General features: G+C 38.4%; 1 protein-coding gene across 1 annotated transcript; it reads left to right on the forward strand.

Annotated features, from left to right (window-relative positions):
• Nucleotides 1–32,573: 32,573 nt before the first annotated feature.
• prpf6 (PRP6 pre-mRNA processing factor 6 homolog (S. cerevisiae)) lies at nucleotides 32,574–60,480 on the forward strand. Its single transcript, XM_048178035.1, is given in 22 exon segments — nucleotides 32,574–32,814; nucleotides 33,116–33,278; nucleotides 33,432–33,550; nucleotides 33,635–33,713; nucleotides 35,093–35,269; nucleotides 35,521–35,565; nucleotides 35,567–35,662; nucleotides 38,827–38,921; nucleotides 39,021–39,177; nucleotides 46,336–46,498; nucleotides 48,805–48,923; nucleotides 49,405–49,623; nucleotides 49,890–50,012; nucleotides 50,202–50,323; nucleotides 51,295–51,433; nucleotides 53,180–53,299; nucleotides 56,292–56,468; nucleotides 56,665–56,798; nucleotides 59,140–59,231; nucleotides 59,318–59,432; nucleotides 59,575–59,701; nucleotides 59,982–60,480. Coding segments are annotated over 22 exon segments (2,925 nt in total). The 5' UTR covers nucleotides 32,574–32,623; the 3' UTR covers nucleotides 60,135–60,480.
• Nucleotides 60,481–67,463: the final 6,983 nt, after the last annotated feature.

Here is a 67,463-nt window from a genome sequence, read left to right on the forward strand (position 1 = left end):
TGCACAGCTGAATCATCAGACTAGGTAAGCAAGCAAGAACAATAGCGAAAAATGGCAGATGGAGCAATAATAACTGACATAATCCATGATATCATGATATTTTTAGTGATATTTGTAAATTGTCTTTCTAAATGTTTCATTAGCATGTTGCTAATGTACTGTTAAATGTGGTTAAAGTTACCACCGTTTCTTACTGTATTCACGGAGACAAGAGAGCCGTCGCTATTTTCATTTTTAAACACTTGCAGACTGTATAATTCATAAACACAGCTTCATTCTTTATAAATCTCTCCAACAGTGTGTAATGTTAGCTTTAGCCCATTAGCCACAGAGCACTATCAAACTCATTCAGAATCAAATGTAAACATCTAAATAAATACTATACTCACAGGAATCGATGCATGCATGCAGCATGAATGACGAACACTTTGTAAAGATCCATTTTGAGGGTTATATTAGCTGTGTGAACTTTGTTTATGCTGGTTAAGGCAGTCGAGAGCTCGGGGGCGAGGGAGCGAGAGATTTAAAGGGGCCGCACACTGAATCTGTGCATATATAATTTTGGCTCAAAATAGGCAGTTAAAAAAATTAATTAAAAAAAAATATATGGGGTATTTTGAGCTGAAACTTCACAAACACGTTCAGGGGACACCTTAGACTTATATTACATCTTGTTAAAACTGGTTCTAGGGCACCTTTAATACATCCACTGTATTTTTAATGTCATATTTTCATTTATGGATCAGGTTTAAGTAAAACAAAGAAAAACAAGTTAAGTGCTGACTCCACTTAAAGCTTTACAACTTGTCCACAGCATGACTTTCTTCTGGGTCACAACACACACTTTTGCACTATGACTCCCCATTTCTTGCAGTTTCACTAGGATAAGTGCCGTATCTGTTCTTTAGAAAAGGAAGAAAAAGCCTGTTAAGTGCTGCCGTCACGCCTCAGGGCAACACTCGCTTGTCGTGACGCTGTGGAGGAGGGAGTATCTGAGGAGAGCGTGTAGTCAAGAACATCAGCGCATCAGAGAGGTCTTCAGTGGCCCGTTCTACAAAGAAATCTTCCTGCGTGTCCCTCCTGTTTTGACGATCAACAGAACGGTGCCCAAGAGATGCCACTGTACCAAATGCCAGAGAAGATGTCTGCTTAAATTAGCTGTATTCAGGTACTTTCATAATTAACACTGATTGCCTTCACAGTATGAGGAGATGAGAAGGTGTTTGGTGAGGTGGGTTTAAAGAGGTGTGGGAGAGAGTCTCTGTAGGGCAAACATGCAACGCTACAAAGCACAGCTACAGCTTCTGTTCACTTCACAATACTGATGTTATTGATGTTGCACAGATTAACATGAAAGTTTAAAGAGTGGCTTTGTTGAATTTTAGCAAAAGCAACGCCTTGTGTTTAATTGTGCAGTTCAGTTGTTAGTGTGTTTGCCAAGAAAACATTGCTATTAAAATTGCTTGTACTTTAAGATTAGCCTATTGTTTTGAAGAAACCACTAACTCTAAATATCAATCTCTACACGTTAATTGCTCTTCAAATGTCTGGTTTAGGTGTGACTCATATCTAAACCATGTGACTTGTCTGTCTGTCTAGCTATATTCGATTATACATTAACAAATTATCTAAGCATTAATGTTTGTGACTTTAAAGTTATTAATGGGATGATTCACTCAAAAATTTAAATTCTGTCATCATTTTTTTTATTATTGCAAACAATTTAGAGATGACATTAATGAATACAACTTTGCATACATTACACAGAATGTATCAACAATATGTCCAAAGTCATCTGAACATATGGAAGAGAAACTAAATAATTAACAATGACCGTTAAAAGAGAAATATACATTTAAAGTTGCAAGAAAAAGAATGTGAACCACTTGCAGAATTTTAATTTTAAAACCAGTTAATAATTTTAACATAATAAGGGAGATAATACAAAATGCATGTTATTTTTTATTTAGTACTGTACTGAGTAAGATATTTTACATAAAAGATGTTTACATATAATCCACAAGACAAAAAAAAAAAAAAAAAAAGTTATTTATTAAAATAACCCCATTCATAAGTATGTGAACCATTGATTCTTAATACTGTGTGTGGTTACCTGGATGATCTACGACTGTTTTTTTGTGTTTGTTCTTTTTGTTTTGTGATGGTTGTTCATGAGTCTCTTGTTTGTTCTGAGCAGTTAAACTGAGCTCTGTTCTTCTGAAAAATCATCCAGCTCCTGCAGATTCTTCAGTTTTCAAGGATTTTTGCATATTTGAACCCTTTCCAGCAGTGACTGAATGATTTTGAGATCCATCTTTTCACACTGAGGACAACTGAGGGACTCAAACACAACTTTTAAAAAAGGTTTAAACATTCACTAATGCTCCAGAAAAAAACACGATGCATTAATAGATGGGGGGTGAAAACATTTGGAATTTAAAGATCAAGGTAAATTGTATTTAATTTGTCTTCCGGGAAACATGCAAGTATCTTCTGTTGCTTCCAAAGGGCAGTACTAAATGAAAAAAATGATATTCAAGCGAAATAAGAAAAATTTGAACATCTTCATCCTGTTCAAAAGTTTTCACCCCCCGACTCTTAATGCATCGTGTTTCCTTCTGAAGTGAATGTTTGAACCTTTTAATAGTTGTGTTTGAGTCCCTCAGTTGTCCTCAGTGTGAAAAGATGGATCTCAAAATCATTCAGTCCCTGCTGGAAAGGGTTCAAATATGCAAAAGATGGTGGAAAACTGAAGAATTTTTGGGACCTGGAGATTTTTTCTGAAGAACAGAGCTCAGTTTAATTGCTCAGAACAAACAAGAGACTCATGAACAACCATCAAACAACAAAAAAAAACAGTCGTAGATCATCCAGGTAACCACACACAGTATTAAGAATCAATGGTTCACAAACTTTTGAACTGGGTCATTTTAATAAATTTTTTTGTCTTGTGGATTATATGTAAACATCTTTTATGTGAAATATCTTACTTAAGACAGTACTAAATAAAAAATAACATGCATTTTGTATGATCTCTCTTATTTTGTTAAAATTTTGCACATTTTCACAGATTCTGCAAGTGGTTCACATACTTTTTCTTGCAACTGTATCTTTTTAGGAACATAAAGAAAGGCAGGAACAGCAAGGAAAGAAAAGAGGATATTAAAAAATCTCATCATATCTCTTCAAAAAAGAAATATATTTTTTATTAAATATTCTTAGTAATTTGATTAAATGTTCTACTTCACATAAGAAATCTATAAAAGTAGGTATTTTCTTAAGAAACTTTTGTTTGTGAAAATAGAATTTTGCCACAATGATAAGAAAGTTAACAGTAGATTCTAAAGATTTGTTTTGGTTTTCAAAAAAGCAAACAACATCCTTAATGTGTAAATTAAAGTTCAGATTAACTTTAGAAAAACAATAGGAACTCAAATCTTTCCAGAAAAGGGATGAAACATTACATGAGAAAAATAAATGATAAATATATTCACTTTCTTTTTTTTTACAGAAGGTGCATATATCAGCTACATCACAAAATTTCAAAATTCTGTCATCATTTACTCACCTTCTGGTGAGTAAATGACATCCGGATACAGGTCACATGTTAATGCCAAATGTAAACGAGCCCATAAAGGGTGCTGTATGTAACTTTTTTATTAAAGCGTAAAAATACCATAATATGTTTGCAGATATTTAGGAAACATGCTAAATTCATGTATTTGTTTCTCCAAAAAACAATGCTACAGCCAGTTATTCTACTTTGAAATATGTGTTCGGTGTCGGAACGTCTGTTTTTGTTTTGTTCTGTGTGATCCTGCCTACTGCCAATTTACCCAATAGTATTTCGACACCCTGGGTTGCCAGTTGGCAGAAAACACAGCATATTGCAGCCATGGTAGCCAGCAAATGATCTGGGTCAGAGATCGCAGATTCTACCCGACCTAAAAAGCCTTGGCATCCATCTAAAAATCTCTATGAATGGGAGATTATTAAAACGTGGATAAATCAACTCATCAACTTACAGTGTGTAAGTCTCCTCGCCTTCCATTGTCAACTGCGCTCACTCCTGTTGCGTGTCCTCAATCTGGCAACCCGCTCGAGCATCGAGCCTGAGGAGGAGGGGCAGAAGAAACAACCCTCTCCAATACTATGAATTTGGGCTGCAGTACCCATTTCAACCTCTATCTGTCAATGTTACATACTGCAGCTTTAAGGCCAAGGTCAATACTTCAATTTTTACGCGTACACGAGGGTCCACGCACAGTGCGCGTGACACAAATTTCGTCATCAGAATAGTACGAGCCCCACCCGGTTTTTGCAACTGTGTGTACTTTGTACACGCAGGTCATATTGAACTTGTTTTGCACTAATCAGTTGTTCCACAAGGTGGCAGCACTGGCCTGGTCTGTTTTTTCACAGTAGAAAAGAAACTAAAGAGACAGAAAAACAACAACAACAGATAGCCACAACTTTAGTTTAAAGCTGCAGTCCGTAAGTTTTGCCTCTTTGTCACCATCTCTGTTCGAAAACTGCAATTGCAGTTATTTGCGGAATTATCATCTTTAAGTGGGGTGTGCATCTGCAAGGCTCCTCAGTGCAGATCAATCTAGTGTTTTGAGGAGAATGTTTGGCTATAAGTAAGTAAGTAACATGTCTGCCACTTTTGTTCTGACCAATTGAAAAAAAAAAAAGCATTACAATAAATCACGCTACCAGTGGTGATTAAATCTAATGATCGCTTAGCTTATATCATATCAAACCATGCAAATTATTAATACTGTTATACTTTGTTCTCAAATTGTTAATGTTAACAACATCAGCATTGCGTGACTACATGTATTTAGTGTGTATTAGCGTTACTTGTAGATTTCAATTTCTTCAATTTACAGTCTAATCCCTAATTGTTCATTTGTCATACCATACAATCCGCCAAAAATGATGAAAAAAAGTTTAATTATTCCAGCTGCTGTGACCTGCAGCATCCTCACATGATATACCTACTAGCTGTGACTCGGTTTTTATGTAAACAGACGTGACGTAATGATGCAAAGATGAACAGCGCCATGCTCGAATTTCCTGCGGAAACCTACCAGTGCCACCCGAATTAGAAAACATTATCACAAGCTTTTGTGAATCAGGCTAAGGTAAGGAGATAGTTTTGAACGCTAGCTGGTCAAATTTATTTTGGATAATTTTTAAACAAAAAAAGTTACGGACAGCAGCTTTAAAAGAATACAGAGACAATGTTATCATTCATAACTTCTGGAGAAAAATAGCGCAGACACTGGCCAAAGAAGAAACTTTCTCAACCGCCTGTGTTCGTGCGCGCTATCAAATCGACTGTACTTATACGCTAGCGTACACTTAAAGGTGCCATAGAATTGAAAATTGAATTTACCTCAGCATAGTTGAATAACAAGAGTTCAGTACATGGAAATGACATACAGTGAGTCTCAAACTCCATTGTTTCCTCCTTCTTATATAAATCTCATTTGTTTAAAAGACCTCCGAAGAACAGGCGAATCTCAACATAACTTTTACGTAACAGTCGGGATCATTAATATGTACACCCCCAATATTTGCATATGCCAGCTCATGTTCAAGGCATTAGACAAGGGCAGCCAGTATTAACGTCTGGATCTGTGCACAGCTGAATCATCAGACTAGGTAAGCAAGCAAGAACAATAGTGAAAAATGGCAGATGGAGCAATAATAACTGACATGATCCATGATTACATGATATTTTTAGTGATATTTGTAAATTGTCTTTCTAAATGTTTCGTTAGCATGTTGCTAATGTACTGTTAAATGTGGTTAAAGTTACCATCGTTTCTTACTGTATTCACGGAGACAAGAGCCGTCGCTATTTTCATTTTTAAACACATGCAGTCTGTATAATGCATAAACACAACTTCATTCTTTATAAATCTCTCCAACAGTGTGTAATGTTAGCTTTAGCCACGGAGCACTATCAAACTCATTCAGAATCAAATGTAAACATCCAAATAAATACTGTACTTACGCGATTAGACATGTTGCATGACGAACACTTTGTAAAGATCCATTTTGAGGGTTATATTAGCTGTGTGAACTTTGTACATGCACTGTTTAAGGCAAGCGCGAGCTCCGTGGGCGGGGAGCATGAGAATTTAAAGGGGCCGCAGCCTAAATCGGCTCATATTTAATGATGCCCCAAAATAGGCAGTTAAAAAAATGAATTTAAAAAAATCTATGGGGTATTTTGAGCTGAAACTTCACAGACACATTCAGGGGACACCATAGACTTATATAACATCTTTTAAAAAGACGTTCTAGGGCACCTTTAAAAAATACTTAGGGGTTTAGAGTGGAGGTGTGTTATTTTGTAAATGATCAGATGTACAATAACATGGGAGGGGGGCAACTTTCATTTCATGTAGACTTTAAATTGCAACTCAATATATTCTTTCTTCATGTCATTCCAATCCAATTTCTAGTTCAACTTCCTGTGGTGTGTAGCCAATTCAATTCAAATTCATCCTCACTGAAAGGGAACCAATTCTTCAGTTCTGAATTTTGCACAGCCCTGACCCTAGCTACCACTCAGAACACCCTAGCAATGTTTTAGCAACCACCAGAAGACCTTGTCTATCATTGTCATGATAAGCTTTGCACAAGATCTTTCAGAAAATGTAAATATTTATATTATGATGTCCATCCATCAAATGCCTTATCCCAAAACTTGCAAATCTGAAAAGATGGTTTTGGCCTTGTTGAGCATCAAGACTGATGTCCTCAAAATCCAAATAGCAATCACAGTGTTCACTGACCCCTGGCAGAGAGGTTGCGTTTCCAGTGTGCCATTAATACTTTCATTGCTGTGTTTCAGACATGTGGCAAGCTGAGAGGGAGAAGTTTTCCATCCCTGCCGATAAGATTGACAGTCCGCGTTTAGACACATACAGAACAACCCGCAGATGGTGGTTTTGTGTCCAAACAGTGATGGACAGTGTGGGTGTAATTAAACGACTGTGGACCAATGCCCCCCTTGTACGGCCACCGGTTTTTCCGAACCAAGCTGTCAGCTGGCACAGTTTCCGACAATGCCCAGCCTCAGACAGGAAAACAGGATCGGTCATGGTTCTGGTGGTCAGACAGATGCACCGCAGAGTTCCTTGTCTATTTAATGGAAGAACAGAGTGTGTTCAGACTAGCTGCCAATCGCAGTCCAATAACAGGCTGTGGACTGCATCCCATATCAGACAACTAATTAAAGATGTATTCGGTCATGCTCTCTTATATGGTCTTATTAGTTTCAGGGCCAGGCATTGCCTGGGAAACAGGGTGCCACAAAAGAGTAAAGTTTGGGGGTTGAACATACTGGGGCACTTGATTTTCATACTATAATAGTGTCATGGTGTTGGCATTTTGAATGGCTGGCATGCAAACGCAATACCACTCCAGGGACGCTCCAAATCCTGAGCTTGTGGCCAAAGCCCAAAAGTGCAGAACCTGAAAACATCTTTGCAAACAGGGCTTTAAACACATACTGTATACTGCTGTCTGGCTGCTACTTTAGGATTTAGTTGGTTTTCTATTGCAAAATAAAGAAATAAACCATGAAGAGTTTGTGCATTATAGTGGTTTTAACCATGTTATGGAATATTCTTAGGCACAACCCAATGAGGACCAGCCTTTACCATGGTAAAACCAATGTAATGTATGGAAGTTAAGTAAATAATTAAGTGCATTAATATTATTCAACAAAATAAAACAACATAGCAATTTTTTAATTTAGAATGTGGCTCATCCAATTTTAGGGCTATAGTAAGATCTTACCAGATGTATGATGAATCAATTGTTAGTAAATCATTTAGTTAAATCGATAACAGACAAGATTGTAATTTGAATGTAAGGAAGTAGTTTTAAAATAAATGGAAATTCAAAGTAAAGTTAAATTGTCTAGATAGACTTTGAATGTTGGCTTGACAAACTTCTTAGAAAAAATATTTTTAAAATGTTTTTTTTATAGATAGAACGATAGATAGATCAGGCATCTCGCCATCAATGAGGAAGTCATGTTTGCGTGAGTGTGTGCGTTCAAACCTTCAAAAAGTCTTTGCCATTCCACTCACACCATAAACCCGGCCTGTCTCATGCAAATCAGACACTGTTGTAGCAGACTTCAGCAGCATTCAGACTAGAATCTCTGTTTATCTGACACGACCATTTTAGAGAACACAGCATGGGTTAGTGTGTTGCTGCTTGGGAAAGTCTCTTATTTCCACTCATCTCTCCCTCTCTGGTAATATCTGTACAGTTCTCTTTATCTTCCCCTGTCTCTGGGGCACAGATCAAATGATAAAGGATTCATTCATTTTTCCCATAAGGCCACCTTGCCTCTGTTCCCCCCAGTCAAGCTGAAAATATGCCCTACATACTCTCTTGACGACTACAGCTCCAGAAGATCAGACAGTCTGTTGATGGATATTCCCTCGCTACCAGCCGGAGAGAGTGTTGGCTCACTTGGAATTATCCTTCGCGAAAGGGTCGGATCCACAAGCTTACATCCTTAAAGTCACCATGAAAATTGACAATTCTTTTTTCTTTTTTTATAGAATACTGCAGTGTTTATTAAAAAGTATTTATCTGTATCTTTTTTTTTTTTTTTTTTAAATCACATGCCTCCTACTCTTTAATCAAAATAAAATTCCCTCCCTCTTGGAGTGACATCTCTTCTCTTCTCTGATGACGTGTTTACTGCTGCGAGGGCGGGACAACCTGTCACTCACATAAGATCCACCAATAGCAAAGCACAACCATCCAATCAATTCCCCATTGGCAAAATCAAGTCCCATCCTACTGCTGTTTCACTTGGACATACATTACAATAGGGAAGAAAACTTTCACTTCATGCTGACTTTACTGTAACCTGTTAATTGTCACCCCTTTTTTTTAACCTTAAATGGTTGTATTTCATGAATGCTTTGGAATACAGACCTAAAGTTATTTATCAAAACCTAAAGTTACTATTTTTAAAGAAGATACTGAAATGAAAGCCTATTCAAAAAAACAAAGTGTAAAGTTTAAGGTTGTGGTAAAAAAAAATGTACTGAACTAAACATTTTTTATCATTTACAAAACAATTTGGACTCTAAAATTGCTAGAAAATAAAAGTCATATGTCTAATCAAGTTGTGTTCGTAAATTATAAGTTGATTAAGCTGATGATTAATGGAGTAATCTGATTTTTTTTTTTTGTGGTAATAAAAATGTATTATAACAAAAACCTGCAGAGGGCGCCAACGACCTAGTAATTGTTGTTGTTGCACAGCAGATCAAATCCTTAAAGTCAGCATGAAATCAAAATTGACACTATTTACTTTGTTAGTGCATATTACTAGACTTGTGGTGAACAATTAATCCGTGCAAGTTAATACACAGAAAAAAATTGTCGTGGTAATCTTTAATCAAAATCTGAAAAGTTACTTCTGGTCTGGAATGGCGTTCCTTCTCTGATGACGTCAGTTTGACGGCTTGGGTTAAAAACAATTAAACCACTCCCCTCCAAACATTAGTCTGCTATGAGTCAGAGATGGAGAGGAGGAGCGCTAAAGTAAAACTCTGCCCTCTATTCAATATTCTGCTTCACTTGGAAATACGTCACAACACTGGAGAAAAGTCGTTTGCAACTTCCGGTTCACAAGGACTTTAATATTGGCCAAATGTTTACTTAATTTTTAATATTTGGCCACTTCCTTACGATGTAAATGCTACCGCCACTGTAATTTCTTGAACAAGAACATGTGGACATCAAAACATGCAAACTCAGAGCGAGGGTTTAAACTTTTATTTTGAAATTGTGATGAACAGTTCGCATATTTATAAACATATGTACTCTCCTGTGTTTGCTTAGGTTTATAAGTGATTTACATTACAAATCTGATTAAATGGCGCACATTGCGCTCTCAGATGAACGTTATAAGCAACCCAAACTCGGAGCATAAATGGAGTTTGTTAACCAAGCTGCTGAGATGCCCTCCACACATATCATACGCATTCCCGAATGCATGGCATTGGAAACCCAAATAAACAGCACAAGGACACTGACGGTTAACAGGCTATGGAATGCAAATAGAGAGAATGCATCTCCTCATGTGCTTTCAAACTAATTTTAAGATAAACAGTGTTTGTCTCTATCATGTTGAGCCAGTGCAAAAAATATACTGAGCTATACTTTTTAGAAAAACATTTGACATGTTTATATAAAAAAATAGAAAATCAAGCTTGCATCAGCTGATTCCCAGTATGAAGAAGGACATCACAGCGGGCTATATTTCACTCTCCGTTCATCTCTGAATGTCTCCACATAGCTAAGCTAACATCATTTTTATGCTCTTTGCTTAAAAGCTATCAGGTTATTAAAAACATGCTTGTTGCTTAGGACTATCTGTGTAACTGTGTTGCTTAGGCTTATCTAGTTGTTTTTTTAGTAAAATGTGTATGCTAAGCTTATACAATCATATTGGCAATGTGAATTACTTATCTGTTGTCAGTGGCAACATGCTTGTCACTGCAACATGCTGTGCTTTAACCTATCAAGTCAAGTCACCCAAGTTTGTCGCACTTTAATGTTTCAGATCATCAAACAAATTTAAATATTAATCAAAGATTACACAAGTAAACACAACATGCAGTTTTTAAATGAAGGTTTTCATTATGAAGGGAAAACAAAATCCAAACCCACATGGCCCTGTGTGAAAAAGTGCTTGCCCCCCTGTTAAAACATAACTTGGCAGTGGTTCATCACACCTGAGTTCAGTTTCTCTAGCCACACCCAGGCCTGATTACTGCCACACCTGTTCACAATCAAGAAATCACTTAAATAGGACCTGCCTGACAAAGTGAAGTAGATCAAAAGATCCTCAAAAGCTACACATCATGTTGAGATCCAAAGAAATTCAGGAACAAATGAGAAAGAAAGTAATTGAGATCTATCAGTCTGGAAAAGGTTATAAAGCCATTTCTAAAACTTTGGGACTCCAGCCAACCACAGTGAGAGCCATTATCCACAAATGGTGAAAACATGGAAGAATGGTGAACCTTCCCAGGAGTGGCTGGCCGACCAAAATTACCCCAAGAGAGCAGCGACGACTCATCCAAGAGGTCACAAAAGACCCCACAACAACATCCAAAGAACTGCAGGCCTCACTTGCCTCAGTTAAGGTTAGTGTTCATGGCTCCACCATAAGAAAGAGACTGGGCAAAAATGGTCTGCATGGCAGACGAAAACCACTGCTGAGAAAAAAGAACATAAAGGCTCGTCTCAGTTTTGCCAGAAAACATCTTGATGATCCCCAAGACTTCTGGGAAAATACTCTGTGGACTGACGAGGCAAAAGTTGAACTTTTTGGAAGGTATGTGTCCCATTAAATCTGGCGTAAAAGTAACACAGCATTTCAGAAAAAGAATATCATACCAACAGTAAAATATGGTGGTGGTAGTGTGATGGTCTGGGGCTGTTTTGCTGCTTCAGGACCTGGAAGACTTGCTGTGATAAATGGAACCATGAATTCTGCTGTCTACCAAAAAATCCTGAAGGACAATGTCCGGCCATCTGTTTGTGACCTCAAGCTGAAGTGAACTTGGGTTCTGCAGCAGGACAATGATCCAAAACACACCAGCAAGTCCACCTCTGAATGGATGAAGAAAAACAAAATGAAGACTTTGGAGTGGCCTAGTCAAAGTCCTGACCTCAATCCTATTGAGATGCTGTGGCATGACCTTAAAAAGGCGGTTCATGCTCGAAAACCCTCCAATGTGGCTGAATTACAACAATTCTGAAACATGAGTGGGCCAAAATTCCTCCACAGCGCTGTAACAGACTCATTGCAAGTTATCTCAAATGCTTGAATGCAGTTGTTGCTGCTAATGGTGGCCCAACCAGTTATTAGGTTTAGGGGGCAAGCACTTTTTCACACAGGGCCATGTGGGTTTGGATTTTATTTTCTCTTCATAATAAAAACCTTCATTTAAAAACTGCATGTTGTGTTTACTTGTGTTATCTTTGATTAATATTTAAATTTGTTTGATGATCTGAAACATTAAAGTGTGACAAACATGCAAAAAAATGAAAAAAAAAAATGGAGGGGGGCAAGCACTTATTCACACCACTGTATATATATATATATATATATATATATATATATATACACACACAGTGGGTACGGAAAGTATTCAGACCCCCTTAAATTTTTCACTCTTTGTTATATTGCAGCCATTTGCTAAAATCATTTAAGTTCATTTTTTTCCTCATTAATGTACACACAGAACCCCATATTGACAGAAAAACACAGAATTGTTGACATTTTTGCAGATTTATTAAAAAAGAAAAACTGAAATATCACATGGTCCTAAGTATTCAGACCCTTTGCTGTGACACTCATATATTTAACTCAGGTGCTGTCCATTTCTTCTGATCATCCTTGAAATGGTTCTACACCTTCATTTGAGTCCAGCTGTGTTTGATTATACTGATTGGACTTGATTAGGAAAGCCACACACCTGTCTATATAAGACCTTACAGCTCACAGTGCATGTCAGAGCAAATGAGAATCATGAGGTCAAAGGAACTGCCTGAAGAGCTCAGAGACAGAATTGTGGCAAGGCACAGATCTGGCCAAGGTTACAAAAAAATTTCTGCTGCACTTAAGGTTCCTAAGAGCACAGTGGCCTCCATAATCCTTAAATGGAAGATGTTTGGGACAACCAGAACACTTCCTAGAGCTGGCCGTCCGGCCAAACTGAGCTATCAGGGAGAAGAGCCTAGGTGAGAGAGGTAAAGAAGAACCCAAAGATCACTGTGGCTGAGCTCCAGAGATGCAGTCGGGAGATGGGAGAAAGTTGTAGAAAGTCAGCCATCACTGCAGCCCTCCACCAGTTGGGGCTTTATGGCAGAGTGGCCCGACGGAAGCCTCTCCTCAGTGCAAGACACATGAAAGCCCGCATGGAGTTTGCCAAGATGGTGAGAAATAAGATTCTCTGGTCTGATAAGACCAAGATAGAACTTTTTGGCCTTAATTCTAAGCGGTATGTGTGGAGAAAACCAGGCACTGCTCATCACCTGTCCAATACAGTCCCAACAGTGAAGCAGTGGTGGCAGCATCATGCTGTGGGGGTGTTTTTCAGCTGCAGGGACAGGACGACTGGTTGCAATCGAGGGAAAGATGAATGCGGCCAAGTACAGGGATATCCTGGACGAAAACCTTCTCCAGAGTGCTCAGGACCTCAGACTGGGCCGAAGGTTTACCTTCCAACAAGACAATGACCCTAAGCACACAGCTAAAATAACGAAGGAGTGGCTTCACAACAACTCCGTGACTGTACTTGAATGGCCCAGCCAGAGCCCTGACTTAAACCCAATTGAGCATCTCTGGAGAGACCTAAAAATGGCTGTCCACCAACGTTTACCATCCAACCTGACAGAAATGCAGAGGATCTGCAAGGAGGAATGGCAAAGGATCCCCAAATCCAGGTATGAAAAACTTGTTGCATCTTTCCCAAAAAGACTCATGGCTGTATTAGATCAAAAGGGTGCTTCTACTAAATACTGAGCAAAGGATCTGAATACTTAGGACCATGTGATATTTCAGTTTTTCTTTTTTAATAAATCTGCAAAAATGTCAACAATTCTGTGTTTTTCTGTCAATATGGGGTGCTGTGTGTACATTAATGAGGAAAAAAATGAACTTAAATGATTTTAGCTAATAGCTGCAATATAACAAAGAGTGAAAAATTTAAGGGGGTCTGAATACTTTCCGTACCCTCTGTATGTATATATACACACACGTTGTTGTTGTTGTTGTTGATGTGTCTCGTTTGTCACCCATCACAGCACGGACAGATGTTGGCCTCCTTCCAGCTCCACCAAGTGGCCTGGGAAGCCCCTGATGCTGATCCTCTATGAGGTCAAACCCCAAGAGGACCAGCACCAAACACCAACCAGACAACCGGTTCACACTGGCTCTCAGCACAACAGCTCCCGTACGCAAGTCAGCAATCCCGCGAGAAGTTGCACTGAACCCCATCCGTCACCCTCCGAGGGAAACTTTCACTATTGATCTTCACTGCTGTGAGAGATATAAAGCAGGGTTTCGCTATGGTAAGAGTGCTTCACTTGGGCGAAGAGTGAGTGCAAGTATCACACCACCTGACGCCGTGGGTCATTCCCACACATATGGTGTGAAGGGACACACACATCACCCAACACCATCCAACACAGCCATCCCGTGAGAAGCTGAACACAGAGGCCCATTCGTCACCTGTCGATGATGTGCTTCATCCAGCTGTGTGATGAGTGAAGTTGCGATGTGTTGTCTTCTAGTAGGCAGTTCTTCTTGGGCACAGGATCCAACTATCAGGCAGATCGGATCAGCTTCTTTATTCCCATTGGTAGTGGCCGCATCGCTTCACTGCTTATTTGCATATATATGTATTGTTGTTGTTGTTGTGTCTCATTTGTCACCCATCACAGCACGGACAGATGTTGGCCTCCTTCCAGCTTCACAAAGTGGCCTGGGAAGCCCCTGATGCTGATCCTCTATGAGGTCAAACCCCAAGAGGACCAGCACCAGCATGTGTGTGGAGGGACACACACATCACCCAACACCATCCAACACAGCCATCCCACGAGAAGCTGAACATCGGTCACTCATTGCCAAGGTGCTTCATCCAGCTCTGTGATGAGTGAAGTTGTGATGTGTTGTCTTCTAGTAGGCGGTTGTTCTTGGGCACGTGTCCTGTATCAGACAGCAGATCACTTCTTGTACTCCCACTGGTCGCCACATCACTTCACTGCCTATTTGCAAAGCTGAGGTGAGGGTCAAAGTTGTTGGCTTCTAGTCGGTTCTACTCGCCCGCGGGATCCAACTGTATCAGGCGGCACATCACTTTCTGTACTCCGATTGGTAGTGGCCGCGGCCCGCAGAGCAGCGTTTCTTAATAATCCTCGTGGAATTTGTAGTGGAGAGATGAGAAACTCACGGTAAGAGCGAGAATTACACAGATTATAAAGGAGTTCTGCGCGTGACGTCACACAGTAGCATATGAAGGAGTTCTGCGTGTGATGTCACACATTAGAATTTAGAATCCTGTTTGTGCATTAACTTACGCATTTACTTGTGCATTAAATAAGGTATAAAATGATCTGTTTGAATACATATATGCTTGTGAGCAATAAGCATAGGCCTACTGCTCCCGGGGAACAAGATAGAACAACACTGAATTATTCAAATAAGGTAAGATGGGATAAGACCCCATTGATGTTCAGACTTTTCATCTGAACATAAAATTTATGAACAGTTTGGAGGTTGAATTAATCTGAATTCATACTATTATGACCTGCATATGCTTTTAAATGCACTAACGAATGCACTTATTTTACACTGTAAACCCTAATGCTCAAAATAACTAAATTGTTTTGAGTAGGACAAACTTAAATTTAACAAATTAGTTCAGTTAAATTTACTGTTATGAGTATTTAGAACTTTCTTTTTCTTTTGAGTTCACAGAACTGGTATATTTTAAGGTGAGACACCCCAGGTGAATTAAATAATAGATATAAAAAAATGAAGTAATAGATATCACCATACTTCCCCAGCTGGTTGATTACATTAAAGAGTAAATGCTAAAATTGTTATATAATGTGTTTTTTTTGTGTGTGTGTGTGTGTGTGTGTGTGTGTGCAAGATTAATGGATAAGGGAGATTTAGTAGTGATTAATGTTTTGCTATGCTAATTTAGAAGAGTTTCTGTTAATGTGGGTTTTTGAAGAGTTACCATCATGGTGACTAGTAGCGCATGTGGCTTGGTTTGAGAGCAGGTAAGTTACATGTTTTAAATTGCTGTACTCATTCAGTAAGTGTTATACCATATTGTTAACATGTTAGCGAAATTTGCAAGTTGGCATTTTTTGAATTTTCTTATTAGGGTTTACAGTGAAGTAAATAACTCATTTTATTTGGAAGACCTCAAAATAAAAAAGTTATTTAACTAAATATTTTATGTTAATTGCTATCAAAGTTTATGAGTTAGCTAACTCAGTACTTCAAGTTAGGATCAATTAACATGCATGAGTACTACAAACTCAAAACTTGATAGTTCTACTTACTTAAAATTGGAAACATCATAACTAAAAAAATTTGATGTAACTGATTACCTCAAATTTTTTGAGTTAGCCCAACTTATTTCGGGTTTACAGTGTATTCTCAATATTTAGTGATAGCCTCAGATGCAGATTTTTACCCACAGCCACAGGTATTGTTCTTTTTCTATAGGTCTTTGTAAAAACATCGCCTTTCAGGTCTCTTTTTTCTGTGAAATCTAATGATAAAAGTAAGAATACTTTTTACATTAATAATATTTCAAGATGAACAGTTACTGAACTGAAGCAACTTTAGTTTACTTGATTATCATTACATCGTTTTCTTTTCTTTTTAGGAAAATCATGATAAAATCAAATATGATCTTTGAGGAAAGTTTATTCTCTCTATCATCATTGTATTGCATTGCATTAAAATCTGCAGAGCTTTGGTCATAAAGCTAAGCATTTAAAGATCATCATTATTAGCAGATATAGAGTGACAACTGATAATGCTGAAAATGCATCTTATATGTTATACTGTTATAAATATTTACATTACAATCTATCAGAATTTCATCTCAACTAATCTATGCAACAAAGCTTAATTTTGTGCAAACTTTTTAAAAATTTAAAATGTCACATTTTGTCTGAATGTTCAATAAATTATTCTAATTAAAAAATATATTCTCTGATTCTTATTTCATGTCAGGCTTTACAGGGTTAAAAGTGATGCTTGCCTCAGCAATCAGCACTAATTACAAATATTTCATAGAATGAAAACCAGAAAAACAATCTCTCCCACTAGTTCTCATATTATACTCTGATGCACTTTCCATTATTTCATCTCTTCACAATCATTCTCTTTGTCTTTCTCTCTTCTTTCTTCTGTGGTCCATTTCTCTCTAATCTGTCAGTGTCATTTCCAAGGCCTGGTTACATGCACTGTTTTTACGCATCTGTCAAACACTATCTGATAAAAGCACAGAACCTTCACAGCAAGATAGGACCAGGAAATAAGATGAAGGGCTCCATGCATCGTTGAAAATATCTATCACTTCGGAAATTATCTTCAGAGGCTCCTCAAGGCATTACTATCTGAAAATGCATTTGTCAATAGACTCATTTGATAGCCTCTGTGGTTCTCACCCACCAAAATTAGACGAGAACTTGATAGAAAACACGAAAGGGATCAGAATAAAACTTAGTTTCAAACTTAAAATCGATATTATTCTGAAGTCTGTTTACTAGAAATGAAAGAAGCCATTAATCTTTGAATTGATGCATTGTGTAATCTAGCATTCATTCATGCACTGAATGCTCAACGGACGCCGAGCCTTGTGTGTCATGCCTCATTCAGACACTGAATTATAATCTCACCCACACACAAACCTGCAGGGGATGGACTTTTTTTCTTTTCTTTTTTTACCTGTCTTACTCTTCCTCTCACTGTCACTTCACATATTGAATGGCTCATTCACTGGCTGAATACAGAACTGTGTTTCCATACTATTCTGACATCAGTCTTTTGAGTTTTTCTCTGTGTGCACAAGCTGTTTCAGGATCAGCGCTTGCTATTGCCCTCTTAAATGTCTCCAGACTATTTCATTTTCCCAGGAGTTCATGCCAGTGATAAAGACAGCTTGTCGTTCGGCTGGCATGGTTGTTGGTTGCCCAAGGCCTTGCCATTATTAGAACAATGTCACCAGTATTTACAGTTGCCTTCGGTGCGCTCGGCTTTGCCAGACTGACCTCAGTGCTGTCTTCATAAAATAAAATGTTATTTAAAAGCCTTTAGAGACGTTATGACCTTTTCCCTATTATATTGTAAGTGATTTGTCTAACTACTTGTCAGAAGTGGTTAACATGAAACAGTTGTCTTGTTTTTCAGGAAAAAATATCTAAAACATGTAAAACAAATTTATGAAGAAGCGATGTAAGACTATATATATATATATACAGTCAAACCAAAAATTATTCAGACATTTTTGATATGTTTGATATATTTTTACAAGTGGGTGCAGGACACTATAGTTCATTTATGTAAGTGAGGATAGTAAAATAAAGTAAACTGTGACATATTATACCCAAAAATTCTTCATACTGTGGACTATCAGTAAAATTGATAAAAAATTGGAACCAAAAATTATTCAGACACTTTGACCTGACCATGTTTTGTTTAAGTGTTATTTGTCATAATTAAGATTATTTTTTTCTGACACAGTTTAACTCTGAGATCTTGTTATATTGTATTACCATTTTTATTACCATTACCATAACTGCAAAGTTTCAAAGATCAAAGGGCATGATAAATGGAGTTACTGTTTCCCAAAATAAAGAAGTGATTCTGAACTTCCTGTAAGTTATTCCAGTCTTACTTCCTGCACAATCCTACATTGGTTTGTAACCAGTGTTGGGTAAGTTACTCTAAAAAAGTAATTAATTACTAGCTACTAATTACATCTTCAGTGTAATTAGATTACTAAACTAATTACTTTATCTAAAAAAAAAGCGTACTTATTACTAATTATTTTTTAAATCCCAGCCTCAGCCAATACAAGAAAAGACATGAAACCGCTCTTGGTCCCACTTTATATTAAGTGGCCTTAACTTACTATGTACTTTCATCACGGCACCTGTTAGTGGGTGGGACATATTATGCAGCAAGTGAACGTTTTGTCCTCAAATTGATCTGTTAGAAGCAGGAAAAATGGGCAAGGCTGGCCCGTATGGTCCGATCCAACAGACGAGCTACTGTTGCTCAAATTGCACAAGAAGTTAATTCTGGTTCTGATAGAAAGGTATCAGAATACACAGTGCATTGCAGTTTGTTGCATATGGGGCTGCATAGCCCTGTCCACCGCCGAAAGCACCAACAGTGACACGTGAGCATCAGAACTGGACCACGGAGCAATGGAAGAAGGTGGTCTGGTTTTGCATCACCTGGATGGATGGTACTCAGAAAAAGCATAACCAATGTTGCGTCGGTTACGCTTGTTTCGTAAGTTGAATAGGGAAGGCATAGGACGTAGCGTAAGCATTTTGAACTGCAAGAAGCATTAAACTTTCTTTGTAAGTTGAATACGGAAGGCGGTCTGGCAGATTCTAGCTATTTTACCTTATAACGTGTTAAACATGGATACTTTTCTTACTCAAACACATCGCTTCCCTTCAGAAGGCTTTTATTAACCCCCCGGAGCCATGCGGAGTACATTTATGATGGATGGATGCACTTTCTTGAGCTTCAAACAGGTGGTTTCCGTGCACTGCCATTATAAAGCTTGGAGCATCAGGGTGATTATTAATATAACTTTGATTGTATTCATCAGACTCAGAAAGAAGAAAGTCATATATACCCATGGCTTGAGGGTGAATAAATCATAATTTTCACTTTAAAGTGAACCAAATGTAAAAGTAACAAAATGACATTTTTTCTTTCCAATATAGAGCATAACAGTATGGTTCAAGAATTTCCTCCATAGAGAAAATGATTTTTAAGATGCCCTAGAATTGAAAATTGAATTTACCACGGCATATAGTTAAAGGTGCCCTAGAATTAAAAATTGAATTTATCTTGGCATAGTTGAATAACAAGAGTTCAGTACATGGAAATGACATACAGTGAGTCTCAAACTCCATTGTTTCCTCCTTCTTATATAAATCTCATTTGTTTAAAAGACCTCTGAAGAACAGGCGAATCTCAACATAACACCGACTGTTACGTAACAGTCGGGCTCATTAATATGTACGCCCCCAATATTTGCATATGCCAGCCTCATGTTCAAGGCATTACACAAGGGCAGCCAGTATTAACGTCTGGATCTGTGCACAGCTGAATCATCAGACTAGGTAAGCAAGCAAGAACAATAGTGAAAAATGGCAGATGGAGCAATAATAACTGACATGATCCATGATTACATGATATTTTTAGTGATATTTGTAAATTGTCTTTTAAATGTTTCATTAGCATGTTGCTAATGTACTGTTAAATGTGGTTAAAGTTACCATCGTTTATTACTGTATTCGCGGAGACAAGAGCAGTCGTTATTTTCATTTTTTAAACACTTGCAGTCTGTATAATTCATAAACACAACTTCATTCTTTATAAATCTCTCCAACAGTGTGTAATGTTAGCTTTAGCCACGGAGCACTATCAAACTCATTCAGAATCAAATGTAAACATCCAAATAAATACTGCACTTACGCGATTAGACATGCTGCATGACGAACATTTTGTAAAGATCCATTTTGAGGGTTATATTAGCTGTGTGAACTTTGTTTATGCTGTTTAAGGCAAGCGCGAGCTCCGTGGGCGGGGAACGCAAGCATTTAAAGGGGCCGCAGCCTGAATCGGTGCATAGTTAATAATGCCCCAAAATAGGCAGTTAAAAAAATTAATTAAAAAAAATCTATGGGGTATTTCGAGCTGAAACTTCACAGACACATTCAGGGGACACCTTAGACTTATATTACATCTTGTAAAAAAACGTTCGATGGCACCTTTAAATAATTAGAGTTCTGTACATGGAAATGTCATACAGTGAGTCTCAAACACCATTTTTCCTCCTTCTTATGTAAATTTGATTTGTGCAAAACACCACTGAAAAACAGGTGAATCTCAACAATGATCTCAACTGTCAATATAATTCATAAACGCATCTTCATTCTTTATAAATCTCTCCAACAGTGTGTAATGTTAGCTTTAGCCCGTTAGCCCTGGAGCATAGCCTCAAACTCATTCAGAATCATTCACTTTGTAAAGATCCATTTTGAGGGTTATATTGTGTGAACTTTGTTTATGCAATGTATTATAGAGTTGCGAGTTGGGGGCAGGAGAGCAAGCGTTTAAAGGGGACACGCTCAGAAACGGCACATTTTTAAATATGCCCCAAAAAAGGCAGTTAAAAAATGTAATAATAAAAAATCTATGGGGTATTTTGAGCTGAAACTTCACAGACACATTCAGGGGACACCTTAGACTTATATTACATCTTGTGAAAAAGAGTTCTAGGGTACCTTTAATTAAGATTAGTAATGTATATAACATACAGTACAATGCAACTTTAACTTAATAATAAAAAAAATTTATGCGTTAAACAGCCAACTTACCATTGTAGAACTACATTACCATAATGCTCATAAAGAGATCCACCAATCAGAGAAGTTGCTGTTACCCTGGAGCAGGAAACATGGCAAAAGAGCTCTGTAGTCACTGCCCTTATAAAACACTGCAAATAACAATCATAGTCTAAATAAAATTGTATATGTTTGAATATTCAGCAATAAACTTCAAATGTATGTTAATTTATACTTACAATGAAAAACAATATTGTCTATAAATCATTCATTATACAAATAAAATATTTACATAGTTGGTATAGTTATATTTTTATATTTCTTGAAACTGGTTGGTTCAAGAAAATGAACAGAAAAAAAATTCAGGGATCAAGGTTTCTGAAAAGAAAAAAAAAAGGGCAGTCACTGTTGCAATCTATTGCAATATATCCGGTCTTAGGGGAAAACATGGGAACTTCTCTACCCAAAGATTTACTCTACACAAAGACATGGGCCGCTCACAGCATTGCTACAAGGATGACTTCAAGCGTGACATGAGAACTCCATAAATGAAGAAGAGCTGGGAAGACGGCTGTTCCAGAAGGAGAAATGTCCTGCAGCTACAGATGAAGAGTGAAGAGGGAAACTCATTAGCCAGACGGAGGACAAAAAGTCCTGCCGTAAGGAGTGATGCCACACTGCCGACTACACAGGTACAGGAACTGGAACAGTCTGTCACGCTCACATCCGTCTGATTATTCATGGTTGACATCATTTCCTAGAGTGCCCAAGGGAATTCAGTTTCTGTGTATCATTCAACCACAATGAGAATAACTGAACTCAAAATGAATATGTCGGGATACAGTAAAGATGTCATGATGCAAATGACAATAATATAGTATATAATAATGATAATAACAATAAAAACTTTATTATATTTTATTTATAATTCTGTCCCAGTCACATTCATTAAAAGACAAAATGTATTCCGGAAACAATTTCCATGTACTTACTGATGAGGTTATTGATCTAGTCTTTTCATTTTTAATCAGCTTCTTTTTCTTCTTTGCTCTTATCTGCCATAACAAAGGATTCTCTATTGATCGCCCTTTCTTCACCTCTCTGATGCTTTTCTCAGGTCATCTGGGTCAACTAATTGCTAGTTTGTCCTTATTTGAACCTCTGGATATCAGCCATCATTTTGTAAATCAATGAAATTTCAATTGGTGGTTTGTTACCTGAAGGATCTCTGCGGCTGTTTAAATGGAGTAGCTGTAATGGCATTTGCCGCCGTCCTCTGCAAGGACATTTTCTGATAGTACAAATGCAAATCATTTTGAAAAGTACTTTTATGAAGTAATGTTCTGCATATATTTTTTATTAATCTAAACTATAATGGATGATGGTTACATTTCAATGTCAGTTTGAAGTACAATGTCCTGGCATGCTCTCCATCTCTCTCTGCCTTAGGTTAGAACATGAGCTGTTTTCTTTGTGATGATGAGCTGGTGGGGGTGAGCATAGATATATAAATATATATATAAATAGATTCCTCATTAGTGTCTCTGACCACTTTTGAGAGCAAGTTGACTGTGCATCTACAACCAAGTTATTCAGATGTACAGAATGAATATCTATATCTACAACAGACATTAGCAGATGATTTTCACAGCATTTAGTTTATCATTAAAGGGGTCATGAACTGAGAAATCAACTTTTCCTTGAGCTTTTGATATAAGAGGTCATCATAGTATAAGAATATCCTGTAAGTTTCAGAAATGAAAGCTTTTTTTGACACCAGGCCCATTGAATGACTGATCCTGGAATTTGCCCATCTATGTCATAGATAGGTGAAACGCCGCCTGCACAGAAGAAATCAACACCTAATTCGTCATTGCAATGTTAGCCCCACCCACTGGCTTGTTAGTGTATTCAGTACATTTCACAGTGGATTCTCTGGTAAATCAATCGCATTTCGGCGCAGGCTTTGCAAACAGACTTTTACGATATGGACTCGACAGTAATGCAACAACATGTAAGTAACTGTGTTAATTCTAATGCCTGATCTGATATTAATGATTCATGTACAGTCAGATGTTCTTTGTCTGTGTCAGTAAATCAAACCAGTGACTAAGCAGTCAACTTCATGTTGTTTCTCTTAGTAGGATGAAAATAATCTGTTATTTAGACGGTGATTAAATCAAAGAACGCTCCCTTTACAATCGCTGGAGCTGTCAATCAAACAGCGTGAGTTAAAGCTGCAGTAGGTAACTTTTGTAAAAATGTATTTTTTACATATTTGTTAAACCTGTCATTATGTCCTGACAGTAGAATATGAGACAGATAATCTGTGAAAAAATCAAGCTCCTCTGGCTCCTCCCAGTGGTCCTATTGCCATTTGCAGAAATACACCGCTCCCGGTAAGAACCAACCAATCAGAGTCAGGAGGAGTGTCTTAGCAGTGTCAATCAAGCTCGTGTGCGCGCTGATCACACTCCTATCATGCACAGCCATAGTGCACAGCGTGTACAGGCATTCAAATTCAAGATTACCAGTGTGCAGCAGCTTTGCTTATGACGGACAAACAATCCAGTTTCGTACGTATAATACCCCATAAAGTGCGTATCATATGCACGCGAAAAACTCATTTTGGCGTATATATTCTATGAGATTACAAACTCGTACTATTGATACGCATTTTCGTGTGATCGGGCTCTATTAAGTCATGATATGCAGTTTTAAGATTTTTCAGGCGAGAATGTGCTGGTTTAAAGCTCAAATTTGTGGTTAATTGATAAAGATATTTGATCTGACGTTGTCGGAGTTTTGAGATCCAGGCGATCACCGGACTCTCAGCGCTCATGTACCCAGCCGAGAGCAGCCTTACCTCGGCTAATCCTTCTGACGTTTGCCGCTGGCTCCGTTTTGGCTGAGGGCAACGTGACGTTTCATAAATTTATATATGGCTATTTAACTTTTGTATCATACTAAAGCGCTGATTTTGTACGCTTGACTGAATTGTTTGCTTTATTTCTTATTGTATATTTTTATACCTTTTATAATGGCTATTATTGAACATTAAAACTGACATTTAACAAAAAGAGAAGGTTGTGTTTTATGTTAAAGCCTATTTCATTTCATTACAGTGAAGATAATCAGAGTATGCACAAATAGTATTACATTTAATATGTTTGAAATGTAAACGAAAAGAGGCAGGGTTGTTTAATATTTCGTTTTGTTATAAATATAAGCAGACATTGCAGATAATTAATCACTCATTGCCTGAGGCTATTAATATGTTTTTGTTTGTTTCTTTAAATAAAACGAAAAGAGGCAGAGTGGTTTAACAAATTTTGTTTTATTCTTGGCTAAAATATACATACAGTGATAACCGGAGAAGCCAGTATTTGCGTATGATTAGTTAGCCGTTATAATACTGTTATTTAGTTACCTTAAGTATTGCATATACGGTTAGTCATTACATGATTAAATCAAAGAACGCTCCCTTTACAATTGCTGGAGCTGTCAATCAAACAGCGTGAGTTAATCAGTTCTGGACTCGCACCAAAACTCCCTTTATATTCAATGAATCTCTTAGTTATATCAAGTTAGCATTGTTAGTTATAATGAAAGCATTCGTTAGTGTGCAGAAATTGAGTTTCAATGATGAGATCACTGCTTTCATACGTTCAACAACATGTCTGTGATTGGTTACAATGTTCATCACTGCAACCTTTCATGCCACGATCTAAATATAATGCCATAGATTTAAATGTAATGCTACAGTGGGTACGGAAAGTATTCAGACCCCCTTAAATTTTTCACTCTTTGTTATATTGCAGCCATTTGCTAAAATCATTTAAGGTCATTTTTTTTCCTCATTAATGTACACACAGCACCCCATATTGACAGAAAAACATAGAATTGTTGACATTTTTGCAGATTTATTAAAAAAGAAAAACTGAAATATCACATGGTCCTAAGTATTCAGACCCTTTGCTCAGTATTTAGTAGAAGCACCCTTTTGATCTAATACAGCCATGAGTCTTTTTGGGAAAGATGCAACAAGTTTTTCACACCTGGATTTGGGGCTCCTCTGCCATTCCTCCTTGCAGATCCTCTCCAGTTCTGTCAGGTTGGATGGTAAACGTTGGTGGACAGCCATTTTTAGGTCTCTCCAGAGATGCTCAATTGGGTTTAAGTCAGGGCTCTGGCTGGGCCATTCAAGAACAGTCACAGAGTTGTTGTGAAGCCACTCCTTCGTTATTTTAGCTGTGTGCTTAGGGTCATTGTCTTGTTGGAAGGTAAACCTTCGGCCCAGTCTGAGGTCCTGAGCACTCTGGAGAAGGTTTTCGTCCAGGATATCCCTGTACTTGGCCGCATTCATCTTTCCCTCGATTGCAACCAGTCGTCCTGTCCCTGCAGCTGAAAAACACCCCCACAGCATGATGCTGCCACCACCATGCTTCACTGTTGGGACTGTATTGGACAGGTGATGAGCAGTGCCTGGTTTTCTCCACACATACCGCTTAGAATTAAGGCCAAAAAGTTCTATCTTGGTCTCATTAGACCAGATAATCTTATTTCTCACCATCTTGGCAAACTCCATGTGGGCTTTCATGTGTCTTGCACTGAGGAGAGGCTTCCGTCGGGCCACTCTGCCATAAAGCCCCAACTGGTGGAGGGCTGCAGTGATGGTTGACTTTCTACAACTTTCTCCCATCTCCCGACTGCATCTCTGGAGCTCAGCCACAGTGATCTTTGGGTTCTTCTTTACCTCTCTCACCAAGGCTCTTCTCCCCCGATAGCTCAGTTTGGCCGGACGGCCAGCTCTAGGAAGGGTTCTGGTCGTCCCAAACGTCTTCCATTTAAGGATTATGGAGGCCACTGTGCTCTTAGGAACCTTAAGTGAAGCAGAAATTTTTTTGTAACCGTGGCCAGATCTGTGCCTTGCCACAATTCCTTTGACCTCATGATTCTCATTTGCTCTGACATGCACTGTGAGCTGTAAGGTCTTATATAGACAGGTGTGTGGCTTTCCTAATCAAGTCCAATCAGTATAATCAAACACAGCTGGACTTAAATGAAGGTGTAGAACCATTTCAAGGATGATTAGAAGAAATGGACAACACCTGAGTTAAATATATGAGTGTCACAGCAAAGGATCTGAATACTTAGGACCATGTGATATTTCAGTTTTTCTTTTTAATAAATCTCCAAAATGTCAACAATTCTGTGTTTTTCTGTCAATATGGGGTTCTGTGTGTACATTAATGAGGAAAAAAAATGACCTTAAATGATTTTAGCAAATGGCTGCAATATAACAAAGAGTGAAAAATTTAAGGGGGTCTGTATACTTTCCGTACCCACTGTATAATCAACATTTTTCACGACTAGTTCATCGTGAGAGCTGTAATAGTAAAAACGTGCTAAAAGTTTTCAAGAGAATAATACTTATTTCATAGGCAAATATCTCAGCCAATCACAGCAGTGGGTGTTTACACTGAAGTCTCACAGCAGACACGCATATTTAAAACAGAGCGTTCAACTCAGAGGGCTAAAATCATGGTAGGAAAAATGCGTTTTGTTTCTAAATTATGACAATTTTTGATGTAAAAAGCATACTAACATTATAAGCGCAACCCAGGAAATATTATAAAACAATAAAACAACACAGTTCATGACCCCTTTAATATAATTCTGCATATGGATATTGCATATTGAGTTATACATAAAAACACAAACCACATTCTCACCTCTGAAAGGTTATCTAATTTCATCTGGAATTTATAGCTTGGTGTTTTTTTACAGCCATAAGCTCCTTTGAACAAACCAAAACATTTTCATGAACTTTCACTTTAGGGTTTGCCATAGCATGAAAATTTGGATTTCACACACTAAACCTCTCTCAGGTATAATCCGCTTCTGACCCTCGTTCACCCATTTTTTTCCCCCCATTGCTGTCCTCTCCCTCTTCCTCCCAGGCGTTTTTTCCCTTCTCTTCCTGCTTCATTGTTCAAGGTTATGTGTGGAGGAAAACCAAAGCCAAATGCTCCATGGGAACAGATCAAAGAGAATAATTCCTTTCCTGTTCCTCTCCCCTCTACCTCCTCCTGTGGCTCAATCCTTGGTCTCCACACACGTGATGTGTTCTCAATCCTGGCCTGTGCGTTCACAATACTACAAAAGCGATGATAACAGGATTATGTTTCAGTCCTGATTATCACAGGGTGGCATACAAAGGACACAAGTCTGAAAGAATCCCAGGCAGAAATCCTTATGTCTCAATAATGAAAGACACAGACCCAACTGTAAAGCTTCTGGTCTGGATGGAAAACCATGGCATTTGACTCCAGTGCAACAACATAACACTATATCATGTGTAGGGTGGTCAATCTAGAAAATGAAATAAACTCAACATGAAATGCCATTGGCTTCCCAGATGTGCATTCAAAAGTAAACAGGGTCAGTTTTGATGAAGTTCTGGACAGAGCTTAAGCAAAACCAATTTGTATGATTTCTCAAACATGAGGAACATCCAAGAACATGCACTGAGAATGTAAATTTAGGGTCATGTGAAGAATTTCGGAAAGTTTGAACTACTTACAAATGGTATAAAAATCTCCTGACGTTTCTGTAGTTTTAAACAAATTGAGTCTGGCAGCCGAGCTTTATGTTGGCCAATCCTGACATTGACATCGTAGCCAACATCATCAGTAAGGCTGCTGAAAGCAAGAGATTGTATTGTAGTTGAATACGTTGTGTGTGTGTTAACATTCTGATTCAGCTGGCAATTTTCTTTGAATCTTTAAGCTTTCAGCCCAGCTGAATTTTCTGATGTTGTAGGTGCATTTATTAAATTGACCTGCCGAAAGGCCTTGAGTCTGATGTGACAGTGTCTGCTTTCATTAGCATCTCTACAGTGAAATCCATAGCAGGAGCATTGAAGTAATGTGAAGACGGTTGATGGGTCCCGGTTGATGAAATATTAACTTAAAATTAGTTATTTACTTTCACAGGAAATGTACAGATTGGTTTTATTTAACATTTATAAGCACAGATTGAATTTATGAACTGTATACAGCACAATGTAGCCTATATGACACTCACAAAGAATGGATTCTTGAAGCTCCATTAAAAACCCATTAAAATTTCTTTTTACTTTACATCAAAATTTTAGTTTCTTACTTCAGTATTTGGAGTTAAAGTCACACGAAACGGAAGTTTCGATAGCCTTTTCTTCCCTATTGTGACATATATCAAAGTGAAATGGCTTCTTGAACAAGAAAAAAATGTACAGTTGATTTTGTCCATATAGGGAATTAATTGGATGGTTGTGGTTTGCTATTGATGGATTTCATGTGAGCGACAGGTTGTCCTGCCCTTGCGCCACTAAAAACGACATCAAAGAAGTGATGTCGCTGCAAGAGGGAATTGAAGTTATTTTGATTAAATATTATGAGGGCACATGAATTTAAACAGTAATGATGAAAAAAAAGGCAGCGGCTATTAGCAATAGATGTTATTTACACCAAGTGCAAATATCAAATAGGCTATATTCTATTTACACTAAGTGACAATAGCAGCATTTTCTTAGCAATATGCTATTTACAGTGACAATAGCAGCATTTTCTTAGCAATATGCTATTTACACTAGGTGAAAATAGCGATTCTATTTAAAGTATCAGTTCTTTGCAATAAGACTAAATAGTAATTAGATGTTATCTATAGACCTTATTTTCCAGAGAAACAAGCGCGCCGCCATCTTTAGAATATTGTCTTTGAACTTCCGGTTTTGCGGTAGCCCTGTATATTTCTATGGAAATAAGAATAAGAATAATTAACTGGTGAAGTGGATTTACCTGTTGTAGAGTCAATGAAAGTTATAATGAGCATTGTTATGTTTAAAGCAGATGTCTTAACAAATGTCAGTAGACCGGGAAGATTTTAAAATGAGCAGTTCATTCATAAATACAAGATCGCTGTGGAAATACAAGCCGGAAGTCAAAAGACAACGAGCGCAGCGCTGAAAAGGGGCGGGGCTACATAAGGTCTATACTTTGTATTGGCAGATACTATTTGCACCTCAGTATTTTTGTACATTAACAGGATGCAATAATATCGTAGAGTGCAAATAATTATATTTATTAAAATTATTAAATGGATGCTGCCTTAATTGGGAGAATAAAAACCCTCCCTACACCTTCCCCTAACCCTACCCAATAAACACTTTTAATATTATTAAACACTCGTTCGCAGTTTATTTCCACTTTTAGAACATTATTCTCATTCGAAAAATAAATGCGTTCTTGGCAAAAGGCAGATTCGAACCTGCATCGATCACGTTAAAAGCCAAGACTGCAAGACTTACTTGCTACTGCTGCGCCACTGAAGACATTAAATTCTGCATGTCATTTTTAAAACTTGAGTGGCCCAACCAGACTTTAGTGGGTGGAGCTTGTGTTAAATAGCGTTTGCCTAACAAGGGACGCTATTTGCACTTAGTGTAAATAGACACTCTGAAAAAGGGTGAAGAAATTGTCAATTTTAATTTTATGGTGACTTAAAAGAACTATTTAAAGGTTCACCCAAAAATGAAAATTATGTCATTAATTACTTCACCCTCATGTCTTTCCAAATCCGTAAGACTTTTGTTCATCTTCAAAATGCAAATGAAGATATTTTAATAAAATCAGAGTGATTTCTGTCCCCCCATTGACAGCTACGCAACTACCACTTTGACACTTCAAAAAAGTTGATAAAGATATTGTAAAATTAACCCATATGTATTGAGAAGTTTAGTCAAGATAGCTTTATATGATGAACAGATTTAATTTAGGCTTTTATTCACATATAAACATTGACCAGCAAACATAAACAGAAGCTCAACCAAACCTGCTTGACGTGCGAGAATAAACTTCCGAAAACCTTCAAACCTCCGAAGATGAACGAAAGTCTTATGGGTTTGGAGGGACATGAGGGTGAGTAATTAATGACAGAATTTACATTTTTTGGGTGAACTAACCCTTTAAAGTGTGTAATTTTTTAATGCACCACTATTTTTTTTTTATTGAACATCAAGAACAAAACAAACAAAATATACACCTACAATGGTATTGATAATAAATATAGTTAAATGAGTATCAAGCAAGGCAAATATCAGTTGAATAAATATAATTTATGCACCACTAGTGTCACAAAACAGAACTGCAGATTTCCAAACACTCCCCTTGTCTTGCATTGGTCAGAACAACAGAAAGCCCCGCCCCAAACTCACACCATTGCTTGAGCCAATGTTGGAGCCACAGCGTTTACTTTCAGGGGAATAGAGTACCTCAAGGATGACGTGTTTTTGTAGGCCAACCCGGAAGTTAGCGGTGCACGGGTTCCCTCGATCGAAAGCCAATGCATTTTTCCCATAGACTTTTGGAAAATTGCAAAAAATCAGCTGTGTTTAACAAAGGCTTATGACACTTACACGTTTTTTCTATCGATATAATCTTTACAAGTTAACACAACATTTATACATTTTGAAGCCTAAATAAAGTCGTCAGATATAAAAAGCTAACAGTAGGCTATAAACGGACTACAGCACACCATGGTCGCGGATCAACGTCATCACCACCAAGGCTTCCTCAAACTTTATTTAAAAAACAACTTTATTTAAAAACATTCTTGCTGATTATGATCTGCGCTGTGTATGAATACTTATCCACTTTTTCATGAGAAATGCTGTTCCAAATGTCCTGTTTGTCATGATGACATCTAAAGTCCCCTCCAAAGGAAAGTAGTGCCTTTTAGCAACTTGTTAGCAACCGCCGTTTTTAAGACACAATAAGGGTTTAAAAAAAATCACAAGCGGGTTACAAACTAGTGTGTTTTATGTCATAGATCAAAACATGAAAATATTTAGAGGCTTTGTTAACCACAGACCTTATTTCAGGTGATTTAGCAAAAACCCATTCAAAAATCCCATTGACTTTGGGGCGATGGAACCGGAAGTCCTAAAATGCTAACTCACTTCTGGGTTTTGCCTACAAAAACACATCATCCCTGAGGTACTCTATAGGCAGGAATGGAGCCACAGTGTTTACTTTCAGTGGAATTGGCCTACAAATTATTTACTTTTAATTGTCTCCGCATATTAAGCTGAAATAGAAGTAAGTATCATAATACTAAAATACAAATTCTTCACATTTAAAGGATTAGTCCACTTTTAAATAAACTTTCCTGATAATTTACTCACTCCCATGTCATCCAAGATGTTCATGTCTTTCTTTCTTCAGTTGAAAAGAAATTAAGGTTTTTGATGAAAACATTCCAGGATTATTCTCCTTATAGTGGATTTCAATGGCCTCCAGACAGTTGAAGGTCAAAATTACAGTTTCAGTGCAGCTTCAAAGAGCTTTAAACGACACCAGACGAGGAATAAGGGTCTTATCTAGAGAAACCATCAGTCATTATCGACTGTATATGCTGTATATACAACTGTATATGCTTTATAAACACAAAATATCGCCTTGAACGTACTTCCGGTTTCTGCATTCTTCAAAAAGCTTACGCTGAATGTCCTACGCCTTCCTTATTCAACTTACAAAAAAAAACTAAACTAGCACCGCGTTCGTTCCGTAAGTAGAATAGGAATAATCCTCGAATAGTAGAAAAATCCTGGAATGTTTTCATCAAAAACCTTAATTTCTTTTCAACTGAAAAAAGAAAGACTTGAACATCTTGGATGACAAGGGGGTGAGTAAATTATCAGGAAAATTTTAATTAAAAGTGGACTAATCCTTTAAATGCTGTCCTGAAATACTTGTCGCCATAGAAATCAAGCCTCTGCTGCCCTCTGTAGATGACACTCACTGAAGATCTCATTAGTATATCTTCTCTGATATTAAACATTAATTTCAAATGACACAAAACTTGTCATTTTTTCTGTTGAAAAAACTCTAAATCAAAATATGGACGTGTAAGGTCAGGATAGCTCATTAATAATTTCATCATAATTTGAAACCAACCCTAAAGGTTCCTAGTAGCATCAAATAAAACTTCAAATCAAATTTAACAAACCTAAAAATATGAATTTAAATTTATCTTTTCAATGGTGATTATTTGATCATATAAGTAACTATGATATAAATTATAAATCAGGTACATGCTTTAAGATGAAAGGGAAGGTTGAGGTCTACTAACATACATAATATGTTTAGATTTTTTTTTTTCGTCTCATATCAACTTCTTTCATTTATTTTGAAAACGTACTGTAATAATTCACAAGAAAAAAAAAAAAAAAAAAAAAAAAAAAAACAGGTGAATTTAGGTCAAGCTACTTCACACCGCCCGTCCTATGGCGGCGATATAGCGACACATTTTAAAAACAGACTTTAATGTCACAGGAAGCGCGACTGTTGTTGTTCCGGAAGTGAAGCGTGTTGTCGGCAGCGCAACGATGGCGAGCGCTACAGCGAAGCAGCCCGCGAAAACTGCAAGCAAAACCCCGTCCGGAGGTGCCGGCGGGGCCGCAAATGGAGCTCCGGCAATGCCGCTTGCGTCTCCGCTCATGGGGGGCTTGAATAAGAAGAAGAAGCCGTTTCTCGGCATGCCTGCGCCGCTGGGTTACGTGCCCGGTCTGGGCAGAGGGTGAGAGACCAAAACAAATAATACCGACAGTCTAAACTCAACGCACTCACTTTTTGTAGACACCTATATAAAGTTATGAACGTTTTGCTGTGCTGTCTTGTGTATTGTGATGTTTTGTTGATGTGTAATGTCGTTTTGATGTTGTCTTAATGTTTTGTTCTGTGATTACATGGGAACTCTTTCATAACTATTAATATAATAAATTATATACAATCTTATTTATTTAGAAATGCATATGATGATTTGGTTTATTAATTTCTCCAGTTTGAAAACAGCAGTTGTAATGTATTGTGCTCTGCAGTGCCACGGGTTTCACAACTCGGTCTGATATTGGTCCCGCTCGTGATGCCAATGACCCGGTGGACGATCGGCACGCACCCCCTGGGAAGAGGACGGTGGGCGATCAGATGAAGAAGAACCAGGACGATGATGATGAGGATCTGAACGACACTAACTATGATGAGGTACGTCATTCTGAAGGGAGTCATGTTGTCTTGATCTGCAATTATGTGATTGCGTGCAAAAATACAACTTGATGTATTAAATTATGTTCGTTTGTTATTTATTGGTGGCTTTGTCAGATATAAAACGTAAATGTGTACTTCTGTATCCTCTAGTTCAACGGCTATGCAGGCAGTCTGTTCTCCAGTGGGCCGTATGAGAAAGACGACGAGGAGGCAGACGCCATCTACGCCGCACTGGATAAACGGATGGATGAGAGACGCAAGGAAAGACGGTGAGTGTGAACTTTGTTCTCCCATCAACGCTTGTTTGTTTTTATGTAGCATCTCTTGCCTCATTTTATTGCTGTATCTTGCAGGGAGCTGCGAGAGAAAGAGGAGATTGAGAAATACCGTATGGAGCGGCCCAAGATTCAGCAACAGTTCTCAGATCTGAAGGTTTGTGTTGATCTTGGTAGATATTGACCTGCTGAATTATGATTTGTTAAAATGTTTCCCTGCCTGCTTAAAGCTACAAAAAATCTTTAAATTATGCTTTTTTTCAATATTACCTTTCATGTAGTGTGTAATGTAGCTGTTTGTGAATGTAAAAGGTCTGCAAAGTTTTAAAGATCAAAGTGCACAACAAATAAACTTAATGTCTTCCAAAAGAAAGAACCGAATCTGAACTGCCTGAAACAAGTAAGCTGTAATTGCAGTCTCACTTCTTGTAACAAATTTGCATAATGCCAGTCTATGGTCTCTTCTTTGCCCGTAAACAACGTCTACTTTGACCCTCGAACACTGTAGTTGTTGCTGAGGCCTGGAAGAGTTTGGTCAGAGTTTGTTGTTGAGAAGATGCTGTTTTCAGCGCTGCAAAAGCAAATCCACTGTGCACTTCCAAAGGATCAGGACTCCCTTTCTAATGGATACAGTAAAACTGACGGCATCGATACAGTTCGTGCTACTTGGCCGTCGGCTGTCGAGCGTTGGTTTGGTGTGTCAGGCCAACTTTGGACATGACGCTGCCAAGCGTGAGCCAACCCCGCAGTCTGCTTTCATTGCCACTAGTTCGTCGGCGTCGGCTTGGTGTGTTCCTGCCTTAAACCTATTGTAGGAGACCTCCAAAACAAAATTAGGATCCTTTAAAATAGCAGAATAGGGGCACTTTAAAGTTTTAGTTACTGTGTCATAATTTTAAATTAAGTATTGTCAATATTGAATAGTTTCATATTACTAAATAATAATAATAATAATTGTAAAAAAAAAATCACACCACATTTGTAGTTTATAATTTCCTTAGCATGCATTTATTCTCTTATGCATTACTGTTCAGTAGTTTGTTGTAGTCAATAAGATTTTTTTTAAAGTAAATAATACTTTTATTTAGCAAGGAAATATTAAATTGATGAAAAGTAAAGACATTTCTGTTTCAAATAATCTTTTGAACTTTCTTTTCAACAAAGAATCATGAAAAAAGCATGAAGCAGTTTTCAACATTGATAATCAGAAATATTTCTCGAGCATCAGATCATCATATTAGAATGATTTCTGAAGGATCATGTGACACTGAAGACTGGAGTAATGATGCTGAAAATTCAGCTTTGATTGTAGGAATAAATTACTTTTTAAAATATGTATTCAGATAAAACATTTATTTTAAATTGTTGTAATATTTCATATTTCAATATTACAGTTTTTACTGTATTTTTGATCACATTAAAGCCTCCTTGTTGTGCATAAGATATTTCTTTCGAAAACATTAAAAAATCGTACTGACTTTTCAACCACAGTGTAGCTGTCAACATTAATGCTGTTGCGTTATCTTTGTCTTCCAGAGGAAGCTGGCTGAGGTCACAGAGGATGAGTGGTTGAGTATTCCTGAGGTGGGTGATGCCAGGAACAAACGTCAGAGGAATCCCCGCTATGAGAAGCTCACGCCTGTGCCGGACAGCTTCTTTGCCAAACACCTCCAGACCGGAGAGAACCACACCTCTGTTGACCCACTGCAAGGGGTGAGTAACGTTCCATCACAAATGTGCGGAGTAAAGCAGAGACAGACCTAACACTTCTTGAAACGATGTGCTCTGTATTTTTGTTATGCATGAAAAAACGAAATTACCTCACACTGTGTAATGCATATGAATATAACCAGAGCACAATGCATTGCATTGTGGGATACAGTATACAATGTGCTTGACCATTTCATTGCAAAATATAAAACAAAAATGCAATTTCTAATTAAGGTGCTTTTTTTTTTTTCCAGCAATTTGGTGGGCTAGCCACACCCTACCCAGGGGGCTTGAACACGCCCTTTCCCAGGAGGCATGACGCCAGGTGCTGGAGAGCTGGACATGAGGAAGATCGGACAGGCCAGGAACACACTGATGGACATGAGGCTCAGTCAGGTGACACACCATAGCATTTTAATTCCATGCTTAAAGGTGCCCTAGAATGTTTTTTCACAAGATGTAATATAAGTGTAAGGTGTCCCCTGAATGTGTCTGTGAAGTTTCAGCTCAAAATACCCCATAGATTTTTTTTAAATTAAATTTTTTTAACTGCCTATTTTGGGGCATCATTAAATATGCGCCGATTCAGGCTGCGGCCCCTTTAAATCCTTGCGCTCCCCGCCCCCGAGCTCACGACTATAAAACAGTGCATAAACAAAGTTCACACAGCTAATATAACCCTCAAAATGGATCTTTACAAAATGTTCGTCATGCATAATGCATGCATGCGTCGGATCATGTGAGTATAGTATTTATTTGGATGTTTACATTTGATTCTGAATGAGTTTGATAGTGCTCCGTGGCTAAAGCTAACGTTACACACTATTGGAGAGATTTATAAAAAATGAAGATGTGTTTGTGCATTATACAGATTGCAAGTGTTTAAAAATGAAAATAGTGACGGCTCCATGAATATAGTAATAAACGGTAGTAACTTTAACCACATTAGCAACATGCTAACAAAACATTTAGAAAGACAATTTACAAAAATCACTAAAAATATCATGATATCATGGATCATGTCAGTTATTATACTCCATCTGCCATTTTTCCATTGTTCTTCTGCTTACCAGTCTGATGATTCAGCTGTGCACATCCAGATGTTAATACTGGCTGCCCTTGTCTAATCCTTGAACTGGGCTGCATATGCAAATATTGGGGTCATACATATTAGTGCACGATTAATGATGCTATTCACGCGCATTTCTCAGTAAAGCCGGTTCCCTGATTACCGCTAAATCGCCATCACCTCTTTCAAAGACGCATTTAATAGACAGAGCCGTAGGTACTGAAAAGCCACGCAATATCGCGTTCATATCCAGATGAATGCCTCGATAATGAACGCGAATGCGTGGCTTGTTGAACTACGGCTCCGCATAAAAGGGCTGCGTTTAAAAACAGGTGATGGCGATTTAGCGGTAATCAGGGAACCGGCTTTATGACGAAATGCGCGTGAGAATAGCATGCGATTAATCGTGCAGCCCTAATACATATTAATGATCCCGACTGTTACGTAACAGTCGGTGTTATGTTGAGATTCGCCTGTTCTTCGGAGGTCTTTTAAACAAATGAGATTTACATAAGGAGGAGGAAACAATGGAGTTTGAGACTCACTGTATGTCATTTCCATGTACTGAACTCTTGTTATTCAACTATGCCAAGGTAAATTCAATTTTCAATTCTAGGACACCTTTAAGTTTGAAGAAAGCCAAAAGATTCTTCAGTGTCTACATTTACATGCACCCTCTGAATGCATTTATAATGAGATTTAGGGCATATTATGATTAAACTTTACCACACATAAACACAATACTTCGATCGAATTGTTGCGTTTGAAGCTCATAATCGTAGCAAACATAATTGCAGTAAACTATGTGGCATATGCTGATTTTAGTCACAGTAAACAGGCATGCAAATGCTTTGTTCGCATATATTCCACTCTGACCAAAGTGTATATGTACATGTGGCAGGGTTGTTATTGTTAACTAAAACTATTGAAAACATTTCTGTTAATTGAAATAAAGCTAATAAATGTAATTTAAAAACCTTAAACTAAAAGAAAATTAGAAATTTTGCCATGGCGATAAATTGAAATAAGCACTAAAATTTATTAACTGCAAATAATGTAAACCTAAATAGGTTGACAAGAGCACATACTACTAAAATGGACATAACTAAAAATATAAAAGTAAAATTAAATTAATTTGTGTGACCAGAGCTCATTATTTATGCTGTTCATTGGCATATTATGCAAATAATGGCGGTAAAAATAACCACAGTTGTTGGCGAAGTTAGTATAAGTCCTTATGGTTACACTTTATTTTGAGGTGTCTGTAGCCGCGTTTCCATTACCCTTTAAATTGCGTAAATTGAAATTGTGAATTGAAAACACACTCAATGGAAATGCATCAATGTTGCATATATCCCATATATCGCAAAAAAGTTTTTACACTCTCATGAGGTGGTTTTTCAGGCAATTTGAAAAAGGAATATTTCGCAAAACTGCAATGGAAACAGTTTTTTTTTTTTTTCGCATTTACAGGTCACCTGCCGTATGTAAAAGTCAATCATTCTTTAAAGTAGGGGTGAAACCGTTCTCGGTAAGAAAAATCGAACCGTACCGTTCTACACACTCGGTTTGGCACGCACTTGCACCGCGTTTCATCTCATATCTGATGACGCATACACATCTATAATATGGTTTGTAGAAAATAAGACAGAGAGACAGACAGAAACAGACAGAGAGAGTTAGGCGAATGTAAGTTTCTGTTGATGAATACGCATTCTGGCTTCCCCTAAACTTTGTATAATGCAAGAGCCGTATGCTCTAGGCCTATATGAGCTGTCATTTACGCCGTCATCACCCGGGTGTTGATAACGCGTGAGTGCAGGTGAGATCTGAACAGCATGCGTTGCCATCTGCATTTAAACTAAACTCATTTAAGTCTTGCCAATTTAAACATTCCAGTGCATGGAGCGAAAGATAACTTGCGCGATTTGTGCACTTGTCTGAAGTGTGTGTACAGTGCACAAATATTGAGGCACCCAGAAAGACCTCATACATGGCCGCTATAAAGAATAAAGGCTTTCCTTGCCATAAATGCTTGGATAACATGCCTACATCTCCTTTGATTTAAAAATGTCTTTTGCAGTGGCTCAGATATACATAAATCTACCAACATCCATTGTCATGGTTTTTGGAATGACGAGGAAAAAAACACGTTTTAGACACATTACGTTGGTTAATGGAAACGGTGACATTTTGCAATAGTTTTTTATCAATATTGCAAAAGTTTTCTGCAAATCTGTAATGGAAACGCGGCTTGTGTAACTATTCATTTATAATTAACAACATTACTTGACAGTACTTACTATAGGGTTTAGGAGTAGGGTTTGGTTTAGGGTTAATTGCATGTAATAATGCTTATTTTATAGTTACTACTACAGTAACTATATGTAACAAAGACACTGTAAAATAAAGTGTTACGTCCTTACTCTGATTATTGTAAATCACTTTATTGGTAAACATGTAAACACAGTCAATGTCTTTGTGTCTCCAGGTGTCTGACTCTGTGAGTGGGCAGACAGTTGTTGATCCTAAAGGCTATCTCACCGATCTCAACTCCATGATCCCCACACATGGAGGAGACATCAGGTACTGAGTGTGTTACATCTGAACCTTATGCGCTTCATATCTGTGCTGTTTGTATTGCATTTGTTAAATGTCATTCTGTGTGTGTGTGTGTGTGTGCAGTGATATTAAGAAGGCCCGTCTCCTCTTGAAGTCAGTGAGAGAAACAAACCCCCACCACCCCCCCGCCTGGATCGCTTCCGCCCGTCTGGAAGAGGTGACCGGGAAGCTGCAGGTGGCCAGAAACCTAATCATGAAAGGCACTGAGATGTGTCCAAAGGTGAGGGACAAAAAGAGGGAGGAAATGGTCATGAACGACTAAATAAGGCCTAGATGTACTCATGGCAAAATTATATACTAATGCAAATATACTATAACTAATGCAAATAGATGGTAACAAGTGTTTATATTAAACATTTGGGTCAGGCTTGCATGTATTTTTGTCATACTGTTTTAAAGGGTCAGTTCACCCAAAAATGAAAATTCTGTCATTAATTTCTCCCCCTCATGTCGTTCCACACCCTTAAGACCTTCGTTCATCTTCAGAACAAAAATTAAGATATTTTCGATAAAGACATTTAAAACAGTTCATGTGACTACAGTGGTTCAACCTTAATGTTATGAAGTGACGAGAATACTTTTTGTGCACCAAAAAAACTAAATAAGGACTTTATTCAACAATATCTAGTGATGGACAATTTCAAAACACTGCTTCATGAAGCTTCGAAGCTTTACGAATCTTTTGTTTCGAATCAGTGGTTCAGAGCGTGTATCAAACTGCCAAAGTCACATGAACCATTGAAATTTCGAAACGTTTCGAAACATTTATGATGTAACAAAGCCTCGTTCACTGAAATCACTTGACTTTGGCAGTTTGAAACACGCTCCAAAATTAATTACTTTACAAATTAATTACTTTATAATGAAATGAAAACATGTACAGTAGTGTACTGTATACATACCATTTCATTGTCTGTTTTAAATCCGTATCTGAAGTGTCCCGCTCTGTGCAGAGCTCAGTCTCACGTGTCAAAACAAACTCCACGAGGCATCACTGATTTCACCTCTATAGGCTGCTCTTGTACTGTATAATGACAGTGGACACTTCTCAGCCGCTCCAGCAACAGATGCAACCCGGTATGGATTTTTGCCGATAACCGATTGTTCCAACAATCTGTTATCGGTGCCTATTAATTGGCAAAACCGATCAATCGGTCGACATCTTTAAATTAGAGCTGCATGATTCTGGATAAATTGAGGATCACTACTTTTTTTGTTTAAAATAAAGATCATGTTTCTAAATAGACAACTAAACAAAATAGCTTCCTAGATGTTCTGACAAAATATTATGCTTAAAGTTTAATTTGAATGAATGATTCATATGACTCACTCATAAAGACTTTAATAGGTTGTTTGCACATGACGTCACAGCAGCAGAGCGAATGAGTCTGGAGGGCAGGGAGTGATTTTTCTATATAGGAATCCTATCACAAAAAATGAAAATTCGTATGTTTTGTGTCGTTTATGGTTGCTTAAATCGATAAAATCGAGAACCCAGAAGGTGTTTATATCGTTTACATAACTTATACCGTGTTTTATATCTTATATTGTTTTTTAACCTTAAAAAGGAAGCCTTTCATAGCGTTTTGCATCTGCTGATACTGAAATGAATATGGATACCTGCTTACCTTATTTGTTTTTGACTTGGTTAAATATCCACATTCTTCATGGTATCGTTTGCAGGGAAGAGAAGCGATTTTATCCCATTGAATGATAATTTGGTGTTTTCACTTCAGTTTTGTAGTATTCCATTCACAATGTTGATCTGGTTACCATGAGAACAGTGTCACGCGCTGCTGCTTCAGCCATCATATGATAGAAAATGTCCAAATAAATAAATGTTTAACAAGCTGAGAGAAGTCGATTCAACAACAAAGACAACACTTTCAAAATGTGATTATTTTATTGAGTGATAGGGAGTGTGTTAAATCAGTGACATTATTAGATTTGATATACGGCATCTTCCTGTCACGTCCTTAACTTCCCTTAGTGTGTTTTTACACATAAAAGGCAACAATTGTATTACAGCGTCCAGTTTTTTCTTTGAACGATGATGTGAGCTCCTGATGCAATTCTCGATTCAGCATAAATGACCTACAATGGCAATATTTTTCACAATCGCGACAGAAAATCAAAATACTGCCCTAACTTCACTAGTAGAAAGGCAGCGCGATGTAAACAAACACAGAATATGTAAGTACAAGCCTCAGAGCCACACCTACCTATTAAATAATCGCCATGGACCAATGATAGTTTGAAGGTGTTTACCAGCCGGAGCAAATTTTTCCGGAAAGTTTGCTTTGGTGAGCTGTTTGCGAACTCTTGAAATTAACTTGGATTTCGCTTGAAGTAATTTGAGGCCTTTAATGTTTTAGGAGCAAGAAACCTTGATTAAATTTACAAAAGGGTCTCTGATAATATGTAAAATGTGAAATAAAAGGGATATTTCACCCAAAAGATAACTGAATACTTCTCTGGAACATAAAAAGGTGTTTTAAAGAATATTGTGAATGTTTTGGTGACCATTGACTTCCATTATATGGACAAATGACATTTCTCAAAATCTTAATGTTTGACAGAGGATAGGAAGTCATACAGGTTTAGAACATTGATGTTGAGTAAATGAACTGAATTTTCATATTTGTTTAAACTATCCTTTTAAAGTAAAACAGAATAGCTTGACTCTGTGTGTCCAGTAGGGGGCGGTGTGTGTGTGCGCATGAACCATTATTTAAGGTTTATGGCTTTTGGAATGTTGCCAGTGTTGACAGGTTGCTATAGCGATACATTTAAGGCCTGCAAAATCCCACTTCCTAAAATGTTAAATATGTTTAAAGAACAACATTAAAATGTCATGGTGAAAGAATTAGGCTTTGCTTATATAAGCTGTGGCTTCAATTTGTCTACTAGTGCTGACTTTGGACTCGGAGAGAAAGGACTGGAAATGAAAACCGTGCGGAAACAGTGTCAGGCCCTTTGCTCTCAGTGTGTACACAGCTTCATTAAGTGTTGGGAAATTCCTGCAGGCACATTAATCAAATTTAATAGTTCAGCTTCACATTTCAGCAGAATTGTGCACACTGGCTGTCTCTCAAAGACTAGAGACATTTATTCATCAAACACGCCTGTGATGAACAAACATGTTGTCTTGGCAGCTGATTCACTTTGAGGGGTTCTACATTGTGTTACAAATTATTATTATGCAAGTGATGTATCAGTGGGATTTCAGTACAATACACATTCAGATTTTAGTTTTTAAAAGTAAGTGTTTGTTTTATTAGATAACTGGTATCAATCTCAGACTAGTCTTCTTGGATAAATGGAATGCCGCAAAGAGGTTGTTCCACATTATTAATCAAGTCACAGTTTTCATGCAATATGGGGAGGAAGAAAGATCTTTCTGAAGATGAAAATCTTGACAGTGCAATTTTATGCAAAATGTATGAAAATAAAGAATATTTTGCAAACACTGAATGGAGATTATCGAACTGTCATAAGATTTTTGAGTGATTTTGACCAGTGTTTCCCAACCCTGTTCCTGGAGGCACACTAACAGTACACATTTTCCAAATCTTCCTAATCAAACACACCTGATTCAACTCACCAGTTCGTTAGTAGAAACTCCAAGACCAGAAATATATGGTTCAGATAAGAGAGACATTCAAAATGTGTACTATTGGTGTGCCTCCAGGAACGGGGTTGGGAAACACCGATTTAGACCACAGCAGAACTCAGTCAGATATTAAAGGGTTAGTTCACCCAAAAATGAAAATTTCCCATGATTTACACACCCTCAAGCGCAAGGCTCTATTTTCACAGCTGAGGCTTGAGCATTACTTCTGGATCTGGAAAATATTGAGAAGGATCAAGAACGGGACTTTTTATTTGCCTCTGACTCAAGATCATGTCTTCAGCACTTGAATCCCTAAAGACTGATCACCCCATAATTGTTGAAATTAACTAAATTTGATCTTTTAAAGAAGGAAAACTTTAATATTATTTTTTGCTGAGTTGCAAGTCACATTGGGCTTACTGGTAATGAGAGAGTGGACATGGCTGCCAGGGATGCACTTGACCTGGAAATATCTGACAGTCAAAAACCACCTTCTGATTTTAAACCAGTAATTCATTTATATATCACTAACAAGTGGCAGAAAGAATGGGATGAAAATAAAAATAAGCTGTATGAAATAAACCCTAGTATACAAACCCGATTCCAAAAAAGTTGGGACACTGTACAGATTGTGAATAAAAACAGAATGCAATGATGAGGAAGTTTCAAATTTCAATATTTTATTCAGACAACAACATAGATGACATATCAAATGTTTAAACTGAGAAAATCTATAATTTTAAGGGAAAAATAAGTTGGTTTTAAATTTCATGGCATCAACACATCTCAAAAAAGTTGGGACAAGGCCATGTTTACCACTGTGTGGCATCCCCTCTTCTTTTTATAACAGTCTGCAAACGTCTGGGGACTGAGGAGACAAGTTGCTCAAGTTTAGGAATAGGAATGTTGTCCCATTCTTGTCTAATACAGGCTTCTAGTTGCTCAACTGTCTTAGGTCTTCTTTGTCGCATCTTCCTCTTTATGATGCGCCACATGTTTTCTATGGGTGAAAGATCTGGACAGCAGGCTGGCTATTTCAGTACCCGGATCCTTCTTCTATGCAGCCATGATGTTGTAATTGATGCAGTATGTGGTCTGGCATTGTCATGTTGGAAAATGCAAGGTCTTCCCTGAAAGAGACGACGTCTGGATGGGAGCATATGTTGTTCTAGAACTTGGATATACCTTTCAGCATTGATGGTGCCTTTCCAGATGTGTAAGCTGCCCATGCCACACGCACTCATGCAACCCCATACCATCAGAGATGCAGGCTTCTGAACTGAGCGCTGATAACAACTTGGGTTGTCCTTGACCTCTTTAGTCCAGATGACATGGCGTCCCAGTTTTCCAAAAAGAACTTCAAATTTTGATTCGTCTGACCACAGAACAGTTTTCCACTTTGCCACAGTCCATTTCAAATGAGCCTTGGCCCAGAGAAAACGCTGCGCTTCTGGATCATGTTTAGATATGGCTTCTTTTTTGACCTATAGAGTTTTAGTCGGCAACGGCGAATGGCACGGTGGATTGTGTTCACCGACAATGTTTTCTGGAAGTATTCCTGAGCCCATGTTGTGATTTCCATTACAGTAGCATTCCTGTATGTGATGCAGTGCCGTCTAAGGGCCCGAAGGTCACAGGCATCCAGTATGGTTTTCCGGCCTTGACCCTTATGCACAGAGATTGTTCCAGATTCTCTGAATCTTTGGATGATATTATGCACTGTAGATGATGATAACTTCAAACTCCTTTCTGATATTGCTCCACTATTTTTGGCCGCAGCATTGGGGGAATTGGTGATCCTCTGCCCATCTTGACTTCTGAGAGACACTGCCACTCTGAGAGGCTCTTTTTATACCCAATCATGTTGCCAATTGACCTAATAAGTTGCCAATTGGTCCTCCAGCTGTTCCTTATATTGACATTTAACTTTTCCGGCCTCTTATTGCTATCTGTCCCAACTTTTTTGGAATGTGGCATGACATTTCAAAATGTCTCACTTTCAACATTTGATATGTTATATTTTATTCACAATAGAATATAGATAAGTTTATGAGATTTGTAAATTATTGCATTCCTTTTTTATTCACAATTTGTACAGTGTCCCAACTTTTTTGGAATCGGGTTTGTAAAAAGAAGTACCTCCATTACTTCAAATCGAGACATTATCAAGTCATCTTCACTAGGTGTAGACTGGGGCACTCAAGACTTACCCATGGGTTTTTATTAATAGGCGAAGTTCCTCCTTTATGTCTCTCATGTAAAGTTCCTTTGACTATTAAGCATATTCTGTTGAATATTCTGCTTTTATTCAGAAACATGCTTGCATGGAATATTTCAAAATGTATCACCTTAATGTATTTAAGACAGAAAATCTTATGTTAATTTGAAATGTTTTATATAACAGGGACTTTAAGCAACAGCTGTTGATGGATCGACAACGGCGACCGGAAGTAAACTGTCAACTGCTGTAGCTAAAGAACGCAAAAATCGCTTAGCAACAACAAAGAGGACGGCATGGATCAATTAATCATTTGACATAGTAAATAATACATTGCATGTAAATAAAATCAAGAGAATGGTTGCTTTTGGCATTAAACGACATACAGATACAACTAAAATACCACATAACCATAGAACATAACATTTACTTATCTAGTCTGCCACGTATTATCAACTACGGCAAATCGGCTACTCTCCCGTAGTAGACGGTTACAGTAGTCAAGAAGTAGCAGTTAAATTTGCGCAACAGAATGCCGTTGCCATTCCATCTACTGCTTAAAGTCCCTAATAATGTAAATTTTATGGATGTAATTGACCTTTTTGTTTGCCATGTAAATAGCCATGATGCTAACATGGTGTAAAAACTTAAACTCACTCTCAAACCATCCTAGGTGTATATGACTATCTTCTTTCAGACACAATCGGAGATATATTTAAAATTATCCTTGCTCTTCTAAGCTTTATAATGGCAGCGAATAGGGGGGAGTGTTTTGAAGCCCAAAAAAGTGCATCCATCCATCGTAAAAATTCTCCACGCGGCTCCGGGGGGTTAATAAAGGCCTTCTGAAGTGATTTAGTTTTTGTGTTTAAAAAAAAAAAAAAAAAAAAAAAAAAAAAAATCCATATTAAAAACTTTATTAACTATAATAACTAGCTTCTGTTAGATGGCCGTACACATTGATTTGCGGTGGAAGAGTAATCCCCGACGCAATGATGAATGTGGAAAACAATACACCGCTCATGAATTAGAAGTCTAAAACGAGAAGTTTTAAAGAGAAATGTCGGAGGATTTCAATATATAAGAGAAGAGCAGCTTGAGTTTGTTGCACAGCCCTATTTATTTGCTTCAAAATCGTGAGTGCTATTCACTACCATTAAAAAGCTTGGAAGAGCCAGGATATTTTTCCGATTGTGTTCGTCTGAAGGAATCATGGGATAATTTTCATTTTTGGGTGAACTACTGTATCTCTTTAAGGAAAATATCCGTCAAACAAGTTAATTGTATTAAAAGGACAGCTATAAAAAAAAGCCACTGTTGAGCAGCAAACAGGCAATGCTTTTTCGCTCATTTCTGCTTCTTCTTTATCTGTGTTTTGATCTGGAGATTCTGTACTCTCAGAAGATGTGTAATAGCAAAACATGGATTGCTGGAAAATTCTGTCAATGGTGGGGAAATAGTTAATATAGAGTGCTTTTGTGCATGTATTATCTTCATAGAGTGAGGATGTTTGTGTATAATCTGTGGTTTGTGTGTTGTCTGTTCAGAGTGAGGATGTTTGGCTAGAAGCCGCTCGGCTGCAGCCTGGAGACACGGCAAAGGCAGTGGTTGCCCAGGCAGTGCGTCACCTCCCTCAGTCTGTGCGCATCTATATCAGAGCAGCTGAGCTAGAGACGGACATCAGGGCCAAGAAACGAGTGCTCAGGAAAGGTCAGTAACTCTCTTTATCTGTCTCTCTTCTTCTATTCCGCTTCAGTTTTCGCATTCCACTGTCACCTGCTTTTTTTCTTCCTGCATACCTGTGTGACAGAGACAGATGAATTGTTAGTTAAGTATGAAAGCTCTATCAGTCTCAGCTTGTTAAAACGTCCTGAATCTCCCCCTTTATAATAAAAGATCTTTCTAAACATTCTGGCAGTTCTACTTCATCAATGTCTCTAACATGATTAGCTTGTTAACTCTATGAAGTAATGTGCTTTAAGTGAAGTAATTAGTTTGTCATTAAAAATCTGGTGCACTGTCATTTTAGTACCATGATTATTCATGAGGTGTTTTACATAGTGTTTGCAAAGCAATGGTTTTTGCATTTTCTGGAGAAAATTTGCCTGTGCAGAAGCTAGGGCTGGGCGGTATGGTATATGTATATCATATATATATATATATATAATCATACGGTATATAATCGTTATCACGGTATATAATGCCCATCGTTAGAGATTTTTGCTATATCGTGTATGTTGCGTAATAATATTTAGCACTATTGACACCTCAGAGTGATGAAATGCATGAATGAGAACATAAAGAGCAGGACGTGCTTGATGTTAAAAAGAGATAAAAGCGCAATATATCCTGAAAAAGAACTCATGTGCATGTGCTGACTGGCACATTGACAAAGTGCGCACACAGCTCCTCTCTCAGTAGCTGATCACAAATTTGGGACGTGCTTGACATTAAAAAGTGCTACTAAGCACAATAAGAAATGAAAAAGAACTCAATGCAGTGTCCATGTTGACTGACACAGCGTAAGCTCGTGTACACACAGCCACGTCTCTCAGCATGCAATCGCAAATTCAGTTCACATCTTATTGCGCTTGAATGGTTGAATACACACATAATTATGTCTAAATGCGCTTTGTGTGGAGTATTCATGTAAACACAGCAGATTATGTCTCCAGTGAAAGTAAACAGTTGTGCATAAAGCGGATGTGTATCAGTATAATGGATCCGTGCGTTTGGTCTTAAAGTGACAGCAGTCTAATAAACCTTCTGCTCTGTGTCATTTAATGTGAATCAAACAAAAGAGAAAAAATAACTTGCTGCTCTTTACTGCATAACTATTTTTTTTTTAGCTTTTAATAAGAATAAATTTATATTTAATTCATACAGTGAAGACTATGCAATATTTTATTTATACATTTTATTACATTTATGTACTAATTCTAACTACATTTCAAATAAACCTATTGTACCAGGAAAAACTTTAGATTTAATTCATATATTTGTTATATTGTATTTGTCCTGTTGTTTGTAATTTCCTATTTTTTCCTCATTTTTAAAAACAAAAATGAGATAAAATTACACGAAATAACTATTGTGATATATATTATCGTGAAATAAAAACTTGGTACGTAGTTCATTACATTAGTGCAGGAAAAACAAGTAAATTAACTTTTCTGCAACTGAAAGGCATATCATGGAATGCAATTTTGCAGTATCTCTAAGATAAAAGTCAACATTTTGTACAAATGTCAGAAAAATCAAAGATCACAATTTTTTCTGAAACTCTAGTACAGAGTACAGAACCATCAGTGATAAGAGATATTTATCCAGCCTTATGGAGTTGATGAGGAGAACCAATAACCATAACCTCAGTTTTCTCACCGTTTATGCATAGAAAGTTAACAGCCATCCATGATGTTTATCTCAGAAATACATTTAGTGAGCTAATTTTGTTTACAATAAATCTAGATCTCTGTGTCATCAGTATAAAAATTATACTTAATACCTAGAGTTTGTAAAAGCTGTCCGAGTGAGAATAAATAAAGACTAAAAAGTAAGGGTCCTAAAATTGAGCCCTGAGGGATACCAGTAGAAACTTGTCCAATATCAGAGCTGTATTCCCCTAAAGCAACAAGCCATCTGCATCAGGTCAAGTAAGATCTAAACCAGTTTAAAATGGTGCCAGAAATGCCAAATAAAATATGAAATGATATCATATAGGGGACCCCAGCAGAACCTCATGACTCTGTCAAGGACAAGGTCAATAAGTCCTTTAAAATATCAGATAATTAGAACTTTTATGACATGGAAAGGTCAGTTCAGATTTAAAAAACATATATATTTATGAATTATTTCATCAGGGGAAAAAAGTAATTAAAGTGCAAGGAGACTTACATTGGTACTTAGTTGAGAGATCAAAAAAGAGCTAAAAAACTGAGCACTAGCTACACTTTTAATCATTAAAAAAAAAAAAAAAAAGATATAGTCTTTTTTCCAATATCTGCATGTCTCCACAGCTCTGGAGAATGTGTCGAAGTCAGTGCGTTTGTGGAAGACAGCTGTTGAGCTAGAGGAGCCAGAGGATGCCAGGATCATGTTGAGCAGAGCAGTCGAGTGCTGTCCTACCAGTGTTGAGGTACACACACACACACACACACACACACACACACACACACACACACACACACACACACACACACACACACACACACACACACACACACACACACACACACACATTCTTGTACATCTCTCCTTGTGAGGACATTCATTGACACAATGTAATCTCTAGCTCCTTAACCTGACCTTACCTATCACAACTAAGTGTGCTTACCCTAAACCTACCCTTAACCTGATTATAACCTTACCCCTAAAATCAAGTCTTCACCCTCAAACAGGCCTTTAAACAGGTCTCAGAAAGTGAGGATCAGCCAAAATGTTCTCACTTTAATATTTGTCCTCACTCCATTGGTCTAAAACTCAAACCATTCCTCACCAAGATAGTTGTACAAGTACACACACGTGCACACACACAGTCTTAATCAGCCAAAACCCATAAGCCCCTTTATGGGCCATAAATCAGATTGCTCTAACAGTTTTGTCCTTGTCTCCCGTAGCTCTGGCTGGCTCTGGCCCGATTAGAAACCTATGAGAATGCCCGTCGTGTTCTAAACAAGGCCCGTGAAAACATTCCCACTGATCGGCATATCTGGATCACTGCTGCCAAGCTGGAGGAGGCCAACGGCAACACACAGATGGTGGAGAAGATCATTGACAGAGCCATCACATCTCTGAGAGCCAACGGCGTGGAGATAAACCGTGAACAATGGATTCAGGTCTGACATGCTAGATTTCATGTTTAAGAGGTTGTCAGGCTTTACAAACTACTTGTTGTATGCATTTTTAAATTAAAGATATTAGCCAAGGACTTTAAGTGAGAAAAATGTGAGAAATGCAACAGACAATTCCGGTCTGGATGGAGTTTCTCGGTTAAACTTCATTGCCAAATACATCAAAGAAAAATATTCGAATGTTTCTGCACGCAGGCAATATCAGGATGTGTTCATTTGAAACTGATGTCTGTTTTGTGATCCTGTCTCAGGATGCAGAGGAGTGTGATAAGGCTGGCAGCGTGGCCACATGTCAGGCTGTGATTAGAGCTGTTATTGGGATTGGCATTGAAGAGGAGGACTGCAAACACACATGGATGGAGGACGCAGATAGTGTAAACATCTTCTCATCTTCACACGCCTACATTCTGTTTTCAATAAGCACCACATATTTGTTTATTACAGACGTTTCCCATCATATATGATCATTTTAATGTACATTTCAGCAGTAGTTTGGCTAAATTCCACAGCTGGATGTTATTACTGTGATACCTGATGCTGATTGGCTGTTATTTTTGCTGTAGTGTGTGTCTCATGGAGCTTTGGAGTGTGCTCGTGCTATCTACGCTCATGCACTCCAGGTCTTCCCAAGCAAGAAGAGCGTCTGGCTGAGGGCTGCTTACTTTGAGAAGAACCACGGTACACGGTGAGAAATACTCAATTCCTCTATAGTCTAGGCAGTCAGTAGGCCCTATTTTAATGATCTAAGCGCATGGTTTAAAGGGCACAGCGCAAGTGCACTTAGGGCGTGCCCTGAATCAACTTTTGCTAGCTTAAGGATGGGAAAAAAGGTCAGCGTGCCCGGTGCATGATCTAAAAGGGTTGTCCCTATTCTCTTCATGATTAATGGATGTGTTTTAGGCGTAACTTGCAATAAACCAATTAGAGTCTCATCTCCCGTTCCCTTTAAAAGCCAGTTGCGCTCGCATCATAGCAGATTCGCTATTTACATGGCAGACCATCTATGGGAAAAGCCGGATTCCACCAAAGCATTTTTGTCTTTATGCACACAATAATTATTTTTTATATTGTAATCCTTTTTTTTTTAAATATTTGGCATGTTTGCGTGCTGCTGTGCGTTTCTGTGTGTGTAATGACCAGACTGTACGCGTGTTGTGCACTCGCCTATAGGCGCTCTTTAAATAACAAAACAAATATTGCGCCATTGACTTTAGACCAGGTTTCAGTTGGTCAATGGCGCAGTCTATTTCAGTTGCCTCAAAATAGCAACACGCCAACAATGCACCTGAACATACCTCGTTTTCAGATCAGCATGCCCATGGGTGCACAAATCAGCGGAAATACATTTGTAGTGGCGCTGGACGTGAAAATGATAACTGCATCAGGCTGAAACTAGCAAAAAACACTTGCATTGCGCCAGGTGTATGATAGGGCCCAAAGTCTCACACAGCTGATTAGAATTTCAATCAGCATTCATTGGCTCTGTCCGGGTGTTTGCAGGTAGTATATGGAGACAGGAAAGCAACTAAGCCTGTTTGTATTTGTTGTAGACCATGAGACATTGTCGACATTGTTGCCTTAAGAGGTGTCTTCATACGTTTACAATTATTGACATTTATTACTGTAAAAATTCATTTGAATCTCTTTCTCTCTCAGAGAGTCATTGGAGGCTCTGTTGCAGAGGGCCGTAGCTCACTGTCCTAAGGCTGAGGTGTTGTGGCTAATGGGTGCTAAATCAAAATGGTTGGCAGGAGACGTTCCTGCAGCCAGAAGTATCCTTGCTTTGGCTTTCCAGGTAAGCGCCGCCCCTGTCCGCCCTTCAAGCTCCATGACTACATTGTTAGTGGCAAGCATTACTATTATTATTGGTAACACCATAGCATTGTAATGGTGAAGCAACAGCACAACATGTACTTATTTGTATTAGAAATTGATAAAAGTCATTCACAAAGTACTTGTAAAGAACAGTAGTGACTGTTGTCTTTGCACTTACCTGTCTTTATTTAATTGCATATTTACAATTTTAAATAAACAAATATAGTTATATTATCATTAATATGTTTGGGATCAGTAGTTTTTGATAGAATTCTCTTATGCTGACCAAGGCAGTAGGGATGGGCAATTTATGCGATTCTCACCATTTCAGTAGCCGGTTCCCTGAACCGCTATCGCCAACCTGCTTTCATGGAGCGGCATAACAGACAGAGCCGTAGTTCACTTAAGCCACGCAAATATCGCGTTCGTTTCGAAGGCGATCATTAATGAACATGTTTGCTTATCAGGAACTACGGCTCTGTCTATTAAAGCTCCATTTGAAAGCAGTTGGCGATTTAGCGGATAGAACCGGCTTTTCGAAATGCGCTGAGAATCGCATGCGATATATTGACCAAGGCAGTGTTTATTTGATAAAAAAAATAAAAAATAGAGTAAAAACGGTAATAATGTGAAATTATTACAATTTAAAAGAGCTGTTTTCTACTTTAATATATTTTATAATGTAATTTATTCCTGTGACGGTACAGCTGAATTTTCAGCATCATTACTCCAGTCTTCAGTGTCACATGATCCTTCAAAAATCATTCTATGATGATTTGCTGCTCAAGAAACATTTCTGATTATTATCAGTGTTGAAAACTGCTTATTTTTCCATTATTCTTCAGTTAATAGAAATTACAAAAGAACAGCATTTATTTGGAAATAGAAATATTTTTTTATATTCATGCACTGATATGAAAATTTTGGCCGATAACCGATAATTCTCTGTATTTGGAGGCCGATAACTGATATATTGGCTGATGAATCTAAATCTAAATTTTTATAAAATTTGAGAGCCTGATTGCAAAAACAAAAGTCTCACCATTAAAAGACAATGTTCTCATTATAATATTATGTAGCCTATTAAACAGACTTGCGTTGTAAGTTGTACTTGACTGTATTTTCCTTTTTGAATTGATTTCAATCATATTTCAAGCAATTCATAACCATCATGGCGGACATTGCGCATCTGAAGTGACTCAGCTGAAGGAAAAATAATCCATTATCTATTGACTTTCAATAAATTGGCCAAATTTTCTGATCGGGCCGATAAATAACATTAAAAATGAACGTATATCAGCCGATACCGATATGGTGGCTGATATGTCGTGCATCCCTCAAATATTTTCTAACGTTATAAATGTCTTTACTGTCACTTTTGAGCAATTTAATGTGTACTTGCTGAATGAAAGTGTTATTTTCTTCCATCACAATCAGTGTGGAAAGTGTGGGAAAGCAATAAAAATCATGGGTGGCTAATAACTTTCTTTGTATAAACATTTATTTATATGAGCAAAAAAAATTGCAGATTCAGTGTGGGATTAGTCATAACTGAAAGAACACTGAACCTAACAGAAAGAACAACCAAAAAAATAAAAATAAAGCTTTAAACTGCGTATCAGTGCTCCGATTGCACATCATTTCCTGAAACTAATCGTTCCATTTTTGCAGTATTGAAGCATTCACTGGGATGATGGCCAGTAAAAACTCTTTCTTTTTGTGTTAGGCTAACCCCAACAGTGAAGAGATCTGGCTGGCTGCCGTGAAGCTGGAATCGGAGAATAACGAGTATGAGAGAGCACGCAGGCTGCTGGCCAAGGCCCGTAGCAGCGCCCCCACTGCCAGGGTGAGTGGCCCAGTGTTCAGACTAGCCACTTGAGTGTAAAATGGATATAACTGCTGCTGTGTCATGCTGGGGACACCCGTCTGCCGGGAATACACTGTTTCAGTTTTGCAAGTTGTTGTGATTTCTCTTTTATTTTGATTTGGAGAGATAAGCGATGAGAAGTAGATGAAGGGTGAGTCACCCTGTAAAACTGCTTGTGCAACAGAGTTTTGAATGTGACACTAGCGGGAAGACGGCTTACAAAGGCATGGCTAATGAAAAGTCCTTTTTCTCTTTTGCATATATTTTTTTAAGCGTATCACGGCATGACAAGTTGGTACGTGAAAACTACGCTAAAATTTAAGTGAATCTGTGAGGCAGCACATACACATGTCAGCAGAGATTAGGTTAAGCTTGAGGTTTAACTAATAAACCTAATGGTTGTACTTTATTTTACAGTATGTGTACTTAAGAAAATACAGAGTAATATAAGATAACTACATGGGTTAAGGTTAGGTTTAGAGTTAGTACCTAGTTATTACCCAGTTATTGTAATTACTGTAATAAGTACATTGTAAGTACACAGGACTGTAAAATAAAGTAAAAGCACCTAAAAAGATGACAGCTTTGTCCTATGTCATGTCAGGGGTTATTTGAATCATTGCAGAAGATGTGACTGGTTTACATTTCAATTAAACACATAATAGAAAAAAAAATCCCTGTAAAAAAGGTTTAATATTCAGAAATATAGTACGCCAATCAGGCATAACATTATGACCACTGACAAGTGAAGTGAATAACACTGATTATCTCTTCATCATGACACCTGTTAGTGGGTGGGATAAATATATCTATTATATTTATAAATATTAGGCAGCAAGTGAACATTTTAATAATAATAATAATAATAATAATTATTATTATTATTATTCCTTACATTTATATAGCGCTTTTCTGGGTACTCAAAGCGCTTTACATATGGAAGGGGGGAATCTCCTCAACCACAACCAATGTGCAGCATCCACCTGGATGATGCAACGGCAACCATATTGTGCCAGAACGCCCACCACACATCAGCTTATTGGTGGAGAGGAGACAGAGTGATGAAGCCAATCAGTATATGGGGATGATTAGGAGGCCATGATGGACAGAGGCCAATGGGCAAATGTGGCCAGGATGTTGGGGTTACACCCCTACTCTTTTCGAAGGACATCATGGGATTTTAATGACCGCAGAGAGTCAGGACCTCGGTTTAATGTCTCATCTGAAGGATGGTGCTTTTTGACAGAATAGTGTCCCCATCACTATAATGGGGTGTTAGGACCCACACAGACCACAGGGTGAGCACCCCCTGCTGGCCTCACTAACACTCTTCCAGCAGCAACCTAGTTTTCCCAGGAGGTCTCCATCCAGATACTAACCAGGCTCAGTCCTGCTTAGCTTCAGTGGGCAACCAGTCTTGGGCTACAGGGTGATATGGCTTTGTCCTCAAAGTTGTCCTCAATATTGTTAGAAGCAGGAAAAATGGGCAAGTGTAAGGATTTGAGCGAGTTTGACAAGGGACAAATTGTGATTGCTAGACGACTGGGTCAGAGTCTGGGGCAGAGTGCCCATGCTGACCCCTGTTCACCACTGAAAGAGCCAACAGTGACACGTGAGCATCAGAACTGGACCACGGAGCAATGGAAGAAGATGGTCTGGTCTGATCTGATGAATCACGTTTTCTTTTACATCACGTGGATGGCCGAGTGCGTGCGTCACTTACCTGGGGACACGTGGTACCAGGATGCACTATGGGAAGAAGGCAATCCGGCGGAGGCAGTGTGATGCTTTGGGCAATGTTCTGCTGGGAAACCTTGGGTCCTGCCATCCATGTGGATGTTACTTTGACACGTACCACCTACCTAAGCATTGTTGCAGACCATGTACACCCTTTCATGGAAACGGTATTCCCTGGTGTCTCTTTGACCTCTTTCAGCAGGATAATGCGCCTGACCACAAAGCTAAAATGGATCAGGAATGGTCTGAGGAACACATGAGTTTGAGGTGTTGATTTGGCCTCCAGATTGCCCATATCTCAATCCAATCGAGCATCTGTGGGATGTGCTGAACAAACAAGTCTGATCCATGGAGGCTCCACCTCACAACTTACAGGACTTAAAGGATCTGCTGCTAACATCTTGGTGTCAGATACCACAGCACACCTTCAGGGGTCTAGTGGAGTCCATGCCTCGATGGGTCAGGGCTGTTTTGGCAGCAAAAGGGGGAACAACACAATATTAGGAAGGTGGTCATAATGTTATGCCTGATCTGTGTTATATATATATATATATATATATATGTATATGTATATGTTTGCTAGATTAAGGGGCCGACGCAGCTTACCCACTCATTTTACCCCACACTCCCATAAATAAATCAAAAGCAGTTTGAGACTTGACTTGAACTTGTCATAAAGAATTAAGCATGACATGTGACTTTAACTTGGCCTTGAAAACTGTGGACTCTTGTTTTAATTATAGTTTTTACAAGATAACTGAAAATGTGAAACTGTGAAATGTGACCAGGGATTATGTAAAAAAATTATGTCATTAGGGGATAATAAGCACCTCACAGCAGATGTGCTTGATCTTTGTCCTAATAAGTACTGTGGGATTTTTGGGAGTAAATTGTGCAGATGATAGAAGGTGCTAGAATAGCCTCCTGCCTGGGCTTGTTTAACTTTTGGCTCCAGGAAAGAGTGTCAGCATCTATATAAATATATCAAAGGATCAAATTTACCTAAAGCACTTGGCAGGATTCCTCATAAGTGCTAATGTTATAAAACTAGACATGTGAGCTTCATACGGGAAAGGCATCATGAAAATCTCCCTGGCCGTTCTTTCGTTCTTGCAGACCCTATGCGTTACACACACACCCTCAATAGTCTTGTTAAAAATGACACTTGCACCACTTTAAAGGCTGTTAAAAGCATTATATGAGTTGTCATAACTGTTTTCTGTGTTAATTGTAGGTGTTCATGAAGTCAGTGAAGCTGGAGTGGGTGCTGGGTAATATTGAAGCGGCACATGAGTTGTGTACGGAGGCCCTGAAGCACTATGAGGATTTCCCCAAACTTTGGATGATGAGAGGACAGATCGAGGAACAGTCAGAGAGCATTGACAAAGCACGAGAGGCCTACAACCAGGGAGTACGTTTTGGGGTTCTAGAGGAGATGCCTTATCATAATTTAACCTTTTAGAGTGAACGTTTTGTAATTAATGCAAAACCCAAGTCTAAATAATATTAGGAACAAACTTTCAGGAGCAAATTTTTCTGTGGAAATGTGTGAAAAGTGACAGTGTCCAAATGTTCTTCTAATGCTGCTTCTCTAATGTCGCGTTTAGCTGAAGAAGTGCCCTCATTCCATGCCATTGTGGCTCCTTCTGTCTCGGCTGGAAGAGAAAGTCGGGCAGCTCACGCGTGCTCGAGCCATCTTGGAGAAGGCTCGCCTCAAGAATCCACAAAGCCCTGAGCTTTGGTAAGAAACCATGCCCGATGTACTTGCACCTCAGTACGGCCAATATCAAAATATAAAAAAGGAATAATGCTACTTTTTCTACAGATTTGTTACTAATTTCATATGCAGGTAGCAAAATGATAAATTCTTCTACGGCAACGGCTCAGCTGATGAATATTAATTTGGTTGAGCTGACATTGCCACAAAAAGGCCTGAGTGATACCAAGCCAACAGTGGGCCAATAACGGGCCGTGGTGATATTATAAAGAATAGTAATTGAGCGTCTGTCAGCAAAATGGTTAGATGAATTAAAAAGATGAGATTCAGTTCTTTGGCAGTGGTTGGACCCCCCGTCTGTGGCTTTGTGTACAATATATTATATTGATTTTGGATTAAGCATGTTGAATCGGCGGTGAAGCCCATTGGTGAGAGAGGTCACTTAATGGCTGTTCAAGTACCAAACAAGTGCACAAGAAAAACACAAGTGACAAAAGCAAGCAATATCATCTGAGCGTTCCAATATTGGAATATTTTCATAATGAAACCATGTCAAATATGCCATTTAAATACCTTTACTCGTTGTCTGGAATGAAGATCAACTGATCAACATGATTAAAGGGATAGTTCACCCTATAAGAGTAAATAAAACTGGCATAGACAAGTCCAAAAAACCCTGCGGCTTGACGACACATTGATGTCCTAAGACACGAAACGATCGATTTTTGGCGAGAAACCGAACAGTATTTATATCACTTTTCCCCTCTAATACACCACTATGTCCAACTGCGTTCAGCACTCGTTTAGTGAGGTCTGATCGCACTCTGACAGCGGCAGTGATGTCTAGCACTCGTTGAAGTATATGCGCGAGACATCACTGCCGTTGTCAGAGTGCGATCAGACCTCACTAAACGAGTGCTGAACGCAGTTGGACATAGTGGTGTATTAGAGGTAAAAAATGATATAAATACTGTTCGGTTTCTCGCACAAACCGATCGTTTCGTGTCTTAAGACATCAATGTGTCGTCACGAGCCGCAGGGTTTAATTTGGACTTGTCTATGCAAGTTTTATTTACTCTTATAGTAGAAGTTCCCATCCACTAGCATTATATGACTGACAGACGACAACGGTTGGAGTTAAAAATCATCATTTGTGTTCTACTGAAGAAACAAAGTCACCTACATCTTGGATGCGCTGGGCGTAAGCAGATAAACATCAAATTTTCATTTTTGGGTGAACTATCCCTTTAATTGCTGCTTTGTTTGTATATCTGAAGTCCTAGGTCTTCCGTTTTTCCCCTTTTTGAATCACAGATATGGACTACTGCCACCTGCTGGTATGGAGAGTTTTTTTTTTCTCTCACGTAGGTGCAAAAATAATGTTGAATGACGAATATAGACTACTGCCACCTGCTGGCACGGAGAGTTATTTCCTCTCACGCAGGCTCAAAATGTAAGCACTGAATGATGAATTAGACTACTGCCACCTGCTGGCATGGAGAGCTATATCCGCTTAGGCAGGCTTAAAACGTAAACACTGATCGACGCTTTTGATGAATTTTTGATGAATTTAGACTACTGCCGCCTGCTGGTATGCAGAGCTATTTCCACTAAGGCAGGTGCAAAACGTTAGTGCTGAATGACGAATTTAGACTACTGCCACCTGCTGGTATGGAGTTAGTTATTCTCACGCAGGTGCAAAACATACGTGCTAGTTGGACGTTGCAGTGTGTTAAGTCGCAAGGTGACACCACAATCTTGTTTAGCTGCATCTCAATTCGAAGGCTGTGTCCTCTGGAGGTCGCATTTGAAGGCTGCATACTTCATCAAGGATGTCTAATTTTAAGAAAAGTAACCATAATAAATTTGACTTATTTCTTATAAGGTGTAAAATACTGTATTTTTTTTACTTTTCTTAAATAAGACATCCTTGATGATGTATGCAACTTTCAAATGTGACCTCTGGAGGAAGCAGCCTTCGAAATGAGACGCAGCTATTGCCTCTAGTTCTTTGATGTCAATTTGGTGTGTCTGGGCCTTCAAATTCTAGGAGCATTCAATAACAGAATTGAATTAATATTCATAAGCAATGCCTTTGCTGTAGCAGGATTCATCAGCTTGCCAGCTGAATAGCAACTAATCGCTAATGCCTGCCTTTGGTTTTCAAATTTAATAAGTGAATATCATGTTACCTAATTCATATTCATGAGCTGAGCCCTCACCACAGTACCATGTGAGACATGAACTTGGATCCAACCAAGACTCATCAGAAAAACGGCAGCACTACTTTTTGTTCAAGGCTACATGCAATTGTTTCATTTTAAATTTTTTTAATAGTTGGCAATTTTAATCTCAATTCCTCTAGGCTGGAGTCTGTCCGACTTGAATACAGAGCGGGATTGAAAAACATCGCTAACACACTCATGGCCAAAGCCCTTCAGGAGTGTCCTAATTCTGGTAAGCCCCCCCCCCCCTTGATCACAACAGATTCATTAAGAGCCTCTGCACATGATCACACCTCAACACTCACTTCTTTCTGTTAGGTATCCTCTGGGCCGAAGCGGTGTTCTTGGAGGCCAGACCTCAGCGCAAGACCAAAAGTGTGGACGCTCTGAAAAAGTGTGAACATGATCCTCACGTACTTCTGGCAGTGGCCAAGTAAGACTCCTCACCAGACTCTTGCCAAAATTCTCCCAACCCTAAATTCCATTTTACCCACCCACATTTTTCTTTGATCTGCAAGAACAGGCTGTCCTTTTCAGTTGCATTTATACCATATCTGTGTTTGTGTACTGTGCAGATTGTTCTGGAGCGAGAGAAAGATAACGAAGGCAAGAGAGTGGTTCCTACGAACGGTAAAGATTGAACCAGACTTGGGCGACGCCTGGGGATTCTTCTACAAGTTTGAGCTTCAGCATGGGACAGAAGTAAGCATTCGGCCACATTACATTATTACACTAACCGTGTTCCTAAGGACCTGTTTTATTCTCAGATCTTGCTTTTGTGATGCAGTTAGGCATATGCATTTCAGGGCATTTTTAAAGAAATGGTTCATGCAAAAATAATTCTATCATACTCGTTCCAAACCTGTACAACTTAGATATTTTGAAGGATTTTCTGCTTGCTATTTCCCATGCAGTTGGATTGGTGGATCCAGGTCTTGTTTAAAATCACATCTCCTTACTCTGGTGTTGTTCTCTCCTTCAGGAGCAACAGCAGGAGGTAAAGAAACGATGTGAGAATGCAGAACCGCGGCACGGCGAGCTGTGGTGCGCTGAATCCAAGCACATTCTCAACTGGCAGAAGAACATCGGAGAGATCCTGGTCCTCGTGGCTGCAAAGATCAAAAACACCTTCTAAACTGTGGGACTAATATCATATTCACAAATCGGAGCATGTTTGGTTTAGCAAATATGTTGTTTTTATAGAGTCTGTGGATTGTTTTTTTTTTTGTTTTTTTTTTAAATGGTCAATTTTCCACTTTTAGTGTGTTTGCCCCTCTGGAACAGTGATGATTCAGGGCTGTTTTGATTTCACATGCTGTTATGTTCAGGATATTGTAAAGTCTAGTCACACCCAGAGATACGAGTCCATTTTGAACATTAATTTCCAGAACGATCTGACACCCTCTTATTCTGCTTCTCATTATGCGTATGTGTAAATGTGCTGCTTATCAGAAAATAAATGAAGTCTGATCTGTTTCAGATATCAGTGCTCCTGCGATTATTACAGTGCTGCTGATTTTGTGTACCTATGTTAAGGTTTTGTTTAAAAAAAAAAAAAATCTATTTTTTATTTTTCAAATTGAAATTTCCCTTTCAAGCTACAGCTACCAATCTCGGCACAGTCCTTTTTGGAGTATTTTATACAAAATATATTTTTCGCAAAATTTTGATTGTAAAATTGCTATATAATCAAAGACGAATATCTAACAGTGTTGTTTCAAATATGAAGTTGATATCACAAAAAATAGAGGTTGCAGATTTTGTTTGGGCTCTATACCAAAAAAAATAGCCACAGAGTATGGAAGATTGTTTTTCGCCACTAAATAAAAAAATAATAAAGGTATTTGCGGCTTTTTTTTTCACGACGGAAACCATCTTCCATAACCAAGTGACGCTGTTGACGTGTTGTCCTTTCACAAATGAATACATTTGTCACAATATCACTATTAATATATTTCACCAAATATGAATCCATGAGTCTCAGTCCTTTCCAAGATTAGAAAAAGATTTGATTATAAAATAGTTCAGATTATATAAATGAATTTTGGAATATTTAAAGGGTTAGTTCACCCAAAAATGAAAATTCTGTCATTAAATACTCACCCTCATGTCGTTCCACACCCGTAAGACCTTCATTCATCTTCAGGCACTCTCATCTTCAAGCTATTAAAGACGCATTTAAAACAGTTCATGTGACTACAGTGGTTCAGCCTTAATGTTATAAAATGACGAGAATACTTTTTTGTGCACCAAAAAAACAAAATAACCACTTTATTCAACAATATCTAGTGATGGGCGATTTCAAAACACTGCTTCATGAAGCTTTATGAATCTTCTGTTTCGAATCAGTGGTTCGGATCGCGTAAACGAAGCCTCATTTACTGAAATCACGTGACTTCTGGCGTTTCAAACCACAAGCTTTTGAATGATACCTAACTTATGATCATTAATTGTGTTGCCAAGTCCATGGTTTTCCCGCGGAATTGGGCTACTTTGACGCTGTTGCTGCGGGTTCATGTCCGCGGGTTGAATCAACCCAAAATAACATGATATTTAGTCTCTGGAATGCAAATTTCACCAGGGGAGCCCCGCCAAAAACGTGAATTTTACCCCCCGGGACCCCACTCAAAAGCCTTTGGGCCAGTTTTGGACTAGTTTTGAGGAGGGTTTTGTTGTGAAAACCTGGCAACCCTGATGATTACCAAAATAAGTTTTGGGGGGAAAAGGGCATTTAAAAAGTGAGTTAAGGGTCCCACTAGCATAACAGGTTAAAAGGTTAGTTCACCCAAAAATGAAAATTCTGTCATTTATTACTCGCCCTCATGCCGTTCCACACCCGTAAGACCTTTGTTAATCTTCGGAACGCAAATTAAGATATTTTTGTTGAAATCCGATGGCTCCGTGAGGCCTTCATAGGGAGCAATGACATTTCCTCTCTCAAGATCCATTCATGTACAAAAAAACATATTTAAATCAGGTCATGTGAGTACAGTGGTTCAATATTAATATTATAAAGCGACGAGAATATTTTTAGTGCGCCAAAAAAACAAAATAACGACTTATTTAGTGATGGTCGATTTCAAAACACTGCTTCAGGAAGCTTCGGGGCTTTATGAATCAGTGTGTCGAATCCGCAGTTAGGAGCGCCAAAGTTATGTGATTTCAGCAGTTTGCCGCGATCCGAATCATGATTCGACACACTGATTCATTTATGCTCCGAAGCTTCCTGAAGCAGTGTTTTGAAATCGGCCATCACTAAATAAGTCGTTATTTTGTTTTTTTGGAGCACCAAAAATATTCTCGTGGCTTTATAATATTAACATTGAACCAACTGTACTCACATGAACTGATTTAAATATGTTTTTAGTACCTTTATGGATCTTGAGAGAGGAAGTGTCATTGCTCCCTATGAAGGCCTCACGGAGCCATCGGATTTCATCAAAAATATCTTAATTTGTGTTCTGAAGATCAACGAAGGTCTTACGGGTGTGGAACGGCATGAGGTTGAGTAATAAATGACAGAATTTTCATTTTTGGGTGAACTAACCCTTTAAGGAGGATAAATGTTTGAAAATGTTACATGCTTTTTTAGAAGTGACAGTTATGATGCTGTAGCAATTTTCGGATAGTGAATCATGATTAGTTTTGTTTCTTGTGTTTATTTTGCATTCTAAATTGTGATTGGTCGATTCTTCCATCTATTTAACTGTCTATTGATGTATTCACACTTACTGAATTGAAAATAGCACACGTTGAGCATCATGACTACAGCAATGTGGCTCTGGTGTAACATTTTTGATTAATCTACTTTTGAGCTGATTATTTAATATGTAAGGTTCAGAAATACTCCCATAGAGCAGGACCTGAGTTGTGGACCCCTTTTTTACAGGACCCGGGACAATGTTCCCCTGAAGATGACCCTGCCTTAAAAATTAAGCTTACATGAAATGTTGCCATTATTATTTTTCTTTGCGTTAAACCACTGGAATTTCCTTTAAGAAAATGAAATCTATTCTAAAAAAAAAACAACATGCGGGATGTGATTTTATCAGCTTGACACAAACCACACGACCTCACTGAATTACTCTGCACACTGAAACCTGACACAATAAAAAAAAAAAAGTTTTTTGTCTGTCTATATATAAATCATCGTAAATTAAGAGTCATTTCCTGATCACAGCCGGGTCCAGTGAGGGTTCAAACCGCGCACTTAACCAGTGGACCCTTCAGTGCACCAGTTTTATGAAGATCTCCAGCCGAAACCGAAACAAAGCCTAAAGTTGATTGATCGCGGAAGTTTTCTCGACTTGATCAGACTAGAGATCTGGTGAAATCCAAAGCGCGATGCCAGCAGCCCGTGACGGCTGAGACACATGAGAGAGAGCCTCGCCACATTTCTTTCACCAATGCTGGAATGGACGCGGTTAAGCCTCATCAACGCGCCTCTCGCCAGAGCGCACCAACTCTAACTAGACAAAAACGCGTGTTTTAGGTTGATTTTTTCGGTCCCGACCGTTGTTGAAGTTTTCTGTGAGAAACATGTAACAGGCGTTGGACGCCGCTGGACCATGTCCACATTTCCAAGCCCTGACTGGTGCGCGCAAGAGTCCCTCTTCATCCCATGGTCAATGGTAAGATCCATCTGCATCACTGCGCACTACGACTGTATTCTGTTTCTTGAAAGATCAAAGTTAGGCTACTTAGTGATATTTTATGTATTACTATTAATAATAGATACATATCGTTATCAGATTCTAAATTTAATCTCAGAATTATTACCATAAGTGAACACGTGCAATTCAATTACACTGCATGCTTTTCTAAAAAGCAAAATAAAAAATTTATAAAAGTATGTTTTACTTTGCTGTTATATAGATGGAGAACGTCAGAAATACCAGATAGAAAGCTGAAAACAATAAATAAAGTAGCCTAACACTTTTTATCAGGCAGTAGTGAGAAAAATAAAGAAGGAATGATAATGTTTGCATATTCTTTTTTACTTTTAGGTCTACTAACAACACTTTGAATTGGCTAATTATAATGTGAATTAATCTTTTTTTTTTTTTTTTTATCCAAAATGGTCTCTGGTTTGCACTGGTCACAAATGAGACCACTGACATGTTTGTGATCAGAATAATCCTAAAAATACAACAGTAATATAGTATCTAAATGTTGATATGTATTAAATGTCATAGTTGTAGGCCTATAGCCTAGTTTGCATTATGACATGTCTTATGGAGCTTTGACAGACATTAGCTCTAGTCATTTGACTTTATAGCAGCCATGTAAAAAGTCAAGAGTTGTAAATGAAAACTCTGTGGAAATTACATAAAAAACTCTTTTAAAACCTTCAGAGGTAAAGTTACCACAGTTACCAGCGAGATTGGATGGGTTAAAGGGATAGTTCACCCTTTCTGAAAATTCTATCATCATTTACTCACCCTCCAAATCTGTATAATTTTCTTTGTTCTGTTGAACACAAAGGAAGATATTTTGAAGAATGTGTTAAACTGGACAGTTTTAGGGGAACCATTGACTTCCATAGTAGTTTTTTCCTACTATGGAAGTCAACGGTGCCCCAAAGTGGCCTGGTTACAAACTTTCTTCAAAATATCTTCCTTTGTGTTCAACAGAACAAAGAAAATTATACAGTTTTGGAACAACTTGAGGGTAAGTAAATGATGATAGAATTTTTACTTTTGGGTGAACTAGTTAATATGGTGCATCTTGCAAAATGTAACATTTTAGATCAGTCAGAACTGATTAGATGCAGTAGGCTGTTTTTATTGCATTTTTTCTCTCAGTGTGTGAACAGGCCTGCTGTCTGTGTGGCTGTAATGCTGCTGCTCGCAGTGGCCCACGGTAAACGCGCATGTGATTATTCTGAGATCATCAGCACCTACAGGGCAGTCATCCTGGTCGAGCTCCAAAACCTGGTAAGTGTCATGCCAGATAACCAGAATCCACGTGTTCAAACAGACTATGTGCAGTATGTAGACTTGCTCTTCTAGATTGATATTCTAACAAATTATATAAGCGATTGAAAAATGCTTATGAAAATGTGGTCACTTGTTGCCCTCTTCTGGTTATCTGTAGAAGGTGAACTGTTTGAATGTGATTTAAAGGGATAGTTCACCCAAAAATGAAAATTCGGTCATCATTTACTCCCCTACAAGTTGTTCCAAACCTGTATACATTTCTTTGTTCTGCTGTACACAAAGGAAGACATTAAGTTACAATAAGATATTATTGTAACTAAGCAGATCTCACTCATCATTGACTACCACAGTAGGGAAACAAAATACTATGGTAGTCAATGGGGGGGTGGGAAGTCTGCTTAGTTACAAACATTCTTGCAAATATCTTCCTTTGTGTACAGCAGAAGAACAAAGAATTCATTTTTGGGTGAACTATCCCATTAAGACAAGCTTTTTCCTCTCTTGACACAGAATCTGACTGGTTCATTTGACATATCTAAAGAAAAGGACCACTGTCCTTCTGAGAAGGTACAGCCACCTGTACATAGCTACATGTATGTTTCTTTAAAACACAATTTTGTTTTTAGAGACAGTTGATACGGAGCATTTTTCTTTTTGGTGATTTCTTAATAATCGATGCGCTGTTTTGATGGTAGGTTCACCGTATCCTGCGAGATATCTATAATATGACCCAAATCTTCAGATGCCTGAGTGAAAGCAAGAGGCATCAGCGTGACAGAGCTGACAGAGGGGGTGACATGACAAAGGTGGTGGGACAAATGGCACAGCTCATCCAAAAAAACTGCTGCAAACCGGAAAGTTTGGTATAGTTTTATTTGTTTGTTGATTGAATAAATCAAGTTCATCTGAATAAATTGTAATTTGGAAAAAAAAAAGGAAAATAATCTGAATAATTATAATCTGAAATAAACTGAGGATAACATGATCTAGAAATGTATTAATTTATTGAATTATCAAAATAAAGTTAATCTGAATAATTATAATCTGAAATAAACAGGGCTACATCTAGAAATGTATTTAAAAATCAAAATAAAACTAATCTGAGTAATTATAATCTGAAATAAACAGGATTACGTGTCACAAACTGCTCCGAGACTCGAAGATTGAGAATCCACACGCAGTAGTTTATTAGAAGGGTAATCCAAAAACAGTCAAAAAAAAAAAAAAAAAAAAAAGGCAAGAGGTCCAAACACTAGCAAGCAGTCCAAAACAGAAACCAAGACAGGAAGACAGGGAAACAGAGACAGATCCAGAACACAGGCAACAGGGTCAGAACCAACAGATTATCACAAGAACGCTCAAATGCAGTTGACACTTACAAAACCTCCTGGAGAATGATAGTGAGAACCGGGCTTTTATAGGCAGAGCTAATGAGGTTGAGGTTAATGAGTAACAGCTGTATGTAATCATGGCTGATAAGACTAGGCAAAGGATTATGGGAAATGGAGTCCATGAAGGTGTGACAATAGTCCAGGGTGGAGTGCCCTCTGGTGGCAATCAAAGGCACCCCAGTTGGTGACTGTGATGTAGCCCAGATATATTCCAGATGCTCCTAACAAGATCAGAAAAGTCCAGGGAGGCGGAGCGAAGGCGGACCGGGGGGCAGGATGGAGGGCCAGGTCCATGAAGTGGAAGAGGGCCTGAAGACTGAGGCAGAGCAGGTGGCCAGGGTAGAGTAGGCAGTGCAGACGGGCTTGAACACCCCCACGGTGGAGCAGACGACCACCACAGCAGCGCAGATGGGCTTGGACAGGCCCACGGCAGAGCAGACGATCACCGCAGCAGTGCAGACAGGGCTGAAGTCCACCAAGGCATTGCTGAGGAGTACCAAGGTGGAGCAGGTGGAGCTGATGTCAACCACGGTGGAGCCGAAGACCCCCAGGGCAGATCTGGCAAAACTGGAGAGCACCATGGCTGATCAGGTGAAACTGAAATGGAGCACAGAGAGGTTAGCGTTGGCCACAAGGGCCGTGTCAGAACAGGCAGGGAGCTCCGAAGCACCCTCCACGGCCCATGACTGGGACAACAGGGTTTCCCAGGTTGGTCTCTGTGGTAATTTCATGGGATACAGAAAGTTCGTGGACAACCTCTCTGGTCTTGTTGAGGCAGGCAGACAGTTCAGGAATGACCTCTGCGGTCGCGTTGAGGCAGACAGAAAACTTAGATATGACCTCAGTGGTCGCATCAGGACAGACAGGAAAATTTGGGGCAGGAGTGGCCTCTGGAGCGGACTCATGGGCTGGAGAGCAGTGTGCAGCCCACAAAATGGCCATTGCCGTAACGGGGAGTACTGAGGACAAGGGAATGACCTCTGGGAGAGACAGCACAGGCACTGGCAGGTTTGAGCGCCCTGGGGCCGGTGGGCTAAATGGCGCTGGTCTAGAGATGTCAGCTGAACGCACTGACATCAGTGGTGTTTCCTCCAAGCTGGATGCCAGTCTCACTCGCATAGGGAACACTTTAAA

Source organism: Megalobrama amblycephala, linkage group LG24, assembly GCF_018812025.1.
Source record: "Megalobrama amblycephala isolate DHTTF-2021 linkage group LG24, ASM1881202v1, whole genome shotgun sequence".
Taxonomy (NCBI): domain Eukaryota; kingdom Metazoa; phylum Chordata; class Actinopteri; order Cypriniformes; family Xenocyprididae; genus Megalobrama; species Megalobrama amblycephala.